Source organism: Nothoprocta perdicaria, unplaced genomic scaffold (assembly GCF_003342845.1).
Source record: "Nothoprocta perdicaria isolate Ctin4 unplaced genomic scaffold, notPer1 scaffold_47, whole genome shotgun sequence".
Classification (NCBI taxonomy): domain Eukaryota; kingdom Metazoa; phylum Chordata; class Aves; order Tinamiformes; family Tinamidae; genus Nothoprocta; species Nothoprocta perdicaria.
In genome coordinates, this window is record NW_020455721.1 from 1,491,020 (window position 1) to 1,562,345 (window position 71,326).

Genomic DNA, 71,326 nt, shown 5'->3' on the forward strand with positions numbered 1-71,326 from the left:
TACCTTTACTGATAGGATCTTTTCTTGTAGCACTATACCTTGTGGGAATATTTTTTGATGTAAACCTAATTTGAGAAGCTTATTAAAAACAAAAAATAGAAACTTTTTTTGAAGCACTCACATTGAGGAGTACAGGTAATGTTTTAAAAAAAAAATTGCACAAAAGAAAAATGAATGTTGGAATGATTCATTCAGTGTTTGAAAAAGAGATGGCTCTGTTTGAACAGTGAGTTTCATACCTTGTTTGTAAAAAAAAAGTTTTTAAATACAAAAGCAGAGAAAGGTTGAAAGTTACATGTTTTTTGTATATAGAAATTGTCATGTCTAGATGATCTGATTTGTACCGGCTTTGGCCAGGAAGAATTATTACTTAAAAGGCTCTTAAAGAACAACTGTGCTTAATTTTCTGTCGGCGTTCCGTGGGTCCCGTTCCCGGGGAATGGAGTCGTGCTTCCCGCTGTTTCCGTGCTGGAAGGAGCCGCGGGGCAGCAGCTCTGCGGAGGCCGCAGCGCCGGGCGAGGGCCGCGGCGCTTCCCGCTCCCTGGAATGCTGCTCCGCGCTTCTTTTCAGCACTTCCCGTTCCAAAAGAAACCCAAAGAATATAACCCAGAACGAGAAGTGTTTATGACAGGGGATCCTAGCCCGCCGCTGCAGCCCGCGCGCCGCCCGAGTGCCGCGGCCTCCGGGCACGGCCCCGCGTCCCGCAGAGCTGCTCCGAGCGGCCCGAGGGAGGCTCCAGGCAGGGTCGCGGCCGACGGAGCGGCCGGCGCCGCGTGGAAGCCCCGGGTTTCGAGGAGATGCTCCTTCCTGACGCAGAGAAGGAGCCGGTGGCCGGGAGGCCGCGGTGGGGCCAGTGGCCCCCCTCGCGCTGCCCCGTGCCCCACACGGCGGCCCCGGGCGTCCCGGCCAGGCGCGCTGGGCAGTGGGTGGTAGCTGAGCAGGGACAGTGTCTCAGGCGCCTGTCGTGCTCCGTGTCGCGCTCCGAAGGGACTCGAGTCTTCCACTGCGGGTTGATGGAGGCTTCGTGCGAGGTCGCTGCTTTCCCGCTCGCTTCTGCCTTGGGCGCCGCGCGGGCAGCTCGTGTGCGGGCGCTCCGCCTCGGCCGCGCGGCCGGGTGCCGGGAAGCGGCGCCGGCAGCGAGCGCGGCCGCCGGCGCCGCCGCTCTCGCTCCGCTCCTGCCTCGCTGGCGGGCAGCGGCTGCCGGCCCCGGCGTCGCTGCGGGACCCTTGGCCTCGGCTCGGTGCCGCCGGCCCCGCGCGGCAGCCGGGGCGGCGCTGGGCTCGCGCCGGACCCCGGCAGAGTTGGAGGGTGCGAAGGCGCAGGAAGGACGTGTCGCGACAGCCAGCGTTGAAACTCACTCGTGTGTCTACCTGCTCTCTCTTCGTTTCGTTTCGGTTTTTTGGACTAATGTATGAACTAGCTGAGCACTGTTCTTCCGGCAGTGTCAGAAGGGGTGGGAGGGCGGGCGGGCGGGCAGGGGGGGATATTTCCCAACCTTTTTCAGTTCGGGCGAGCTACTGAAAACCGTTTTGTACTAGCTATGTCACGGGTCGTGGGCGCCGCTCCTTGCCAGGGCGCCCGCTGCTCTCCGGCACCGCTCGGTGTTACCGGCGAGGGCGGCTGCGAGTCACGCATCCAGGGTAGCTCCTCGGGTAGGCCCAGCCTAAGGGATACTGCGCGGGGGAGGAATGGGGCTGACATGGCCAGTACGAAGGAGGAATAGGGAGGGAATAACGTTTTGCACCTTATTGGAGAGAGGAGGAAATTTTAAGTGCATACAGACATAGTTAAGAGCTTTTATTGTGACAGGAGAACTTTTTTCCATATGCGTGCATACTCTCTGTAATTCCAGTGTAAAATATTGTACTTGCACTAGCTTTTTTAAAACAAATATTAAAAAAAAAATGGAAGAATTCATATTCTATTTTCTAATGGTGGTGTGTCTATTTGTAGGATACACTCGCGTCTGTTTATTGAATTTTATGGTCCCTTTCTTTGATGGTGCTTGCAGGTTTTCTAGGTAGAAATTATTTCATTATTATAATAAAACAATGTTTGATTCAAAATTTGAACAAAATTGTTTTAAAGAAATTGTCTGTATACCAGTACAAGTTTATTGTTTCAGTATACTCGTACTAATAAAATAACAGTGCCAATTGCAAACGCGTGCTTGGTCTTGGCGCCTCGCCGCGGCCGCCGGCGGCTCCCCGCGGGGCGACACGGTTCCCGCACACCAGGGCAGCCCCGAGCGGGGCGGGAAGGCGCCTGGGGGCCGGATCCTCGGGGCCGTTTCACCCAAGCGCTCGCGGGTATCGGAGCCAGCGCCGAGGTGCGTCGGGCGCTGTGTTTCCACATGGAAACGTCCCCCGATACGGAGTAAGTGCCGTGAGGGCTCACCTCGCTGCCGAATGCCGCTCTGCTCCGTGCGGTGGGTTGAAGACACGGGGACTTCAGGTGAAGCTTCTTGGCCCCCACGTGCCCGCGAAACGTGAGCCCCGATGCGGCAGCTCCTCCTTCCCGCTCCTGCGTTTGCAGCCGTGCCAAGACCTTGGCGCCGGGCGGCCCGGGTAAGCCAGCCTGTGTGCCACGCTTGGGCCCCGCTCCAAAGCTCCGGAGAGGGGTGTTCAGGGGCTGCTCCGCGCGCGGCAGGGATGGCTGCACAGGGCGCTGCGTGGCCCGTTGGGCATCCCCAGTGACGGGGCTCTCGTGGGCTCCACCAGCCCGCGCGCAGGCGGCGGGACAGGCTCTGCCAGTGCCGCGGGCAGCTGCACGCGGATGGGGACGCGGACAGGGAGGGGATGGGATGGGATGCGTAGGGCCGGGCTACACAGATGCCCCCGTCGCGAAGCCGCTCCTGGTGCCGCTGGTGGGGCCGGGCTGCCAGCTGGGGTGCGCGGGTGTGGGGAGCCCCAGGGCCGGCGCATGGGGACTCGTGGCTGCCTGGAGCACCCACCAGCCCCACACAAAGCCCATGTGGGGCCGATGGATACAACGTGCTGGCCGCCTGGCACCTCTGCAGAGCGCTGCTCCTTCCTGCTCACTTTGGTGGGACAGAGAGGAGGGAAAACAAGGAAAAACAGCTATATCCCGAAATTCCGTTAGGAGCTGCTGGGTGGAAAACCAAATGCCCCAAGGCAAAGCGTTATCAATAATGGTGTAATTCACAGTCTGGAGGACTCATCCTTTCCTGTTGCTGGTGGGGAGAAAGGAGGGCCCATGGGTGCAGGAGGGGCCCTGCAGTGTGCGCAGTCCCCCCAGGAAGAAGCCTCCCCACATCCCCAGCCATGGGGCAGCAGCCCCTGCCTGCCCCAGCCACTGCCCGGGGGCACAGCTGCCAAACGGACACCGCAGAGCTGCTCTGCACGAGGTGCACGTGCTCGCAAAAAACATGCTCACACATATACGTATTTATATGCATATGTATTTTTAATTTTTTGTTTAGAAATGTAGCTAAAAAAAAAGTAGAAAAGCGACGGCGACGGTGTTTGTGCGAGCGGCGGCGGCGGCACTTCTCACGTATGAAGGCACGAGCGTGGAGGCCCCGGGCTCGGGCCTGCAGCCCGACAGCGAAGCCGGCCCCGCGCGGGCGCCTTCCCGCTGCGCTCCGGCCCCGGCAGCGGGTGGCAGAGCCCGGGCACCTTCCCAGTGCTGCGCCGTGGGGAGCAGGGGCCACGGACGGGTCCTTCATTCACAGCTTCTCTTGTGCGTTCAGCATCCCTGGGGCACTTGGGCTGGACAGACGGGGCGCGGTGGCAGCACACACACTAAGGGAAGGCCCTGGCTCGCCTTTGAAGCACAGCGGAAGGTCAGACTCCGAGATGTGGGGAGGCTCCGAGTGTTTAATGGAAGACCCATGAGCGCGCGGGCCGTGGAGGAGCTCTGTGCGCTCTCCGTGTTGGGCAGGAGCAGGGCCCCGCGCGGGCCGGGCGGCTGCACAGCGAGCTCCGGCGCTGCAGCCCCGCCGCGCGCCGCGCTCCCCGCAGGGCCCCGCTCCGCCGGCTCACAGGCCGCCCACGTCTCTGCAGACACCCTCGGGAGGGACGGGGCGGCTCTGGAGTCGCTCGGGCGCCAGCAGCTGGGCGGTGCTCCCAGGAACAGCCAGGGAGCATCAGGAGTTCAGGGGTGCTCACGGCATCCTTCGCCCTGCGAGCGGCAGGGCTGCGGATGCAGTGTGCGTTTCCAAAGAAATTCCAATTGGGATTTATCAATGAATGAGCGGGCCATTACGCTTTATTAGAGTGTTACCCAGGGTCTTAAACACCCATTACTGCCCTTAGATGAAGCGCCCTCCCTCGGCGCCAGGCTCAGCAGTGTCTCGCATCGGGCCGCTAGCTGCTCTGCCGACGGCTCTCGCTTGCTCCAGCCATGCCAGGGGCTGCAGGGGAGCAGCACCCCGAGCCAGGAGCGGTTCTCTGGGATCTCTGGCCACGGGCAATGCCCAGCCCAGCGGGTTCCTATCGTAGCTAAGGGGGAACGAACAGGCAAACAACTTGCCGGGAACTTGCACGGCAGGGCTGCAGAGCGGCCCCCCGGGGAGGGTTTGCGGCAGCAGAACGCGCACGTCTGGCCGAGCTGCGCGCGGGGAGCAAAGCGGGGGGGCTGCTCATCCCAGAGCTGCAGCCTCTGGGGCAGCCGCCCCCAGCGCCCCACGGAGCGGGGGGGTGGCTGCGCTGCAGGGCTGGCCGCTCTGAAGAGGCAAACCCAGTGGGCAGGGAAACATGAGGAAAAATGGCTTCAGAGGGCCGGCCTGCGCGCGACCGGGCCCAGGCGTTCGTGCGATCCCAGTCGAGGGGCCCCGGGAGCGCCGGGCGGCCCCGCGAGCTCCCAGCCACGCGGCAGGCTGGCGCTCCGGCCACAGAGAGCCATCCTGCCGCCACAGCCGGGTGAAGGAGCGGGGCTTCCTGGAGCCCTCCCTGCATTCCCTGCACGTGTCCCCCTGCCCACGTGCAGTTCCTGGCGGGAACAGGAGCTACTGGGGCAGTGGGAGCTGGTGGGGCAGACTGCGCCTAGGGCAGCTGCGAGCAGCCCTGCCTGTACAAGCTGGCTTCCCATCGAGGCCTGAGCAGCCTGGATTCATCAGCGGGGCACGGAACGAGAGGAGAAACGTCGGTGAAACGCGGAACGGGCACAACAACAACAAAAGCAGAGGCTATTGCATTCTGAACCGAGGGCACCGTGCCGGCAGCCCGCCCTTCCCGGCCCCGGCCCGGGAACGCGGCAGCTCCGAGGGCGGCTGCCGGTAACGCAGCGAGGAGGAGGAGGAGGAGGAGGAGGAGGAGGCTGAGGGGAAGGGCGGCCCCTCCTGCCCCGTCCCCGCGCGCCGCCCGGCTAGGAGAGCACCTGGCTGTGCTGCTGCGTGACGCGGATGAAGGTCGTTCTCCTGCTCAGCTCCTTGAGCCGCGCGGCGCCCACGTAGGTGCAGGTGGAGCGCAGCCCGCCCAGGATGTCGAGGATGGTGAGCTCCACGTCGCCTCTGTAGGGCACCTCCACCGTCCTGCCCTCCGAGGCCCTGCGGGGACACGGCCGTGAGCGAGGGACGCTGCCGCTTCCCGCTGCGCGCCCGCCTGCCACGGCATTCCCGGGAAGCGCGGCGCTCCCGGGAAACGAGGCGCCCCGGCGCCGCTCGCCACCTGTGCCCAGAGCCGGAGGTAAATCCAGGCCAAGTATCTTTCACCCGAGCCCCTTCTCTGCAAGGAGAAGGTGAAGATCTTCGTGCAGTCTCACAGGGAACAATCCCTCCCACGGCTCCTCCAGCCACCTGCTGATCTGCAGAGCCAGCCTGTTCCGCCTGGCAGGGATTCACCGTGGGAGAAGGGCGCAGGCAGCCCTTTGGAAAGGGCTCGAGGTGAGAGCAGCTGGAAAACTTGACTTTTGTCTAAAACCTGTCTCAGCAAAGGCCTGGGTTCGTGCCCTTCACACAACATGTTGACTTGCAGCTAAGGACGGCTGCTTTAAACCATTTTCAGAGCAGACTTCTGCACCCACTACAGCTTGAAATGGGAAAGAGAAAAAGAGATTCGTGTTCCCCTGCCCCGAGCAGTCAGGAATCGTGGCTGGGATATGTCACGGTGTCAATGTGACTGCACTTACTTCTCCTGCAAACAAGTGGCTTTATTGACTTAGCACCCCGTGCAAGGTCGTAGTGCAGGAGCAGGAGCAGCCCCTGCTCACAGGTCACTAACCAGCACGAGCAGCTACGTGCAGGTACCTGCCCCAGCTGCACTTCAGCCTGGTAGCTTAACTGGGAGGCCAAAAACCCAGGGAAACAACACAGGAGAAGTGCTAATGCAGCACCTGAATGACGAACCACGACTCATCTCCCTCCTTCCTGGGACTCTCACAGGAATGCTGTACTGAAAATGCCAGTGGGGAATGCATGGACTGCCACTGTCTGGCTGCCTGCCCCGGGGCTCCTGCGCTGCCGAGACCGACCCGTGCATCGCACCGGAGGGCAGGGCTCACGCCAGGAAACAGGACGAGCACCAAGGACAGTGGTGGGAGCCCAGCCTTACAGGAGCCCTGCAGCCCCGGGCTCCCAAACCTGGGGACTCCTGGTGCCCACAACAGCAGCGTCCGTCCTCCCTTGCGCTCTCCTGAGCACTGGCCTGTTTGCTTTTGTGTGTTTTGCAAGGACAAGGCATAAAATCTGTAGCAACTCCAGGTTATGACAAAGCTAGCCCTGATAACCTAACCTGCAGGGCCGAGGGGCCGAGTCTGTAGTGGAGATATATACATATATTCAAGCTGCCGTGTTCTTGGTTGTGTTCTGCAGGAGCAAGGCGTGACATTTGTAGTAAGTATGTGCTCAGATTGTTCCTGTATTAGTTCACAAGGATAAGGGGTAGAGTTTGCAGTGAGTATCTATTCACACTGGGGTAATTTTAGCTCTGATCAGCTACCCCACAGGGGCAAGGAGTGGAGCTGGTAGTGGGTAATGGCTCAGACTCTGCTGGTGAGAGCTCTTGTCCCCGGGTGTCCAGGGGAGAGGAAGGTGCAGCTGTAGCAAGTCTACGTGTGCGCTCACCTCTCTGCTCCGCTCCAGAGTGGAGTGGAGACTGTGACCGGTATTGAACCAGATGTTAAGCCTTGTAATGCTGTTCCCAAGAACAAGGAGTGGGGTTTAGTGAATGTACTGATACAATATTAATCCCTACTTTCCAGCCCAAAGGGAAGCGCGTGGAGTTTCTAACTGATTTATACTGGGATGGTGGTGATGCTGAAAGCAGAGTTTATACTGTGTTACTTACGTGGGGTTTGCTCATGCCTGGGCACCGAAGCAACCCATACCCGCAGGCCCGGTGCCGCATGTGCCCCACACGTGGGCACAGGCATCCCCACGGGGCCGCCCGCAGTGGGGCAGCCCACGGGGTGGTGTGTGGGGCTGCTGAAAGGGAAGGCAGCGAGCAGCAACCAGCTGCTGATGCTGGTTTGACTCTGTGGCCCCAAATCTGCTCCCCTCTTAGTGTAAAATGCCACAACGCGGCTTCGTAGCAGCTGTGGATCGCTGCGTGGCTGCAGTGGGGCTGCACTGCTCACACAAACCCTCTGAAATCCCACAAGGTTTTTGAAAAAGCCCAATAAATTTGCTTTAACTGAATAATACTGAGTAACACTCTATTCCTGCTTGGTGCATTTCTTTTTTCCCCTAGATGAATCTTAATAATTGCCTTCCAGACCTTGCCTTCTGCCTTAATAACTGCCTTCTGACCCATGTTCTTCATCGAAGGAGGTAAAAACGTATAAACACAGAAGTAATGAAACAGGGTGCAGAGATTTCATACCAAATTAAATGGGATCAACTTGACACACTCATTACAAAAACAATTACTCTCAGGACTGTATTTCCTGCTACAGTCACCTCACCTGGCCTGTCTCTCACTGCTTGTCAATTCTAATTCAACTGTTTGCTGCAGGCTCAGGTCCTCTGGCCAAAATGTTTCCTTTTGGGATGTCAACGTTAAGTGACACGTAGCCTCACTCTGCAGAGAGCAGAGCACAACGACCTCGCCACAGCTTGAGCAAAACGCTGTGGGTGCTCAGGGGCTTCTCAAGAAAAAGCAGCTTATTAGGATCTCTGATGCACGTTTACAGCTGGGCTCTTCACATGTGCATAAAGAAGCCCCACTGGCTTGACAAGTTGGGGGCATCCAGCATTTAGGAGGCTGCATTAAAACCTTTCTGGAGGCAACTAGGAGGTGAATAAACTTCTACATTTTCTTACCACAGTCATCCAAAGCAGAAGCCTGGCCCGCTTCCTCACCGCTCTTTCGGTGCCCAGCACACTTGGGAAGCTTAACAACTACTATTTTTAACTGCATGCTCATCCCAGGCTTAGGGAGACCAGGCAAACCAGGGCCTGTGTGGCTGGTGACCCCCGGGCAGTGGCTACCCGCCGAGAAGCAGCCCCTGGTTCACAGTGAACAGCAGAGCCTCCCGAATCAGGTGGCTGGGGCTAACTGTGGCACTCCTGCAGTGTCACCTGTCAGGGGCACGAAGAAGCAACGGGCCAAGGAAGAGGGAGCATTTCAGACTGTGCTACCGCTCCCTCGCTACTGGGCAGGTTTAAGAACGTGGTCCCCACGGGACTCATTAAAATCAGCGTGCAAAACGAAATACAGCAAAATTCCAGCAGCAGTGCCCATAGGGGACTTCAAGGGTTTAGGTTGAGCCAGATACGGCGCTTTTTGGACATCCTCCACTCCTACAAGACACAGACACACTTCCATCTTGCCTCACCTTTATGGGGAATTGGTTAATTCTCCTGTTGGTGAATTAACACCGCTCCAGCTGACCATACGGACCCAGGCGGCTCCCACAAAGCTGCCAGGACCTCTGCGCTACGGGCGGCTGCCACCTGCAAACCGGGGTAATTCCTAGCGCCGTCCCCTCCGAGCAGCTCAGAGCTCTGATGCCAGAGAGGAGGAGCCCGGGGCAGTCACAGCTCCGAGGTGCTCAGCAGGCTCCTCTCCTCATGAGCTCAGCCTGTGCCAGGCAGAGCCGCCCTTTCCGCGGCCCTTGCCCTGCGGAGAGGCGGCTGTGCTGGGAAGGGAGGCAGCCGGAACCGGCCGGCAGCGCCGCAGGTGCAGACCCAGCTGGCCCCCAGGCCATCCCCAACTGGCCTCGGTGCAGCCACGTGTCCTGCAGGGAGCAGTGCTTTTTGAAGGATATAAACACCGCCGACACGGGACTGAAAGTCTCCCTCGTACCCTGCTCCTTAGCTTCTCATCAGAGCCCACGGGAGAGAAGTGTGGGCTCAGGTCAAGCAGGAGGCGTTTGCTGCGCGCTGGAAAGATGTCTAAGTCCATCCCGTGCCCATCCTTTTCCCTTATCCTAGCGGAGGCAGAAGCACCCTGGCTCGAGAATCCACCAGGTTATACATGTTTTGCTCAAGCTGTGGCATCTACTGTATTGGTTTTTCCCTTGTTAAGATTTTTTCTATTTTTTGCAAAAACAAGTGCCAAAGTCAGCACAAACATTTTTGCCCTTGAAAAACACTTCACTATCTTTCCTCCTCCCACTGGTATCTTTCTCCTCCTTAGTCTTCCTCACAAAGTGGTTTGTTTCAAGGGACCTGCTGTACATTCTGTATTCCCTGCTTTGGGGTGCTGTAACTCCTCCTCTGGAAGAGTTGACACCTCAGGAAAAAAACATGACTGTGCTGAATGTCCAGAACAAAAGCTAGTGCCACTGGCTCCAAGATCCTTGCTAACAACAGGTTATTAGGTGGGACCAGAGCTTTAACCTGACCCAATGGAAGAGCAGAGTCAAAAGGGATACCTCCCCAGGCCACAGCACGATGGAAGATGGAAAGATCCTCTGCCAAAGTATGGAAGCCCCCCAGAGTTTAAGGGCACTTGTTAGACAGAAGAAATTGAAACAACTTTTCCACAGTTGGCTGCTTTTGCAAAAAGCTGAAGTTCTCCAATGCTTTCAGGAGTAAAATGTACAAGAGATTCTTTGCTAAGCTCATCTTCCTTGCGTTGCCTTCCAAAGGGTTGAAGTTTAGCTGAAACTCCCAAGTTCCCACGTGCTGCATGATTTGGGGAGAATGGGGCAATGGCCACTCTGCTCTCCCGTTACCTAGAAAGAACTGGGAATCTGCACAGGAGGATTCTGCTGCCCCCAAAGACCCCCCCAACAAAGTCAAGCCCGTGTCCCAGGACTAGTGCCTAGGTCTGAGAGTGCCTGTGAGGTCCTGAGCCCTCCTTAGTGTTTCAGCCCCAGAAGTTCCTGGATGCCTTGCTGCAAAGGCTCCTGTGTGGATTCGTACCTGTATTCAGCAACCCCTCCTGCATACTTCTTCATGGCCGTGTCAGAGCTCATCCCGTAGAAGAGCATCACCTTCTTGCCATTCTTTTCCATAATCTCTCCAGCGCACTGGTCGTGGCCTGCAAACATTCCTCCAAGCATGACGAAATCAGCACCGGCCCCTGTGATCATCAGGGAGTGACACTTAAGGGGGGGAAAAGAGGGTAAAAGGCAAAGCAAGAACACAGTGGCCTCCAAAAACAACACTCAGCCCTGAACACTTCAGTACAGAGAGTCCTCTCCTGCAACGGGTGCTGTAACCTTGGAAGAAATGAAGAACTGAGACACGCCAAGTTGCATTTCTCTGATATTTTAAATGGGAAGTGTCCTTTGCTGTTACGCTGACGATGTTGAGCATGGTTCTAATCTACCTTACACTCTGTGTAAGTTTTGCACTCAGTTTTAGCCCTCTGGTCACAGAAGGAGCTGAGCACAGGTCCCCTGTTAGCTCCCACAGCGACAGCAGCACTGAGAAGCCCTAATCACAGGCTCAGGTCTGTTGAGCTTGATGCTCTACAGACAAGAGACAACTTCTCCTACAAAAGCTCTCTAGGCCGCAAGATGTGAGAAGGAAGGTACCTCGAAACAAGGTGTATCCATGAATGTTCTCTCCCTAATACTGACAAAGCAAATTTTTAAATTACATGACGGATATTTCAATCCCGCCAGCCACACAGGTGCTCAGTGTATCACACAGGATAATTCCTTGTAAAATGCTCTGTATGGATGTGGTACAGAGCATGGAACAGAGGGGTGGTCTGACTGCATCTCCTAAATACTACAGTGATCCAGGTCCTAAATAACAATATTAAACACCCAAATATGCTGGATGCCTCTCCCCATGAGCTCAGTCCCACTCGGAATAAAATCACGAAGAACATTTTGGGAATCACTCTTGGTTTCTATTGTTATTTCTAGTATTTCCATCCAGGCTGGAATTATCCAACCAGTTGCTCTTACTATGACATTTTGGCATATCCAGCCTTTCTTGGAAACATCAAGTGCAGAGGTCTCAGGATATGTGAAAACATACACGCACACATGTACATATATAGAGGTAATGTATATATATGTGTATATACATACATGCATACATAAGAAGTTTGCTTTACTCTTTCCTGAGCTTGCAGTTTCATTCCTGAAACAAAGTATTTTCCTGTTCACGTGTCTACTGATGGCTGCTTCCTATGTGCACGTGTCAGAAGAGGCCCCTCTGCTCAGCCTCTTCCCAGAGCAGGGCTGTAAACCTCACTTCACAGGAAAGAGATGAGCCTGAACCAACCTGCTCTGAACACCTCCAAGCTCTGGGGATATTCCGGTCCAGGTAAGTCTGACATTTCGGATTCGCTCATCTCTGTCACTAACCAAACAGAATCACTGGACCCTGAGATCTGAACAGCAAGTGAAATCACTACCAGCTCTGCACGGTTTCCACAATTTGTTTGCAAGCACAAACCTGGATTGGGGAATGTTTTGCTATCCGAATACATGTCAGCTGTGAAGGTGCTCTGATTTCTAAACTCCCACCTCCTCTGCCCTTCTCCCAAAAGCAGACCCAGCAGCAGGACTCTGCTCTGCTCCTCACCTCCTTTTGCCTATTCGGTGTTTGAAAGGAACAATATGTCCATGATAAAGGGATATTGGAGCTGACATTTGTGCTCAGCTGCTGAGCACACTGCACACTGTATTTACCTAGCTGATTTTTCCTGGGTTCTCAGTCCAGATATCCAGGAGATTTAGAGCCTCATTTTGAGCCACATCTGATACTACTATCAACATTAAAAAAAAAGGGGGGGGGGGRGGGGAATGCTCATCCTTTAGGATATTCTGTTTCTGGTGGGGAGCTCCTGTTGCTGTCTGCAATGGTCTTGCTCCAGTTTTGCAGGAACTGAGTGCCCGGGGACACCTAGTTGACAGCGGCTGCAGGAGTGGATGAAACAACATGAGGAAAAAGAGAGGGCTCTGGGGTCAGTGTTTCAAAGTGGGCCCTGAGACAAGTTAAGGGGTTGCCAAAGGACACGCTGGACTCTCCACCTTGCCAAAACCACCCCATGCTCCCACTCCTATGTCTCTCTCTGGTGTTAGGTCCCCCAACCTCCAAGTTATTGGTGCCAAACTGTCAGGATCTCTCCTTAGGATGAGATCTACACTTGGGAATAGGAGAATTCTGATTCATGCACTCTTAGGTATCTCCTATTTTTCTTCTGATTGTGTATTTTGGGAGGAGAGCAAATATGTTTGAATTACAGGACTGAAACTCTTCCAAGCTGAATAACACTTCCAAACAGCAACATAACTCAAGTTGTACTGGGGGCCAGGAGCCAGGTTACAGCAAATGCAGCCCAGGGCTCTGCTTCACACCAGCCAGAGCTTCTGAACACTCCTACTGCTCTGCAGCTCCAGCAACGACAAGCCCACCTTATACATGCTTTTTTTTTTTTTCTCAGTGCTCTTCAGAGCTTTCCACCCTGCTTCAGTACTGCAATGAGGCCTGAAATTTCCAATCTGCTCCACTGCTTTTGGGCCAGTTAATCTCCAGTGAGCAGGTGACAATTTTTAACATCTTTCCTTACTTAGGTATACTTTTCTCCACTGACCAGAAGCACCGGTGACACCAGCAATACCTGGCTGTACTCTTCATCTTCACGTACAGGTGTCAGGCCATTATTTAAGGCAGCAGGGATTGAGAATACCTGGTAACAACCCCTGCAGATAACACATGATGTGCTGGGCTCCACTGCATACAGGTGTTTCTGTGGCTTACCTGCAGCCTGCTAGACTTGGCCTGCTTCAACAACAAAGCCATTTCTGACATTGCTCCACTGTGCTTCCCAGGGCACTGATGCTGGGGAAGATGCCCCTCTGGGGCCCTGCGCTGGCCATATCCTTGCTCTGCCCACTGACACGTCACATATTTAAAATCACTGAAGAACACGTGTGCCGAAACCAGGCCCATCTTGCAGCACTCATGCACGACTGCTGGCTCCCCTTTGAGTCCCTCGGGTGTCTTCCACGTGCCTGCCAGCACCAGTGGCAGCTATCCAGACCGGTTCCACGCACAGAGGTGGTTGCAGTTGGCTTTGGCAGCCCTCTAGGCAAATGCAGTGCAATTGTGCCTGGACCCCATGCCCTGCCAGAGCCAAAGAGCCTTCCCATCAGCTGGTACACACACCACCATGGAAAACAGGAAAGAAGCTGCTATGATCTGTCAGGTATGTTTTGGAGCCTATATATGTCCCCAGCTGACTTTCCAATCTGACTCTTTTTCCTTCCCTGCTCTTGTATCTCTTCTCACTAGCGTGGTAAGGAGCAGCAGGACTGTGTTTGAGATGCTGGCACAGGATTCAAAGGCACATTCTGTTCCTGGCTCTGTCACACAGATATATGTGACCTCAGGCAACTGAACTTAGAATCTCTGTGCTAAGACTTCTCATCTTTAAAAATGGAGACAGTAGTGCCTCTCATTCTGAGAAACATATTCACCTTATCAGCCTTTGCAAGGGTGCAGTTACATGAACCACCTCACAGGTGGTTCTCCATGAGCTCTAGTTCTTCATGACATGGTTCTTCATGAGCTCTGTCACTGCTGTTTCCTAATTCCTCTTGTCTTGCTGACTGACGCACAGCTTTTCTGTCACCATCCTCCAGTACCCAACAGCAACGTCATCTTCAGCTTCTCAAATCCAGATGTTCCCAGACAGCAATTCCTGCACTCCAACAGTCTCTCCCAAAGTATCTGTAACTCTCAACATTTCTGGTCCTCAACTTCAGTGTTTCTCTATTACGATATCTGCTCTTTTTGGCTAGTTTTTTGCCTCCAGGTAATCTCTGTTACTTCCAACCCAATACCTGGGACACACAGGTTGGACTGTTCTCTCCAGCATACTACCAGTGCAGCAGCACTATACAACCTGCATTTTTTTCCCCAACGCTCCTCTGTCAGGGACAAGCCGTGGGAGCCTTCAAACACTGAGAATCCCAGCATCACTGGGCTGGAATCTGCCCTTCCAGTTTTCCTTCAGTGTGTCCTTCAAAAATTAAAGGGACCTTTCGGACTTGCTACAAACATCGCAAAGGAAAACAATTAAAGGACGTTGAAAATCTTTCTTTTTTTAACTCTGGAAATGCTCTTGTTGAAACACGACCTCTTCCACGGGCTGGGTTTCTGCCGCAGCATCCCGGACTGCAGCAAGGCCATAATCCCACTTGCAGGGGGCCCAGGAAGAGCTGGGGAGAGGCAGGCAGAAGAGAGGCCTCTCCAGAGGCAGCCTGGCAGCAGGGCGGATGCCGCTGAGGCGACGTTGAGTGTTCTCTCTTTTTAATATAATCTTGTTGTTGGAGAGGGCGGGTGCTGGTGTTCAGCTATGCAAGAATCCCATGAGCTGAAGGCACCTCTCCCTAGCTCACGTCACCCCCTGGGTAACCCGAGGCTCCTGTGAAATCTGGGCAGGGAGCACGTTCCTTGCTGGTAGCAAACACCCCAGAGCTGTGCTTAAAAATCTCTCATGAAGTCTTTTTTTGCCCGTCTCAAAACAGGAGCTGACTGCAAACTCAGAAGAGAGATTTGGGTTTCAACCTTTCCAAGAGGAAAGTTTTTGTTGGCAGAGCTGTAATCTTAGTTTGGGCCTGTCCCTGTTTTCCAAAGCTTCCTGCCAAGCAAATGTGCTTTATCATAGTGCACCATCTCTTGTCTCACATCCTCCTGAAACACCAGTGCGAGGCTCTGCTGTCCTATTGTACTCTAGGCACCTCTCCATGGAAGCATCTCCAAAGAGCCTTGTGTTTTGGGGGAAAGGAGTGTTTTGTGCGTCTTTAACTGTCCTGCCAGCCCAGTGCTGAGCACATTCACTGCCTGGTTCACACACAGAGAAGCAGCAAGGTTGTGGCTGCAACCCAACCCCCCTTCTCCACAAGAGATGCAACTTTTGTGGCCAGCATAAAATACTCACCGATTAACTGCTTTGCTCTATCAGTAAAAGCTGGTGCAGCTTACTAAAGCTGCTGGCATGGGAGTATATCTGTAAATTATTAACTTGGATTTTTTGGTCATCTGTTCAGCTTTAGGGGATACGGTATAAGTAAAATGGCAGCTCTTCAAGTGGAGAGCTGATCCCAAGAACATCTGCTGGGATCTGGCCTGCCTTTTGCTTTGTGGCTGTGTCCAACACACATTCCACCATCTCTCTGTCCATTCAGGGCCCAGGTCAGCCAGATGTGGCAATGCTCTAGCACTCATCCTTGAACCCTACTCAGAAGAAATCCTTATCAGTTTTCTTTGTGTTGCTGTCCCAAGGGCTATATCAAAAAGCCTGTCTCATACATACCTGGCAGATAGTTTCTAAATAGGACTTCGACCAGGGTATGATCTTGCTCTGTAGAATTTGTACTGTGCAAATCAGACAAAGAGCAAATTTATATTTGGTGTATTAATTTCCGTGGAGTCAGCCACAGGCCGCAGCGTAACCTGCTGCTGATTACACACACATCCAGGGTCAAATGGCCTCCTGCACCCCTGCTGGCACTGCTGGACCTCCCTTGGGAACGACTGCAGGCCTAAAGGTCGTCCTTACCAAATGCTTTGGCGACATCTCCTGGGCAGCTGCATCCTCCATCCTGCATCAAGGAAAGAGAAGGTGTGAGCGGCAGCGACCCCGGCCCGTGAACGCACTGCAACCTGCAGCACGAGGGCTTCTCCTCAGGAACAGTGTGCCAAGAGCTGGTAGGAAATACAAACTATTCTTTCTACTGCTTTTCTAGGCTTATTTACCATGATACCACAGGTAACAGCAGCAGAGCAAACGCCCAACTGTGATTCCCTCAACACTGCAACGTGGAAAGCAAAAATTCCTCTGGCAATCGGAGTCACTCTCTGGCATTTCAAAAAAAAGGCTGTGTGATGCAGATGTACCAGAACCCCCTTCCGTAAACCACCAAAGACATTTAAAGAAACTTTCTCAGCAGTTTACAATATATTAAAAGGTTAGCGTGGGAGGGGTGGAGAAATACACGACCAGATATGTCTTATTTTGATCTGATAAAGTTTTAAGTGAGTTGATTAAGCTTCACTTTGGTAAGTGAAAATGAATCTCTTATCATACCCCTCACTGTTTGCTAACAGATTTGGTAGAAAAACATCACTTCTGTCCTTTAGCATTTTAGACCTGAGTGTTCAGTTCTGTGCACAGCAACGCAGGGCCAGATGAGGGCTTGCTGGCTGGACAGAAGGGAAGTTCTGCAGGGGCAGGAGGGCTGTGACAGTGGGAAGACAAGAACCAGAGAGCCACGGTTCTCCAGGCCTTGCAAAGATCTATGCCTTGGATTAAAGATATTGACCACTCTCCTGTGAGGTGACTGCTCCTTTGAGGAACAGGGTCCTTGCCAGAGTGCTAAGAGGTTTCCTGCCTTTGAAGCTGCTCCTTCCTTTTGCTTCACCTGCCTGTGGACAGAAATGGGTAGGGCCTGCACAGACCCCAGCCAGCGGCCTCCTTTAGAGCCGACGTGCTCGGGGAGGACCTCGCTGTGTCAGAGCCTTCACACGCACACGGAGCAGCGGATCCCAAAGCGAGGGGCTGTCCAAAGGGCAGCCCCTGGAAGCTGCCTCTGGGAGAGGCTGTTATCCCACTTGCTGATAACCTTGGGCACGTTGAGCCCTTGGTAGAACTAGACGCTCTCGCTGTCAGTTCCAGAAAGGAGGGCAGGGCTGACAGCTGAATCTCACTCCCTAGTGAAGGGCTCTGTTTGTGCAACTCTCTCCGAGAAGCCTGTCAGAGCCTGGAGGAGGGTGTGAGCGTGTGTACATGTGTCAGGAGGAGGAAGAACAGAGCTAGAAGCAGCACTGTGTCAGATTTGGGCAAATTCCTGACAGCCTGACAGAGGAGGGCCTGGCTGCTCCCTGGTAGCCAGGGCACAGTCTATTCTTGCTGGGTGGCTCAGTACCTGACTTGGAATCATCCCTATAGTGGGGGCAATGGAGGCTTTCTGCCTCCAGAAGTATTATGAGGATCAGGCCTTACTGTGCAATCATTAATCATTGGCTTAAAAAAAATTACTTAGAAAGTCACCAAATTACAAAATGCTGAACAGCTTAAGCGACTTCCCCAAAACCTCATGAGTTACCATTTAAGATAAAGGGAACCAATGCTGATGATTCACAGTGCTTTATTTGCAGATGTATCCACTTACTTTGCTCAAATGGGTAAATTTAGTGACACCAATGCACAGAAACAAAAAGGGGATGTACTACGCAGTTACAGTGGAAGATGATAAACAATGATAAATGCACTAAAACACTTCATGACATGTGAGAAATTAAGCAGTGTGTTTAAAGCTAAACAAAGACTCCGCAAGCAATCTGGGAAGCTTCTTGCTGCAGGCCAGCTGCTCCCAACAGGGACCCAGTCCGGACTCGAATGAGCCACGGGGCTACAGCCACGGCCGCCAGCTCAGGCTGCCTTCCAGACGTGGAAACAGTTACCTGCTCAAATGCCCTGTGACCACAGGAGAACTGGGGTTCTTCTAGAGCAGCCCTATGGAAAAGGGTTTCCATGGGGCATTTCCACATGCCCTCTCTGCAGGGGCACAACTGGGTGCTCAGGTAAAGGAGACAGGAAAACAGCTTTCCAGTCAACAGAATTATTTTATCACGGATAAAACAATGTGCTTTTCCCCAGTCTTGTCCTCAGAACAGATGCACTGTTTTACAACAGCCAAATTTAGCCTGAGGAAAAGAAACGCAGGATGGAAAACCAGTCTGAACTGTGAACATTTGTCAAGATTATATGCTGAGGGGAAAGAGGGGTCTCTCTGAGGCGTTAGCCAAGTGTGAGAGGACTCAAGGGGCAAGGGTGCCTTCCATTCCCCCATTGCTGGCTTACTAGAGTACGTGACTGCCTCTCTGTGCAGGAGAGGAGCTGCCTGACCTACAAGAAGCAGAAACTTCATCTCAGCGAGAGCGTTTCTGGAGGAGCCCTCCTGCTAAATGGCCTCTTCACAGTAGCTCTCTGTTGCTCTTTCTCAAGGCCAACGGAGTGGGTGGAATGAAAGATGAGACCACTGGCTGCGGTACAATATAGCAGGGGACAGAAGCGGTGCTGCTCCTAAGACAGAGTTGCCTCTTCTTTCAGGGAGTTATGAAATATTCATTTCTGAAGTAAGCCTTGAGTCTTAAAGATAGTGCGCGTGAGAAAAGTAATAGGGGCAATTTCACCTCTGCCTTCACTGTGCAAACGACTCTGGAGTGACACCAGGCACTCACTCGGCCTATCATGCCTGCTTAAAAATTGTCACCTTCTTAGTCAACATATCAGCTCCCAAAATCACATGCAGTCACTCCAGCAATGCAAACATGCGTAAGCTCCCACGGAGCTGCCACCCTAGCAGAGCTGCTGGAGAACAGCCTTCAAGCCTGCTGTGCTCCTCGCAGTGCCTGTTATTATGTTAAATTATGAAGATAATTTAAGATAGGGCTCATAGGCTTTGAATCCTTTCATGTTTTTCCTGCCACTTCAATACCAACATAACAAAACCCCTCTACTCAGCTCTGGTGAGGCCTCACCTGGAGTACTGTGTGCAGTTCTGGGCTCCCCAGTGTAAGAGGGACGTGGAGCTTCTCGAGAGGGTCCAGAGAAGAGCAACCAAGATGATTAAGGGAATGGAACATCTCTCGTATGAGGAGAGACTGAGTGAGCTGGGTCTGTTTTCTCTGGAGAAGAGAAGGCTGAGAAGGTGTATAAGTCTGATTAATGTGTATAAGTTCAGGAAGGGAGAATGCAGGGAGGAAGGGGACAGGCTGTTTTCACTGGTGGCCAGCGATAGGACGAGGGGTAATGGCCACAAGCTGGAGCACAGGAAGTTCCGTCTCCAGGTGAGGAGCAACTTCTTCACTGTGAGGGTGACAGAGCAGTGGAACAGGCTGCCCAAGGAGGCTGTGGAGTCTCCTACTCTGGACATCTTCCAAACCTGTCTGGATGCCGCCCTGTGCCACATGCTCTGGGTGTCCCTGCTTGAGCGGGAAGGTTGGACTAGATGATCTCTAGAGGTCCTTTCCAACCTTGAATATTCTGTGATTCTGTGAAAACCTGCTGGACATGTTTTCTTCCACCTAATCCATGTAGATGACTGGCAATACTCTGCTTGGAGCAAGGCATTTGGAGGGATGCAGTATTTACTTATTGCCCCCTTATTAGTAGGGATGTGTGTCTAGGATCAAGCTAAAGGGTTTGAGTTTTCTTTCCAACAAAAAGGTTAGACTTCCAGGAAAGCTATCCTTTAACTTGTTGTGGGTAAGGGACAAAGGAACCATGGTAAGGAAAGTAATTTTCTGAGAGCAGAAACTGCAAAACACTCAGCAACACACTGCACAGATAAAAGCATATGATTGAGATGGAACTCAAAAACAAATTCCCCTCAAAAAAGCCTACCTGATAAATTCAGTTTTCTTAATGGTAACAGTTCAAGAGCTGGAAAGCACATAATAAAACTGCTCGGAGTGAGCAGCCAAGACAAAGGCTGCATTTTGAAGTCATTTAAGAGATCAGTGAAAGGACTGCACAACCCCTGTGGCTTCCCAATTACTGACCACCTTCCAGCCAGCCTGCAACCTGAATGCACAAACCTCCACAGGTTTGTTCACACGGGCCAGCTGGACACACATAAACACACAGGACCTTTGAGTGCTGTAGGTTGTGGTCTAGCTTGGTCTGAGATGATGCTTTTACAGATTTACTTCCTGCATGAGAGAGAAGTTGGGTCTTCCTGGTGGACTGGCAGCTGACATTAGCAGAAACATTCACTTTTTAAATTTGTTTTTCTCCATAGGCTCATTATTTTTCTAGAGTTGAGTGACAGCAAAAGTGGTTTGTGTGCTTGAAGTCACTGCTCAGTGACTCCTTTCTCTGCAAAAAGAGCTCCGTTAGACCACCACTTGAACTCATCCAGCTGTCCATAGATGGACAAACATCATTTTATCCTGCACTCCCCTCCACGGCCTGTCCTGTCCCTCAGCTCCACTCTCTCGGGGAAGCTACAATTAACTTCCATACATTTTGTTCAGAAAATGGAAAATACTGTCTGCTTTGGTATGAAGACATTGTCATGCTTTCTATTCTGCTCATACAGTAATTTACTCTGTTCCATTCAAGGGATAAGAAGGAGCTTTCCAAAGGCACAAATAGGAGTGAGGTTCCCAACTCTTTTTAAATATTCATATCCTTCTATTTACACAGGGAAAGTGGCTTATTCTTTGAGTTTGTATCTCCACTGACTACTTAGGAGGTGGTACAGGGGATGCCTGGAGATGAAAGAAGGGCAACCTTCAACATGCAGAAGGTGCTGGGCTGTTTTATTCTCCTGCTTTGCAACAATCTGCACAGCGTGAATCCGAGAGCGGATGGGAATTACTCACAGAGATGATATGTCCTTTCAAGCCATGCGCCGAGTCCGCACACTCAATAACAGCACTGAGCTGTGGGTAGCCCACCCCTGTCTTAATACGAGTGGTGCACACAGAACCTAGACAAAACAAGAAGAAAAGAAATATAGCCAGTTAGGCTAGCAGAAAAACAAACAAACAAAAACCTAATACAACAGTGTCTTCTTCTTCTTGTGTTTCCATCCGCATTACTTCCCCCTCCCTCCAAGAAGTGTGTATGACAAATATCAGCTTCTTACGGATAAAAGGAACACATGGAAACCTTGGTTTTGAAATGCTGTCATACCAATTCATGGGAGTTGTAATTCAGGTGACTAATACCCCCCTTCTTCTCCAGGGCCAGAACTCCCAGTTTGGGTTTCATCTGTAATGCTTCCTGGTGAGGGAGTTACTGCATCACGGGAGAGGAAGTCCAACCGAGATGCCTGGAGAGAAGGGGGACAAAGGGACCAGAGTCACAACTTCAATGAGGTTCAGCAGCACATTTAATAACCAGAAATATTTCTTTACTTGAAGAAATATTCAGACACCTCTTGTCTCCAGGTGATTTCAAAATAATTCCCTGGGAAAATGTGTGCGCCTTTTTTGTGGCAATTATCAACAAGGAAGAGAAATTATTTTTTTCCCTAATACTTTTTTTTGGCCACAGTAATTGAGAATGTAAGTAAATCAATAGATTTGCATTTAAAAAGCAAGACAAATAATCAATAGAAAGCTACATATCCAAAGAAAGATAATATAGTTTTAACATAATTTTTAAAAGTTTGTTATTTATATAAAAAAAGTTTGCGTACATATATATGTATGTATATCAAACATTACAATGGCAGTTTAACATGGTTTTAAATCTCATGAAACACCTTCTCTATGTTTTCCTCAAATTAAGGGTCAAAATGAAAAGTGTTTTATGACAACTGGGTGTTGTTATTTAGGATACTGAGCATAAACATTTTGCATGCTAACAAAATATTCCAAAACCATTTGAGATTAAGTGTAGAGAAGTCTTGGCCCATTCATCCAGCTGATATTTAGGTATACGTGAACTATTTGTCAAGTAAAAGCTTCCACTTAAGTAAAAGGTTCCAATTATCTTTCAAAGAACTGCCAATGTGTAAACATTGAGAAATACTTCTGCAAAGGAGAAGAAAAGTAAAGCTAGCAAGAAAGGTACTTCAATGCCTAATGCTAAAGCACTTTATAATAAATCACTGACATTTTCCACAGAATGGATCGTTATCTGTAAGAGAGGCTCAAAATTTGATCTTCTGTGAGGAACATTTAATACCTTTGCTTTTTTTGCTCTTTGACCTGCACAGATCTGTTCTGTTTGGCTTCCAGGGAAGACTACACAGCATTTACTCCTAATTACTTCCACTTTGAGACTACAAAGTATAATATTTTTCTTTTATATCTGAACTTTCCTGTGACAGTCATGCCACAGCATCTCTGCTGTTTGCTCTTCAAGCACTCTGCAGTATTTATTGTTGTCTACTGTCTTCCTGGACATAACTGCAACCTTCCTTACATCACTTGCCAAGCTCAATTACCCTATTCATGGACCATAACCACTTAGAAATGTGCAGTAAACATGCCATGCTGCACTGGGTTGCTCATGGCTATACTGTTAGTGGCACTTGTGCTAACTATTTTAAACCTAGCCCACACATGTTGACCTCAGCTGCAGCCTGTGAAGAATGGCCAGTGGAAGGAGCACATGAACAGGCAGACAGGAATGGGACAGAAAAGAAGAAAGACCCTATAACAGTGTGTAGTATATAACAGTGTAATGGTATTGAAGAATGGAAGTAGGAAAAAAAACAGTCTGCATGATGTACAGGGTTCTGCCATTTATTCATGGGAATGTTAAGAGTGACAGGCAACACGTAAGAGCAATAGTATGAGAACAACAGTAATGAGGAGAGGCAGTATCATCCATACATCACACTTTCTGCGTGGCCTTTCATCCTTAAAGCCATGACAAAGCAGGCAATCTCATCTTAACAGGACACAGCTCATAAAGCTAGTTAGAAACCTCGCTTTCCTTCCCCAGAAGTGGATACCCTGAACAGAGCAGAACAGAAGCCTGTTAAGCTTTAGCTGGGGTGAGTCAGTCAGTCTTTCCACAGGCTGGAAAGAGAGTGTTCCTAAACACATTATATTAGGATCATGTCGGCAACACAGTACTTCCAATGATACCCTCACTGCCAGGTACTGCTTTGCAATATGCACAGTCAGCCCCCTCCTAATGTATTTTTCAAACATGCTGTGGCCAAGGGCACCGTTACCTCATTAAGCTGAGTGGTTCCTAGGCTTCCCTATGCACAAGCAAAGAGCTACAGCTTTATATATCTGTTCCACCTAGACAAGTCCTCCAACAAATTCACCATAAATCACCCCAGGTTTGACTTACCTGGTCCAATACCCACTTTAATAATATCTGCTCCAGAAAGAATAAGTTCTTCTACCATCTCTCCTGTTACCACATTGCCTGCCTAGACAGAAAGAACAACATCACCTATATGAGAGATTTTAGGACTAGTATAGTAGAAAGTCAGTATGTCATTGCAAATTTTCTATCCAGCTCTTTTACAAGTTCACCATATTGTACATTGCACATGGCACAAAGATTAAACAGACCATACAGGTACATTTTGAAACCAAACGATTTCATGATTGGTCCAGCAACCCCTGATTTGAAGAGATGTTCGAAATCCAAGTCTGGTTTGGATTTTAGCTCTGTGGCTTCTCTCAAGTTCCTAACAAAAAAAAAAGGTGCAAAATAAACCTGCAAACCTGCATAAAACATGAGCCCTGCTGCCCTACATTATCCATTCTGAACTTTGTTCTGGTACTGAGTTAGCTATTCATTTGTGGAGATTTCTGCATTTAGAATAAAGAGATATCCTGAAAACCTCTTACATAATGATATTTCAGGACATATCAAGTGTTTGTAGCAGTACTGATAAAGGAAGAGCAGGAGGCAAATTCTAATATCCTTACTCAACAGTTGCTTATTTTTTTATTGAAAAAAAACTCCTGCTGAAGTCAACTACCCAGGGAAGGCTGGGCAAGCTCATTCTCTGCTTACTGATTTTTGGCTTGTAATACACTATTTATTTATTTTTAATGAATTTTACTTCCCCTTCCCCCTTTCATGAGCCTGAAACAGTTGGCAAGCAACAACCTGAGGCACTTAACAGAACAATGATATTTTGGGACAGCAGTTTGCGGTGCACGACCCAGGACCACTTAACTTTTCTCAAAACTGCCTGATATTGATTTAGAAAATAACAGCAATAAAAGATAATTGTTGGGAAATAAAGAACATGTAATAGGTGCAGCGTTTCCTTTCTGCTCAGTGGCAATTTGCTACACTAAGTGTTATGTGCTCCAAGACAGGCTGATGGACAGCATGCTGCTTACAGCATTAAGGAAGCAGTTTACATCTGGAAGACTGATGACCACCTGTGCAGTGTGATACTCAGTACATTATGACCGAGTGAAATGCTGGAGTATGTGCAATAGATTCACAAGTGCAGGGCATTCAAGGCAGTGGTTTCATGAGATTTGGGTTCAGATATCTATTTAAGTTAAACAGCAGTGTCTTCTCATCAGCAGAGCATAGCAGGCTGTCAACCTGTCTCTTTGGAAATGTTAACCAGAAGTTTAATGTTAAAGTACCACTAGAGAATGTTGGAAGTGCATATGTTGATTCAAAATGCTCATCCTAGCAAGGAAAAGCACTTACATCTCCAGCATACATTTTTTCCTGGAATGCATGTACACACATCAGTGGTTTCCATCTTTCTCAACTTGCACATCTTTTAACAATTTTTCAGGAAAGATGTGGAGCTCTATAGAGCAGATTTCAATCTGCAGATTTCAATCTGCAAAATACAGGCCTGCAGAATGTAGCTAGATGACAGGACAAAAACCACTGCCAGAGAAAGACAGAACTATGAGGCATCAGAGCTGAAGAGCAGGGAATGCAGGGACCTCCAGCCAGAGAAGCCAGATTATTTTAATTAAACAAAAATCTGAAAGGTGAATATAGAAAGATTGAGACTACAGAGATAAGCAGCCCTTAAAATTAACTAAGGCATACAGAAAGTAAAGGGAAATTATACAAAGGAGCCACTACAGACAGTATGCTTTGTGGGGTATTTGGGAAAGCAGCTGGGGAACAGAATAAGTGCTTGATGTACTGTATTACTGAAAACCATGCCTAACTTTAAGTACCAATGCATTGCTAAACTGCTGGAGAACTGGCTTTGTGGAAAGAGATATCCTCGAGGAATTCCCACACTGCTAATCCAACTTTGCTGCTCTGGAATAACAGCATGGGTAATGGCTGAGCAGCCCCTGCAGTGCAGCCAGATTGCAGGAGCTACAGCAAATTAGCTAGGCTGTGGGCCTGGCCTTCCCCCCTCGGGATGACACTCACTGCAGCATCACTCAGGCTGAGGTTGCAGCTCCTCCCAGAGCTACCCAGGACGAGCCAATGGAGGGTCCATCCTGAGGAAAGTGCTGGCCTCAAAGAAGTCCAAGGCAGTCTCACTACCGACTTTAATGGGATCAGGATTTCACCTAACAGGATTATAAAGGCTACGGATCCTCTGACAGAGGAAAGATCCTCCGACAGAGATACAAAATTAGTGAACACAGTAGTGCAGAGCCTCTGAGTTTCAGTCAGGCATTTCATACTGTGCCTCATAAAAGCATGCTATCAATATGGACTCACACTGCCTCACACAGGAACACTGCTGCACTGAGTGAAAGCTGCTGGCAATGGCAGTGCATTCAGGCTGGGGAGAAGTTTCTGTGACAACAGTTCTCCAACTTTATTCCTGCATCCTAGGGGAAAAAGTAGCCTGTGCCTCCGCTCTATAGGGAGCGCTGCCAAAGAGCACTTCTCACCCATCAAATCAAAGGATGCATTACTCTAAGATGGAGAGAGAGGGAGAGCACCCTGCTCTGGACTGACCTGGGTCAGGTAGACGCTGCAGTCACTATTGTAACTGACCCGAGAGCAGCATCACTGTCTCCTACCCTGTGACCCCAAGTGGTCCCCAGCTGCGACCCAAGCAGACACTCACGACCACCTCTGCCACTGGTTCCAGGGGTGGACTAGGGGGTGTCTGCACGGCTTCATCAGACCAAATTCTGCTTCCACTGAGCCCTCTGTAAATGTTATTACTGACTGCAAGAGGAGGTAATTCGGAGGTGGTTTCTGGCAGTTGTCTCTCTCCGTTCCTGCTTTGTGGTGTGCTTGCCTCCTTTTCTGACCCACATTTTCTGGACCCCACACCATCTGCACAAGCACTTCTTCCCCAGGCTCTTCCTCCCTGCCACAATTAAGTTTCACCTCCCCTGGGCTTCTTCTGTATGATGAACAGTAAGAGAACACTAGAAAAAGAAAAAATCGGGATAAATAGTTGGCAAAACTTGCTGGCACAGATATGTTAGCTTGTTAAGCAGACTTCCAGTGAAATGGAAGAGCCCTAACCTTTATAATTACACTAATAATATTACCTAATTTTACTGTAACATAAACTGCCTGATCCTGCCCCATGAGTGTGCCAGCTGCTGACTTCAGTGTGAGGAGGCACAACTGCAGCACGGTGCTTGGTGCAGCAGAACACTCCACTGCACCGTTATTCCAATTTGGGAACGCGGTGACGCATCAGGAGACTTGGTTTCTGTTTCTTCCTCCCTCCTCAATCTAATTAACAATGTAGGGCAAACTGTGCTTCTTTGTGCCTCTGTTTCCTCCGAGGTCAGGGGAGAAATCGATCTTTATGAACTAAAGTGAGAGGCAAGAGTGAAAAAAAAAGTCTGATGTCAGAGCTAGCCAGAAGAAAACCAGGTAATGTGATTACAAAAGCAAGTATTTAAACAGCAAAATGAGGCTCTTGAGAGGCCCCTGCACAGCATACATCCTCCACTGGCACAGGAGCCCTGGCCACGTTAACCACATCACCTTTCAGCCACCTGAACCCACTACACAGCCCTGGGAATAGACATTCCCGGAGCCGGGCTCCGGTTACTGCTTCCTGCTGCACTGCAGCTCACTGTGGAACAGATGGTCATGCTGAGGGGAGCAAGCAGGGCAGCCGGTGTGTTCCTGGAGCTCACTTCCAGCTCCCAGAAAGCTCCTTGATTTTATACCTTGTATTTAACTGCTGGCCCTTTTGTTTGAAAGCCGCAAGTGGAGAGAGCGTGGTGCAGGCTAGCACAGAGGCATGAAAGCAGCCACAGAATAGGCAGCAGCAGGACGTGTCTTACAGACTATCATAAAAGGAGCCTAGAGGAGCTGTATTTTTGCCAGGAATAGCTTTGAAAGGCCATTTCTGTGCAGAAAACTCATTTGAGGGTGGAGGAGAGGCGTGTCTACCCAGCTGAATCAGAGCTTGCAGGGACACTGTAGAGGGACTGCATGGATCCTGCAGATTTAGGAATGTAAGAGGATTTTGAACACCTGAAACTGGTAGCACGTCTTTCCACTTCCATTTAGGAATGGAAATACATCCCTATGAGAGAAATTAAAAAAAAAAAAACAGCCATGCTCAAGAAGATAGCTGCAGTCAGCAAAGGCAGCTGAACAGGTCAGGGCTGCATACGTACTCAAGTAAATGATGCTGTCAGGATAAGGAAAGTAGAAGTAAAAAACACTTTAGTCACAGAAAGAGATAAACTGCAACAGCCAGGGAGGTAGTTTGACGGGTGTGGTAGATGGGTGAGGCTGGCTTAAAGATAAAGTGTGTGGTAGATGGGCTAATACCTGACTTGGACTTCCTGAGCCTTGTAGCCAATTCCTGCAGCCTAACCGCAAGGCCAGGTTCCCTCTTCAGTCAGCAAAGGCAGCAGTCGGTAGGGAGGTGGTGGTTGGGATGTAACCCCATCTTCTCTCCACTCACAAAAGTTCCATGCTGATGTTGGTCACTCTGTGGCTTAACCCCATGCCTCCCTCAGCCCAGCAGGCCAGGCCCACTGGAGTAACCAGGTCCCTGGGGACATCCCTTCAGGTGCAAAGCAGGCAGATACCCCCTGCCCTCATTGCAGGCAGCACCAAAAGGCCCCCACCTATCATTTCGTACTTCCAAAAGCTCTCCTCAAAGTCATGGAAAATACGGGCAGGCAAGAAAGGCTCCTCTCTGCTGGGAGCTGTGGTAACATGCCTATTTATTATTCTGCTGGAACCCAGGACACCACAGGCCCTCCAGCCACTTCCATTCTGGGATACCAGCACCATTCAGCAGGCAAGAACATTCAGTTTACTCCACAAAATCCAATTACTCTTTTCCTCTGTGCCTTTCGCCCACATGGGAGGGAGGGGTATAAGCTCCTCTGAGTTACCTGAACATGCAGTTCCCTGCTGGACCAGGCCAGATCATGCATTTAAGATCATTTACATTCTACATTCATTTCAAGTGCGTGGAGTTTTGTGCTTGGCATGAAAGAGTGGCCAAGTTTTCTCCTAAGCACATGATTTCTTGCTGCACTGGCCTGAAGAAAAGCCAGGAGCCTCATTAAGAGTCTGCTACTTGTTCTAAAATTTCTGCTGCTCTCATGGAAACAAGCTCAGACCCCGTTTCCTCAGGGGCCCTGGGAAGCAGGCAGGAGCAGCAGGGCTCTGCAGCAGTAACTCCCCTTGCTGATGCCAGCACCTGGCTCTTGGTGCGGAAGGGCTGGAAGAAACATGGCATTAGCTGCTTCAGAATGGATGGGACCATCACAGAAGGCTAAAAAGCCTCTACACTAACAGCTCCCCTCCATGAGCTGACTCCCTTCACAATTGCAAAACACTCTGTGATGCCTTATGATAGGCAAGGTTTTAGTCTACATTCAGGGTTTAGCCTTTATAAGGACCTAAGAGATGGAAACAGCTACTGGCCTCACTTCACTAGAAATGTTGGCACATTGCTCTATCAAACCTCAGCTTCGAACCACCAGAATAAACCTACACACTTTATGATTAGAGGTCACATCTAGTGTGGGAAACAGGATGCAAGCAGGAGAAAAACTGGATCCACCCAGCCTGCCATGCCAATGTCAAACTGCTCTATCAGAGCACACGCTGAACGTTCCCACAGAAATTATCGGCAGTGGAAGACTGACAATGCCAACATGTTATTAAACAGTTGTCATTTGGCTCAGAGTCAACATCCGACCAAACTGCAAAGGAAGATGAATAGAGCTGCCCTCTATACTCTGCGAAGGATATCTGCCACATAAACTTGTCTTGAAGACAGAAGGCTTGAGTCAGGCCATGAGAGAACTTTTCTTTTTAAATGAGTGCTCAGAAATTGATGGAAATACCACAAAGCTGCTGCTGCCAACTAACCAAACCCTAAGCCCTGTTCCTGGACAGAACTTCCTGCACTCCCTCCTCCTTTCAACACACTTACCATAATGGTATGATTTGGGAAGAGGGCACGGACAGACTTCACAAACTCCACAAAGTGCTCTGAATAGCCGTTTGCCACATCCAAGCAGATGTATTTGATAGGAGGAATGGCCTCCAGGATACTTGTTAGCTTGTCCAGATCAGCTTTTCCACTGCCTGAGCTTGCAGCTACATGCTAGAAAGACAGAAGGAGAACAAATGGTGTTTGTAGAAACTGGGATGAAGACACACTTCATAAAACTGCTTCTGCATAGTCTTGGGAGGGCTTCAAGGGAAATTTGTGCTGGAAGCTAGTAGAAGTCATACTGTGTAATATGAAATAAATACCTTTCTAGGAATTTGTTACCAGTGTTCCATATACCGGCTCGTAAATAAAGCAAAATTTGCACTTAATGAGATCTTCACTCACAGGTAGATTCATAGGCAAACATAATCATCTGAGATGGGTGAACGCTCAATAGCACTGAGATTACCAACAACAACACAGGAGCCCTAACTTGGTATATTTGCAGGAACGCAGAATGGCAAAATCTAGATGCTGTCAGTTTGGCATTTGGACTTTTCAGTTCACCAAACCCTCCCTTGGTCTGCCATGAAAAACAAGCACATTTCTTCCTCCTTTGACTTCGTATGAGTTCTCTCCAACAGAAAATTGGAGAGAAATGGCCCACAAAACCTGTGCAGAGATGCAAGGTCAAAGCACAAGTCAGTATTTAACCACTACAGATCCTAATGCAATGATGAGGAACTGCTAAATGAGCTATATAAACACAAAAACATTCAGATACTGGATGTTCCTGGGACCACTTTCTACTCTATAGTAGCATATAAAGAACCTTGGGTGAACCTAAGAGATCAGCTGGCTTCCAGACAACCTGATAATCAGTAGTCTTTCTAATGTAGTACCAAAATGAAGCACAGATACAATGAAGCAAAGATACAATTCAGATCTGTGGCAGTCTTTTTCATACACTAAAGCTCTTCAAAACCACTGAACTTCAGTGGAGAAGAGAGACAATCTTAACTGAAACTCCCTCTCCAGGAGTAGAGCTCTGCCACAAGAACATGGTACAATGTATGTAAACAGGCGTGTATGTATGTAATATACGTAAATGTATGTAAACAGCCTGAACCTAAATAGTTTACATTTATTAAGTAAATAATGTAATAACGTAATCTCTTTGCAATGGTTCATGCTAGGACCCCACAAACATGGGCATGGGTTGGTGGCACAGCATGAGCTCCAGGAGGGAAATGGAGGGCACACACATGCTCTCATCCCTACCTCTCCTACCCCTGGTGCCCAGCACCTTGGCCACCCCAGCCCACAGGCACTGGGACTGCTGCACAGTGAGGTCCCTGTCTAGAACCACAGCACGCAGGGCCAGCTTCTGCTTGGGCTCTGCTTGCAACCTTGGGCTCCTCCCTCATTAGCACTACTGCAGTTTAGAACAGCAACAGGAGCCCAACAGTTAGACCCACTCCTATATAGTTCTCATTCACCAATGACACTTCTTTTTCCATTCTAGGTATACATAAACTTTGCTTTGTGCATCTTCATATATGTGCTTTCACAATGGGCTTGCACAGTTGTTGTTTTTCAACCAGGACAAGCCACTTCCCTTGATGCATTTGAGCAAGTATCTTAATTTCCCCCAAACCTCACTTGACAACAGCATTCCCAAGAGACCCCAGTGTACGTAAATTCAGAACAAAGCAATAAACCATAATAATTTACAGTATTAAAACGTACCTCAAGGCATTCTGGGTGATTGGCAGCAAAAAGTTTCCATTCTTCCAGAGAATAATGCTTGTGAATTGCAGTGAACATTGCATGCTAGCAAAAACAAGAAAACTGGTATAAATGTCCAAGTTAGGCATCTTTCCTTCAGCTGCAAAGTAACAGGATGTCAGAAACTCTCCCTTAACACTCATCTAGCTTGAAAGAATTAGAAGTAGAACCTAAGAGTAATTAACAAACAACTCCAAATGGCTTTTCAAAGACAGCTTAGGTGAGCTAGCAGATCTTTCAGGATCAGTATCTTCTGATACATTTCACCAAGTTATGGGACAATACTTTACATGTGCTTATGTACAGCAGAAGATTAAGGTGAGGCTTGAGACCAGAGGCTAATTAATTAATGACTCTTGACCGATGCAACCTTATCCAGTAACCAACACATTCAAAGCCCCTGTCAGTTAACAAAACTCAGGTATAAAGCACAATATGCAGCTCAAAAACTGGAGAATCAAGACTTACTTTCGCCATAACTACAGCCATTTCAAATGTTCCCACAGTGTCCATGTTTGCCACTATAATGGGGATTCCTGTGTAGGTCTGCTTGGAGTTGCGGAAAGTGAAGGTGCGCGTGAGGTCAACCTGCAAAGAACAGGCACATGGATTTTTAAGTCATTGATTGCAAGCTAACAGGAGTTTCTGCATTGATTTCAGCGGTGGAAGGTTTGGGCATTGCTTAATTTTCCTACAACATCCCTTTTTCCCTCCTCCCAATCTGTTACTGCCCTTCAATTTCAGTTATTTTGTTACAACTGCTCTCTTCCAAATAAAAACAAAAATACGAAACAGTTTGCTGTGTTAGAGAGAGCTCTCGCCAAGGAAAGACAAACAAAGCAGAAAAACAAATGAGCGTTTTGGAAGAGACAAATAGGGAAAGGAAATAAAGGGCACAGGGAACCGCGGATGATTTTACACAGAAGTAACCTCATGTGTTTGCCTAGAGAAGCCAGAGGTGAAGTCCTAACTCCACAGGAGTCAGAGCTGGCACTCCCTCTGACTCAAGGTCATACAGAGTTCTGTCTCAACCTTTAACGCACATGACAAGATAACAACTCAAAAATCCAGCTCTGACTTTTGGCTATGTAATTACATCCTACTTGCTAACATTTCTGCTACGCAATATAAACAGTCATCTCCTGGATTAATAATCCATGAGGCAACTAGCTTCTAAATTAGTTTCTTAAAATTGTGTCAGTCTTCACCTTCACAGTTATTTCTTCTTAAGCATCCTTAAATGATCGTGTAACACTAGGCATTTTGTTCCTTGCATTTGCAAAGGGTAAATTCAAGATCAAGATTCAAGATCTAAGTAGCACCACTCAGAATTAAAAAAAAAACCCACTAATAAATGCACAAGACTTATGTTAGTCTCTGAAGTAACACATGGAAGTTATTTAGTAATTTTCATTATCCCTCACTTCAACCTTAACCTACGAATACTTGGCCTTGGACTGTAAGGCTTCCTTCAGAAAGGAAGCAACATTAAAAATGTTCAATTTTGACCATTAATTGACAACAGTCTGCAGTCTCAATTTCATTATATTCTAGACTACATTATGATCAATGATTATTTTCTTATTTCTGCTTTGTATGAGACCCCCAGCTTGGTGCCCCAGCGATATATCATGAAGCAGCTTCTCATTTTGTGCAATCTGTTAAGGGGAAACATTGCTTCAGAGGACAATCTAAGACACACCGTAGTGGAGACTTGCCCTTCTTCACATTTATGACCAGAGAGGCCCCAATTCTCCATGCATTACTGATGCCATGAGGTGCTTGTGGCAATTTCAGCTACAGCTAACAATTTCTAAAAATGTATAATAATGAGGAAGACATTTAACACATTTTAGTCACTTTTAATGCAATTTATTATCTGGAATCGAGGTAAAGAGAGCATCGCATGCCTGTTTCTACACAGACAGTAGTACCAGAACCACTGCTTTACACTAGTACAGAGGAAAAGGTCCCTTTCAAATGAACTTGAAAGAGAAGAAGAAAGGAAGGATGAGCTTGTTAAGAAAAGACAGTGACAAGATGAGAAGCTACGCAGGAAGCACGAGGCCTTTGCTCTTTCTCTTGCACTCCGTGGAAGTTCTCCTGTACGCCTCCCTGTAGCCAGCCAGCCAGGAGGGTCTCACACAATCAATCCTCCCTGCAGCTGATAACCCTGCCAAGGAAGGAGAGCCGCAGGGCTCCCAATAACAAGGCTTCTGGTGGCCAAGAAGAGGCCAAATGCCATGCTGGGCTACAGATCTTCATCCACTGCCCTAGTTCTCTAAACAGCCAGGACTAGATGGTTGGGAAAGGAAATGTAAGAAAGGCACAAGTTTTGAAGGTGACTTTTTTTTTTCCAGCCTACCTTCCCAGGTCCCCAGAGAGCCTGATGTTTAAGGATCTAAGGCAGAAGCCTCCTCGGTGCCTTAGAGCAACGAATTCCAAAGCTCAATTACAACCTGCATAAAAAAAATAACCTTTGCCTGATAATTAAAATCAGGGCTTCCTGCTTCTTCTTGTGAGACAATGAGTGACTCTTTCCCGGTTTCACCTTTTTCACTCTGCCCCTCACTTTAGACTTCTGGCTTATCCTCCACAGCTGCTTCTTTTCCATATTCAACAGTCCGAATTTGTTTAGTTTTGCCCTCGCAGGGCAGCTAGGCAACACGGCTGATTTGTTCCCTGAACCTCTTCTGACCTCTGATGCTCTTCTTGTGACAGGATAGCCAGAAATGTGCAGCAGGGATGAACACACAGCACAGCACTGCAGTGCTATCCACTCTCCCTGAGTATCTTCAGTAATACTCTGATGATCCCTTTGACTTTTTGAACGCTGCCGAACTGATGCCTTCAGAGATCCACAAATCTGAAAAGCTCTTCCCGAGTAGTAAAGACTAATTCGTAGCTTACTGCTCTACACATGCGTAAACTTCAGACTCTAGGATTGTTCAGCTTTATTCCACAATGGTAAAAGTGTTTTTAGAGGGGGGGGGGGGGGAAATCAATGCATTTTATAACTCCTTCATAAGGAAAGTACTAGAACTTTTGCAGCATACTGATTACCTAACCTAAAATTCCCCGAGCTTATTTGCATTTACTAGTTTAAGTCAATGGCCAGGCCTCCTACAGGACACCTGGCAGCTGAATTTAGAATGGGTGACCTATAGAGGTAAGCCCAGCAAAGCCAAGAATAGCAGTTTATTTGAGCACCAAGGCTCCACACAAGGCAATGTTCTACCCCCCAATCTCCCACTCCATTTAACCATTTTTGACACTTGAATTCCAAAGTTCAATTTTCTGGTATCTTTTCAAAGACAGAAAGCCATCACGCCAAGTGAAGACCACGCCAATGTGACGTGACTGATATGCTCCTTTCCCAGCTCAAGCTCAACCTGCCTTTTCACACGTAGCCCTATTCAGATGTTAACCACCAGTGACATTATCTGATCCTGGTGGGTGCCTCCCTGATTTCTTCCCCCACTCAGACATTAACCAGCAATAACAGTCCTGATGACTGCATCTTAATGGGGAGATAAGGCTCATGGTGCATACACCAGCCAAAAGTCCTCTGAAATGAAAGAAGTTAGTCATCTTATCTCATAAATATGGGGACAGCCCAAGAGCCCCTTGTGCTCTCCTTGCATGGCAGTAGGCTGCACGCCAAGATCTCCCCTTGAGCAGGGAGGCCTCTCAAGGATACTCCTCGAGGTTGAGAGATCCTTTCCACAACAGATTTGTGGCAAGTAACTATAGCACACGCTCTCTTTCTGAACTTGTAAGCTTGACTTTGTGAACAAAATCTCTTAGTCATAAACCGTTGACCAGGTCTGGGATTAGGATCAGATCCAGCCGCACCCAGACTCCTCTCAGAAGGAGCTTGGAAAGGGGGTCCACTCTAAACCTCGTGACTCAACAGGAAGGTGTCCTTGGTAATTCTGTGTGTATCTTGAACCTCCATGAAGAAAATAATAAGCGACCTTGCCACAGAATCTCATGAAGCCATTGTCCATATCAATAAAACCTATTATTGTTTCTTTCACACAAGTGAAGTGCCTTGTGCCACCCACCCCACCACCACTACTCATTCCGTGACAGCCAAGAATCAAACCCAGGCACCAGCAAAGCAGACCTAGGGGAGTTGCACAGCCCAAACTGCCTCTCTAAGAAGCTAACCTAACTCCAGCTGCTCCACCGAAAGCTGTCTTCATGCAAAATGAGACCTTCACACCAAGGAAGCGGACACTTGCTGATAGAGACTTCAAAGCCACTGCTTGCTGGGTAGCAGGCGCTGTAGTAAGTTGCCTCTGTTCCCCTGCCAGCAACATTTATTTATACTCTTGTTTTGAAGCAGACTGGGGCTGTCCACTCCAGATCTGGTTCGCACAGACGCTGTTTATTCCTGTTGCCACAGCCTCAGTGATGGTGTCCAATTTCTTAACCTTCATCAGCTTTCACCGACCCCGCTCATGACGTGCACTTTTCCTCATGTGAAAAGCTTTTCACAGTTCATCGTGGGCACCCGTGACAGCCCTGCCATATCAGCTCATGTTCCCTTCCCAGGAGCCCTTCTTTCCACAGTGCGCACTCAGCTAAATATACAAAGCGCCGCACTTGGAAAAAGGAGCCGGGTGTCACTCGGCGGAGCACAGCTCCACCTGTTTGTCAGGCCAGCACAGGGAGTTTGGAAGGGGGTCCTATACAAGCCCTATGTAAAGATACTACGGAAAGCTCCTACAGGCTTTATGGGGCAGCAACTGACCACCATGGCCAGCTACTCAGCCCGGACACCCAGTCTTTGCGAATAAAAAGGGACTAAGCTGAGACTACCGCTCCACAGAAATGTGCATCTTTGTATTAGCATAAGGGTCTTGCTTTACTAGACAGCTGGCCTGAAAACCCCAGGCCATGCATCCCTAGCAAGCAGGGAGACCTCCATTCCCTTTCCAGTCCTGCCTTCCTACCCCCTCTCCATGCCAGGCTCTCTCTCTTATGACTCCCCTTTTCTCAGAGAAAAGCTTAATCCTTTTCCCATCCCCCAGCACAGCGCAATTCCTTCCCCAACCAAGGCAAATCCTTCCCCAGCCTCGAGGTCAGGCGAGGTAAACGCCGAAGGCGCCACCAATCCCCAGGCAGCCATCTTCCCCCATGGACACAGCCCGCACAGGATCTTGGGGGGCCTTTCCAGCTCCCAGCCTAGGAATAACCAGGGGATTATCCCAACCAGCAGCTGGAGGCAAGGCGAGACCGTGGGGACACGTAATTCCGGGGGGTACGGCAGGTGCCGCTGAGGGGCAAACAGGCCACTCCGTGTCCCTGGCCGAGCCATGGCAGGTGTCACTGAGCATCTTCAGAGCTTAAAATCAATCCATCAATCAATAAGACCCCTGCCATTAAATGAACCCCCCCCCAACCACCGCCTTTCCTTCCCTCCTTGGCTGTAGGGCAGGTGAGGGCCGGCCTTGCACCAAGGGAAGGAGCTGCCGGCCCCTGGACAACCTCTCCTGTCCCCACACGGCGCCCCAAGGGCGTTTTAACGGCGCCGCGGTGGGAAGGGGGGGACGCACCGCGGGGTTAAACCGGGAAGTAGAGAGGGAGGGAGAGAGGGGGAGAAAAGGGGAGGTTAAGGAAGTTACGCGCCTAAGAAGGAAGGGGGGGGGGAAAAATAAAGAAAAGCACGCTCGTGCCGCAAGCCCCCACCTCGGATCTGCTTTTGAGGCTGCTTCGCTTGGGTCTGAGCAGGACATCTTTAAAGTCCAGCTTGAGGTCTGCGTCCACGCGCGGCATGGCGCCGGGGGGCGGCGGCGCGGGCGGCCGCGCTGCCTGCCGAGCCGAGCCGAGCCGAGCCGAGCCGCGGCGGCCAAAGCCGCGCGCCCGCGCGCGCACCCTATTTATAGGGCGCGGGCAGCGCGGCGCCCATCGCTCCGTGAGGAGCGGGCCGGCCGCGGGGAGGAGGAGGAGGCGGCGGCAACGGGACGCGGGGGCACCGCCGCCCTGTCCTGCCCTGCCCTGCCCTGCACTGCCCTATTCTGCCCTGTCCCACCCCACCCTGCCCTGCACTGCCCTGTTCTGCCCTAGGCGACGGGCGGCCCGGGCGCGGCGGCCTTGAGGGCGAAGCAAGGGCAGAGGAAATGGCGCCGCCATGTGACCGAGGCGCCGCGCGCGTCCCCGCCGCCTGCCCGCGCCGCCGACATCTTGCCGAGCGGCGCCCGCCGCAACGGGCGCCCGCGAAACGCCGCGTCTCCCCCTTTAGTTCAGCGCTGCCGGGTTTGGTGTGTTTTGTGTTGCTTTTGTGCAACTGCCCCGCTGTCCCCGAGCGCATCGCGCTGCGCCCGGAGCCGCCCCGGGGCCCCCAGAGCTGCCCCGGGGCCCCCAGAGCCGTCCCGGTGCCCCCCTCGGTCGTTATTTGGCTCCGGGGACACGGAGCCGCCTCTGGCTGCCGAGCAAAGGACCCGGCCTGGTGTCCGCCCTGCGCTAGGAATACAGGAAACGGGCGACTGGTTGGTCCCGGGAGAGCTGTGGCACCAGCAGCCACCCGGAGCTTCGCTTGCACAATAATTTCCTATTTTATTCTCTGTAAAGAAGTAATAGGGAGTTATTTTTTGCCTTCTGTAACACTGAGAAACCCATTTGTGGCTTTTTATGGTCCGTTTTTCAAAGGTTAGCCCTGGCTAAATGTGAAATTGGGGGGAAAAAAAACCCAAAACAATTATATGCATTGGGTCCATTATACTTCCACTGACAAGGATCAATAATAAAAGGTTCAGGATGGAATGTGGCAATGACTAGCAGAATATCCTTGAACCTTGAAGTCCAGTTCCAAGATCAATGGGAAAGTTAGATTTGGAGTTGTTGGGAAGGCAGAGGAGCTCAATGTTGTCAGTGATGGAAATTGTGGCACAGAAGGATCATCACTGGTTTCACTTCTTCAGGGAAGAAAAAAAAAAACCCAACAAAAAAAACCACATTAGCGGAAGGCATTTTTCCTTATCAACAAGTTGCACACATCTAGTCAACACCATGCCTCCAACAAAGCTCTTTTGCACTTTTTGTCCTGAATGTCCCAAATAATTTGCCATGACTGAGCATGACTGAGTAGACTTCTAAGCGTTTGCATTTTTGAATGTCCAGGCTGAGAAGCCTTGAATTTGATTTTCCAGAACCACTGAGGCTCCAGAACTGCACGTGCTGTTCAGTTGGAGCTGTGGGCACTGTGGGGGATATTTGGAAATATGCAGGCAAGACAGAGCCCTTTACAATCCATCTCATCTCCAGAACAAAAGCCATAAAGTATTACCAGGCAATTTCTTCACTGGCTTCAACTGTATGATTCAACTACTAAAATTTATCCTCTGCAAGAGATCTACATCTCCTATCATGTACTGTTGGGTAACAAATTACCATTTTATTCAGGAGAAGACAGTCCTGACGTGAATGGGTCCTATGGAAGTGGCATTGCAGTAGCAAAGGTTCTCAGTGACAGAACAAGTAGCGATGGCCACAAATTGGAATATAGGAAATGCCTCTGAAACATCTTTACTATAAGGGTTGCCCTGGAATAGGTTGCCCAGAGGAGTTGTAGAGTTTCTCTCCCTGGAGATACTTACAACCCAACAGAATGAGGTCATGTGTGACCTGCTGTAGTTGAATCTGCTTTAAGCAAGGATGTTGTACCTGAGAGGTCTCTTCCAACCACAGCAATCTTGTGATTTCAGGTGGAACTGTGAACTCGTGTGGTAGCTCACAATCATGGATCCGCATTTTGACCTGGCCACTTTTGACTAACTACAATATTCTGATCCAAACAATCCTAGGTCTGGCTGTTTTTCACTTATGTAGGCAACTTTGTATGGTGTTTTCATTTCTCTCCATCTCTGTTTTAAGCTTACAAGCTTTTATGTCTTTTGTCTCAATAACATACTTTGACAGATGGAGCCACAAGTTAATTATAGATGGCATTAAATGCCCGTATTATCCATGATCAGTTTTCTTCTGACCTAAATAAGAGCAGCTTCACCAGCAGCTCCTTGGAACTGAAAAAGGCATACAGTGATAATCCTAAAGAACGAGCACTGAGCCCTGGAAGCACTTCTGGGGTGAATACTTAACAAGGATGTCACTATTTCTGATAGAAAACAGTGGCTTGATGGTCAGAACAGATGCCCAGCTGACACAACTGAAGCACATGCTGACCCGGTGGTTCCCAGCAGAAGCGTGTGGTCGGACACAATTCCGTGCAGACAGCTTCAAACAGAAGTGCTGTGCGTGTTTAAGGAGTGTGGTGAGCACTAGTGAAAGCACCACTCATCTGGCAAGCGCCACCACGGCAAGAGCCGTCTGTGTCACAGCTTCCCAGCAGAATCTCCTGTCTGGAAAGAACCACGTGCTGGAGGATTTGCAGGATGGAGTTATTCGCTGTTAAAGAGAAGCGAAGTTTGAAGAAAGAATCTTGATTTTCTTATGAGAAGTTTAAGTCACTTCTCTTACTATGTTTGAGTTTGGGCTTTGTCCATAATGAAAAGCATTTGCCAGGAGGTGGATAGGAGAGGTAACTTAGCTGGCCCCACAAATGCAAGCAGAAGATTTCTTTTGTGTGTGGAGATAACAGAGTTTCTGTGAACTATCACAGATACAACAGCATCTCTGTGGGGGCTTTTGCGGGTCCTGATAGTCACCACAAAAAGGGAGGAAAGGGACTGACACCCCTGACCAACATAGCTGTGCTGAGCAGATCTCAACCGTAGGCATGAAGATCACTCCTTACAAAGCGGGAGACTCATGTGCCCTAGGTATTTTCATTAAATGCAAAGGTCTTAAGGCTGGCTGCTAATCATGAGCTAAGTCCCAGGTCCAAACTGAATTCTTCAGAACAGCCCTTTGCTCAAGGCAGAATTTGCCTAGAAGTAAGGTCACGGTATTTAACTCCATTTGTTTTTAGTTGATTTAGAACATTAGTTATAAATAACCATAGGGATTAGTAATTAATACAATGCTAACCATCCTTGCCTTATAAAACACACGTAGCCTCTGTCTACCCTGATAAATGAAGTGAACCAAGCCCGTTTTCTGTCCCAAATAGATACGGACACAGACTATCTTACACACGGCATCTGCTTAGATTTCATGTGTGAGCTTCAAGGGGTTTCGTTTGCTCTGCAGGTTGGAAACAGCCTGGTGCTATTCCCTGAACTATCCTTGGACTTTACTTGGCAGAGGGCTGGTTGGCCAGGTTGTCCAGGGGAGGGTGATGCCAACTAAACAGTATGGACAGCTGCAAGGCAGAGCTTAGGGCTGTGCCCTCGTCCAATTCTGTTTACTAGAGGGTTTTACTGTTACGAAGGTGCAAGCTTGCACCTGAACCTAATGTATCATCTTCAAGCATAAAATCTCCCAAGGACCCAGTGTAAATTCGACATGCTTATAGAAGGAGAAAATAATACTAGGCTCATGGAGCACTTAGAGAACTAAAGAGCATTTTTGTCTCACAAATGGTTGATTTTACAGTATGCACTAGACCATTATGAGTACTAATATGGCTGTTTGGCTCAATATTGCTTTTTATTTTTTAATGTACTTGCATCAACATGCTGCTTTCTTCATGTTAATCTATTTCTTAAGGAATGGTTTTCCCTTTAGACTCTTTATTGGGTGGTAATTTTATCCCTAAGTTTGTGTTACTTAGGATCAAGGTGGTTAATCCAGACACTGTTACGTATCATACTTCTCTTTGAGAAAACTATACCATTGCTTTGATCAATCCGTAGACATTTTCTGGGCTTTTTCTGTGTTTTTGCGTTGGGTGGGAAATCTTGCTACAAATTTGGAACTTGAAAAAAGTGTGTCTGAATTATGAACATCTAGTAATGCCTAGCTATTGGTCCTAATTTAACCTTCATTTAAAGAAAAAAAAAGATTAATAATTTTGTTGCCCAACTGCACCATCTACAGGCAAAAAGCCCACATTGTTTATATTCTTAAAGGATGTTCAGTCTGTATGGAATCCTTTCCTTTGCATTTGCAACTAATAAATAAAAGGAGAATCTTCCAGTTTTATTCTAAAGTAAGCATGAGTATTTTATCCCTTTTGTGTCTGTGATTACATTTCCCGCAACTTTACATACCTTGCAGAGCTGGCCACGGCATTTTGCTTCTGCAGAACATGTGATAATTTGCCTCTCTGCATGGGAAAGTCTAGAACAAGATCGGCTTGGACCTTCCTCTCTTTTTAGAGGTTTAAAGGGAGGTAGATAAAAGATGCTACATTTATCAGCTGTCACATGCGTTTTCATTAACACACCTACACAGAGATTATGAGTAACATCAACTCAGGCAGTTACTGCTGTGCCTTTCTCTCCCGTAATTCCTCACTACTTAAAGATATGCTTAAAGTGACCTAGAAAATGCTGCCACTCTCTTTCCTGCAGCAAATAAAACTTCACTAAATATTCTCATGCATCGTTACGATAAAATGGGAAGAGAAAATTTGATGCCTGAGCTTGTAAATTATGCTCAACTTTTTCAAGGCTGTTTAAAGAAATTTATTGGCATGTGAGGCCGTAGTAGATGCCTACTCATAGCTGCTGGCTTAAATATAACATATTGTTTGGGTGTCTACAATATTTCCGTCATCAAATAGGACACATGATGTGGAGCTGGTGGATCATCCCTCAGGAATGGTCTGCCTCCTTTTTAGGAAGAGAGTAGATCCTCTAGCTGTTCTCTCCTTCATGTGAAGACACACTTATAAACCATATCCAGGAGTAAACTAAAATGAAATAGGAGCCTCAAAAGTGGTAGATAGATGCATTTTGTCAAAAAAAAAAAAAAAATCCAAGGAAGTTTGATGATTTTGCTCTGTGAAGAGAACTAGGGGTTAAATTAAAGATTGCTTCTGTGTCTGGATTTTATCCTCCTATATAATCTATCTGTTGGGAAGGTCATTGCAGCCAGAACATTGTTTGTCCTGGGGTACGTGCAGCACTTGGAGCCGTTAAGGCACTGATCCTGATTAGGATCTCTTTGCATTAGTGTGTTGGAGCTGCTGCCATCCTCCTGACACCAGTACAGGTATATAAGCCACGTGCTGCTCCTGTCTTTACCTGTACAGTAAGTTTGCTTCCTTTCCGTAAGCAGTAGGTTGATATTTGTTATTAAAATATAGTGGTTAATTCTATGTTGCCGTCTCCCAGGAAGAGGACTAAAAACAATTTCAATGCAGGGTTTTTATAACAGGAGAGTTATTAACACAGAAGTTGCTAATTAACACCGTGTTAACACCGTGAGCATCCACCTGCAAAATGGAAGGTGCGTATCAACAGTTTCCTTCCCCACTCTTATCAACAGACAGTAAGAGAAAATATCACACATTGTCAGTTGCTCCACATTCTTACCTAGTAAACTGTCTGTTGTTTTGCATGCTGATTTTTTCCCTAATTCTCCCTCTGCCCTGGTGTTGTTTTAAGCCGTGCAGACAACTGTATTGTTTCATTCCTGAGTCAGCTGTAAAGGCAGAAGCCACCCCTGTGTAAGGCTGGTGAAGTGCTTCGGGATCCTTCAGGATGAAAGGTGTGATATAAATACAGGATACCATCCATCCACTTTTCTTTCTCCCCTAGCACACACAGTGCTAATAGGTTTTGCTTTCATCCTGAGCTCTGCAATATCACCAAGGTTTGCTTCAGGCACAGTCCTAATCCCTGCTCTGCGGCTCCGGCCCCGCAGAAGAACCGCTATTCTCCAGGCACACAATTGACTCTCCTGCTACCTCTTTATTCTTACCACCCTCAATAACTTCTCTTACATTTTCCCTTGCTTCCATCTAATCCTCTGGATCTCGCTGAGGTGCCATTTCCCATTTGCCATGTGAGTTCACCGGCAGTGCATTGCAAAGTCTGTGCTGATCCTGCAGCCTGAGGAAAAAAAGGACCTGCAAAAGGATTTTTCTTTGGGCTTCTGAGTCCTTCCTTCTTCCCTCTGCTGTGTTCAGATGGCAAAGGCTCTTCCTTCTCAGACAGCGCCTGGTGAGGACAGCAATAATCAGCTTCTCCAGGCGACCCACACAGCAGCCCGTTCTATTTTCAGAGAGAAAACGGCCAAACACAATTGCTTTTCCAAGCCCTTCGGCCCGGCGCTGTGAGAAAGAGAATAATTAGCCTCATTAAGCTACGGGGCGAGCAGCCCCTTGGCTTCTCTGCAGTCCCCTTACTTGACCCGACTCGGTTCAAGCTGCGCCTGGGCCCAGCTCAAGCAGAGCCCGAGCGCTCTTCCCCGTGCGCCGCCCTGGCGCCGGCCCACGGCCCCACAGTCGGCCCTTTGAGAGCTCAGGTACCAAGCGCAGGACGGGGGGGCCCCCTTGCTCACAAGCCCCCTTTTCCTGCCTCCTTGTTTCAGCTCGTTTTCCTTTTGTTGGGAAGGACACTCAGGTGCAGGCTGCCTCGGCTTTCGCCCCGCGCGTTGCTGCCCGCTGGTGATACAGCAGCCAGCACCACAGGCCTTCGCCCCCCAAAGAAATCAACATTGGCAAATAGGTCCTGTGGAAATTGCTAAGGGAGGTGTGTGGGGCTACACTGGCATGTGCGGGGAAAAGCAGGAATAAATAAATACCTCCAAGTACTTGATTCCCTCACCGGTGAAACTCCTGAATCACTGTCTCTCATGCCCAGTTTAGCATCTTTTTTCACTCCTCTTTTCTAAGCTTACATTTGGGCTATTGCACAGCAGACACTGGCTTCCCTCCCTTACATAAGTGTAAATTGGGACTAAGTCTTAAAAGCCAGGGTTTGTGTTATTGTGTAGAACTTACGCGTGTGATCAAAGTGAGTCCTCATTTTTCTTTTTCCCCTCCCACAACTCAGAATAGAGCTCAGAAATGCAGAACCCTTTTGATACTGAAAAAGCATTTGATATTTAATCATAGCAGAAATGTGGCATGTGAAGAACATGAGCGTATATCTGCCCTGAGCTTTGGGAAGCATCAATAATGAATTACACTGATAAAGAACAGCTGTATTCTTACATCAGAAACCACGGGGACAAATAACTAATTTGCCTTCATTAATTTCCCAGTTCTTTGCTGGCAAAAAGTACAGAAATGCTTGGAGTACAGACCTAATTGCCATGAAAAGAGCGCGTGCGTGAGAGATTGTATCAATTACTGGGTCATCACACATTATTATAAAAGCCGATTTCTGCTTCTGCAGTGTTAAGCCTCCCATGTTTTCCTCCCACCCCTTTCTTTAGCTGGATACTGACAGAAAGCCTACAGAAATTAATGTGATGAAATGTTTGTGATATACTTATTTATTTATTTCATTTAATAGATAAGGGCCTGAATGTGTTTCTGGATCATACCACAGCAGGCCTGCCGTGAAGGAGCTGGCTGCTGACTTACCTGCGCAGGGATGCCATGTGATACTGCTGCAAGATGTCCTGGGACCTGTCGGGATGGGCTTGACTGGTGGGAGAATCACAGAATCACAGGATGGTTGAGGTTGGAAAGGACCTCTAGAGATCATCTAGTCCAACCCCCTGCTCCAGCAGGGACACCCAGAGCACGGGGCACAGGGCGGCATCCAGGCGGGTTTGGAAGACCTCCAGAAAAGGAGACTCCACAACCTCCCTGGGCAGCCTGTGCCAGGGCTCTGTCACCCTCACAGTAAAGAGAAGACATCCAAGGCTTTGCCCAGCTTGGCCATACTACACACAGGGGTTCCTTTCCTTATTATTGGCCTCCAGTGATGGAAAGTAATGCAGGCTTTAATTTGCATTTAAGAGAACAGCAAGGATAGAGACAGACATGTGCAGAACACATGAAAATCCTCTACATCACAACCACTGCTCTCCCAGCAAGCCTGCTTAGTAAGGAAATTATTAGCTGCTGACAAGTATTCAAAAGACAGAGTGGGACTCAGGTTCCTGGGAAATACGGTCTAAACCTCAACTGGCATAATTCTTCTGAAGGATTTGTGTTTATAATTGATCAAGTGACTTTGAATGAGTCAAATTTGATTTCAGTGGTAGGCAGATTAGAATTCTTGACATTGTTTTCTTGTGATGAAGTAATCTGGACAAGTACATATAGCTGGCACTTAAAAATTCCTATTGCCTCATTGAAACATTTCCAGACATCACTTAATCAGGTGAAGGATATCTTAGCTCATCCCTTGTTTTTCATTCAGGTTTGCCAATTATAGCTTGAGTACTATTTTGTCTCCTCTTACTTGCAAACTTCTCTTCAATTCTTTCAAATTTCTGCACCAGGCCGGACACCAGAACTAACAGCTCTGCAACACGAAGAACTAACATCTCTGCAACACGAAGTGCCCGTGCTCTTCCTGTGCACTGTGCTGGCAATGCTGGGGAGCGCTGTGAGCCCCTCCAGCCTGGCACAGGCTGTGCCACAGGTTATGCACCACACACCGGGTGATGCTAGGAGTGCTTGCTATGTAGTTCCACTGGAAAAATCTGTGTTTCTGGTGTGGCTTGGGAAAGATATTTCTGTATAGTTTATATAGTTCAGTTTTATACAGGGGCTCCTGATGCTTAAGCGCTGTTGCATTGGGCTCTGTTTTGGATGCCTGCAACTTTGGGAGATTAATCTCAGGCACTGGAGACACTGGCCTGTCCTGACAGGAGAGCTACCTGGCGTATTCCATTGCAGGCAACAAGCTGGCTCCTACCCCAGAACACATTCATCAGAAAATGCTGGTTGAGCTTGAGTATCATCCAGTAAATGTTCTTACACTTAATAGAAACGGCGCTATTTCATACTGGTCATGCAGATTTATGGCTGCAGAGAGCCAAATGGACCTAAAAGCTTTTGGGCCTGGGCATCTATTCCTCTCACAGCAATTTATTAAGCACGCAGCAGGGAGAGCTCACCAGGAGCCGGTGACACGTGGGAGTCTCTTGCATAATGTGTGGGTGTCAAATGGGCAACTGTTGGAGCAACCACCTCCACTTTCACAACAGCAGAGCCTGTAGCAAGTCTGTGAAGGGACAGCTGGGGCTTCAGGGGTTTAGCAGGCTCATGTTGCAGCTGCCAACGCAGGGCTTGTCAGGGCCAGGCTGACATGCCATCTGCCCACAACAGTCCTATCTTTACCTGTCTGCTCCTCTGTGGCCACCTGTTTTATGTGCTGGATTTCACATCTGACTATGGGATTGCTCAAATTGGCTTAAGTAGCCCCCAGTGTGTGTTTGTTTCCTTCTCCTTTCATTCCTTCCTCTGTTTTCCCATACACCTATAGCTGCAGGAGTCCAGCTATTTGTTCTTCTGCACATCTGGATGGTAGATGCCACTCAGGTTGAAAGACAATCCAGCAGAATAAGGTCTGTTTGGACCAGGCCCATCCTCCTACCCGCTTAACGTGCAGGAACGCGAACAGTGGGGTCAGAACTTCAGGAGGAATGACACATGCATGGGAACAAGTAGAGCCATAAGTGTTTTGGAGAAAGGGACAGGCAAGAAGCACCTCTGCAACCTTCAGGTGGATGAAGAGGATTGCGGAAGGGTGTGAAAGTGGTTGCAGAAACCTTTGGAGAAACTCCTCTCTGTCCGCCGGCCGCTCCATGCTCCTCCTCCAGGTGCCTTGTGCCAGGAAGCACAAGAACAAGCCCTCTCTCTCGGGCTCTCTGTGCCCCGGCTCATGGACCCTGGGCTAGGATGATGGCAAGGAACCGCCAGAGTCCGGCACTCGCCGCTTCTTCCAGGTTCTGGAGCATCTCTGCTTTTCCTACGGCAAAGCTAATCAGTTAGCAACCCTGCAGCAACAAACTTATTCCCTGCGTCTCTGAATTACTTTATTTGGCCCTGTAGATGCTGAGATTTGATTGACGTTGTGTAGCCTGCAGAGGGCAGCTTTACTCTTGCGTTGCAGGCTCTGCCTCGCGCTTTGTGCGATCAGTCCTGCACAGAACGATACTGGTTTCATTTGTTCCCACACGAGAAAATAACAATTTATATCATGTGATTTCTCTCTGTTGCTTTTTCCTCCAGCCTGCTTGTGACAGAGGAAGTCACCCAGTCTATCTATAGTTGCTATAATCTATCCGGCTAAATGACACACAGTTCATTTGCATGGCAAGTGATTATAAGGTTCTAGAAGACACTAATTAGGGAAGAAAATCTGAGGAGAGAATAGGGATTAGAAAGTATCCATCAGTCAGATGCCTGTCAGCCAACAGAATAATAACAATTTATCATCATTAACAATACGTTCAGTGTCAGTAGCGCATCTTATCTGAGGAGTCTACAAGCGTTTTGTATTTAGTCTGTGCAGCTCCTCCTGAGGGGAATAGACATGATAAAATATTTAGAACCAAATTTGCAAGTGTCATTTCTGAAATGAGACCCCCTAAAGCAGATGTATACAAGCACCAAAGTAAAGTTACTATTTTTCAGACATGCTGAGCATCAGCAAATCCCCAAGCTTGCGTGCTGGTATTAATATGCTTGTCTTTTAGCACAGGCAGCAGCTAACCTCGTTCCTAGTGATGGACAACAAAGTCTCAAGTGATATCCAGGATATACTGTGAAAGGAAAGTCTGACCTCGTTATCTTGACTGGATTTACATTTCATCTATCCTATTTGGATGCACATACGCAGTGTGGAAGGGAAGAGCCTGATCACACATGCAAGGCGCGAGTCCTTTTTCCTGATATGTGGACAGATTGGGATCAGCTCCCAAGTCGTTGTGTTGACATAGTCCAAACTGCTCAGATGCAATTTTGGTGAACAAAATAACCAGTGGCCTGGAAAGACAAACTTCTGATTCATAACCAAAACAATAGAGGTGTGAAAAAACTTGCAGCAGTTTCATGGAATGTCTTTTGTTTTCCACACCCCTTTCTTATCCCTCTGTACCGTGCCCTGCTGCCGTGTTTCTCACACATGTGACTTCTGTTATTTTTGTACTCAGCAACCCTGAAATCAGAAGAGTTACATCATTAATGCTCAGCCCCTTGGTAGGTGGTGGTTGCAGCTCACTGGAGAGAAACGTGCCCTGCCAGGTAACAACAGATGCGTTTGTTTTGTCCAGCTAATAATATTGTTAGTCATTTAAGTGGACCCTGCCCTCCCACCTTCCCCCAAGCTGGCAATTATTTTTTTCTGAAACAAGTCAACTGAGCAAACATGAAGAAACTCCTGGCACAAATGACTCCCCTTGATCCTCAGTGCATGTAGCCTTTCCTGACCTGTTTAGCCACCATCTGAACAAAGAATTGATGCATTCTGCAAGGAGGGAAGCCTAAAGTCTGCCATGGGGTCTCTCAGTGCACTAGGACAGTGGTAGAAATCCTCCAAGTTCTGTAACAAATGTAGATTAGTCAGAAAATCCCTCTTCAAAATTCACTCAACTATGGAAAGAGAAAATACATCCAGGGCTGTAGACTTAGTAATATTTATTTGAAATCACAAATTCTTCCCTCTCTTTTTTGTTAATTCCCAAATTTTCTATTTCTGCAATGTTGCAGTGCTTTTGAATCAGCATAACATAAGCTTTTAAAAAGTGATGGAGATACAGGAGCTAATGGCAATAGAGCTGGTAGTAAATTAAAGATTCATAACATTCCTTTTGAAATTCAGAGTTATTACAGCTTTGCAGAGAAAAAAATAATAAGTAAGCTTCACAATCCTCCTAGCTATTGCTTTAAATTGCCTAGGAACTGAGAAAGAGTACCCCACATTGGTAACAATCTAATAAAAAATGTTAGCAATGATCACAAACACAAGGACCAGTACATGTCCTCATTCTTTAAAGATAAAAATGCTGTCATTTTATTCTGGGTAATACATGAACTCTGTTTTCTAGATTTAGTGATGTGGCTGCAGAAGTTTGGTGCTGTTGAGAGCCTACTATCACTTTCCTCCCATGCTCAGCTGGAGAGATGTACCCGGAGCTCCTGCAGAAATCTGTCTTTAAGTCTGTACAGAAGGATGTTTTATTTAGTGTTAGTCTCTTGTGCACCCTATAGGCAGCTGCCCAGTCTCAACCTTGCAGTGTGTATAAACCCACCTGAGTCACAGTTACGCCTGTGCCTATAGAGGACAGATCACTTGGGGCAAGGGGTGAAAGTCCATCTCTTAGGAAAGAAATGGAATGGTTTTGCAAGGTGCAGTAAAAGCCTGAAAACTGATATATCTAGTCTTATTGTCTTTTCTAGGTCATCATGATTAAGTCTTAGGGGTGAAAATTTAACCAGGCAAGCGGAGAGGAGTGCAAGCACCATGCGCTCCCCTTCCCCAGCTAGGACTGTCCGGGAGAGGTATTTACCTTCACATGTGAGGTTGGAGGGATACAGCTCCCCTTCCCTCCCCATCCACTCGGGGTGTCCCTCATCCCTGCTTTGCTCCTGATGGTGATTCTGGTTCCAAGGATCCTCTAGATATACAGAATAAAATGAGAGAATACAGTGCTTTCCATTTGGGTCGAGAGACCAGATATGTGCTCATAAGGGTGCAAGGAATGAGTGGCAGACCCCAAGGCAAGGTGCCAGGAAGAGAGAGGGTGCTGGTATATGTCCCTGCATGAGCAGGAGTCCCTGAGCTTGGAAATGCTCAGGGTTTATCCACTACACGTGTGTGCCAACAGGGTGACATACATGTAAAAACAGTGCCTGTCCATCCCCATATGCTGTAAACAGCAGCGTCAGCAGCTGACATCCAACTCTTCCCCTTTTATCAAGTTGAGTAATACTTTCCTGCAAGATGACATTTTATATAGCATGTAAATATGACCATGCTGGAATTTTGACTTGGTGTTATCCATCTCTGAAGATAGTGCAGGCCACAGTCTCGGCTGTTAAAAATCCTGGAGCTCTAGCCACATAAAACTAATAAGGGTTTTCGTAGAGATTACAGGCTGCAGTGGTTTGGACTGAGGGCTAACAGGCTGTCACATACTGATTGATCTTCAGTCTTGGTGCAGCAGTTTGTAGGCAGAGAACATCTCAGCATGAATAACCCATAATATACACAGAGCACCTCTTCATTAATTATATGGAATATTCTTTAGCCTGAAGTTATCACCAATTAGGAAAACTCTTTTCTCATGTGATGGGCTTTTTTTCTGGCCTTCTGTAATGCACTTCACTTCTCCCTGCCTCAGTTTCCCCATAGGGGATAAAAATAAACCTTTACCTTGCAGAGATGCTGTGCAAATTAATTAATGCCCAGCTGCACATTTTAGGCCCTAGAGATGAAAAGTGCAATGTGTTTATTTACTTCTAAGATTTTTATTTGACTATCTTGCTGAAAAAGATATCACCTGGAAAACTGCCAGCATAGGGAGGGAGGAGTCCTCAGAGGACACGGAAAGCCGGAGCTAAGCAAATCTCACCCTCCCTCCCTCCTCCCCAGTCCCTGTGTTTCCAGGCCTTTCTCGCTGCTCATTGCAAGACAGAATATTTCATGAACTACCTACTGTTTCTATCCAGGTTTAATTTTGCTTAAATATTATTCAGGGAACAAATTGTGGCAGCTGCTGTTGAAACACAGTGGGCTTTCTGCTGACATCAGTAGCTGTATGACAGATAAATTTGGCTTGATATGCCATTTTAATGTCGGCAGGAGAGCGCAGATCTCTTGTGTATAACATTCAGCCAGTGTTAAAGCAGGTCAGGATTTGGTTTAAATTCCTCAGGCCTGGGGGAACTCTTACCTCCTGCTGAAGAAATCAGCTCTTTGGCAAGGTATATGTGTCCATAAGCGGAATCAAGGATGAGAGTTGCAGTTAGAAAACTGAAAGCTGCCTTGCACCTCCTCCTAAATCCTGCTGAATTTGGGCCTTAATTTCAAAAGAGGGGTCCAGGTTTGTTCCCTCTGAGCAGCGTTCACTGTATCTCGGGCTGGTGCACAGGGTTGGAGGAGTACGTTTTTTTCTTTCAATCTGCCTGTGCAACAATCCCAAAAAGTCAGTACCAGGGGAAAATAATTGCATGGTGCAGAGGACTGCAAGCCCAAATGTGATTTTTTTTTCAGTACCAAGAATGTGTGGGTAGAACAAGCAGTTGAGCAGTAGCTGAGGCCAAATGAAAGCAGATTTTTTCTAGATCTAAGAAATTTAAATCTTTCAATAGAAGGGAAACTGTGACCTGGTGTAACAAAGCTGAACAGTTTTTTGGACTGTGTCTAAACCCTTGATTTTGGCAAATAACAGCTGAGTGAGGGAAGCTGGAAGCCGTGCACTGTAATGCAGCCTGCAAGCCTGTTGTCATTCAGACTGTTGATTCAAGTAATCTCTGCCTGACAGCTCATTTGCATCTAAGCTATCCCCAAAGAGTCTGAGAGTTTGGAAATAATAGAGATGACATTTGGGTAAGTGTTTAAAAATGCACAGCAGCAGCGTGCTTGCATTAACAAGCCGAAACAAATTCGGAAAGTAAGCGATGAAAGAGAAGCAGGGAATCTGTGTGAATGAAGTAGCTTCACTGGGTATCTGATGACTAAGTAGGAAAATTTTCATGCCAATCTGGGAAGGTAAGTGTTACTCAGAAGACAGTGCCAAAAAATAAACCAGCTCCAATGAGGCTTACGGCTGGGATCCAGGGTTGAGCAAAGCCTGCTCCCAACCTCTGTGAAGTGCTCCATTGAGAAAATTGCTTGCAAATTAGGCTGAATGGCTATGAAAAAAAAAAAAAAAAAGAAAGAAAAAAACAGGGAAACAGAATGGTTTCAATGAGCCAAAAAAATTATGTGATTTTAAATGTTCCTGTCCTCTAGCACAGAGAAGAGGCACAGTGCCAGCAAATCTGTTCAAGCAAGCTTTGAGGATTAGGAAGATGCGATTTTGCTAGTTCCCAGGCAGTCAGTGTCACGTGCAATTCTGGAGATGCTGCTCAGTACCATTAGGGTGTATCCTGCTCGGGAAAGAGCGGGAGATTGTTGAGTTTGGAGGAAAACTACTTGTGCCAGGATGTGTGTATTAAAGCTGCGTGAGTGTAGGTAACACTGCAAAACCAAAGTGACACAGAAATTGTAAGTCTCAAAAGCATTGAAGTTCCTGAGTTGGATTTATCTTAGGTATTTCCATGATGTGTTAATTTTACTAGTATTGCTATTTTAATAGCTCTTAGGGGCAACATTTCAGCTGAGGGACAGGTTTTACCAACATATAATATAAGACAACGTTTATCTGAAATCTTTCCTTTGTCCAAATAGGCTGAAAAAAAAAAAAGACTCGGGGAACTGGGAAAGGGGGACAAGGTGAAGGGAGGAATTGCCCTGGAATAAAAGAACAAGAGCAAAGCCAGGACTTCCAAGTTCAGCTTCTCAACAAAAACCACCACACAGGGCTGCTAAGTGGGTATAAAACACAACCATATCAAGACCAGCATTTACACTCATTTTAAAATCGTAATTGCCTTCATAAGAGACATTGACATACCAGGTCTTCTGAAGAAAGAGGACAGAAAAAAAAAAACCAGGAATCCAGCTCTGAAATGATGTGTGGTTTTTTGGCTCTAGAATCCTATTAAAGTAAATTAATTTCCTGGGGAAGACTGCAGATAAAATTCAGTCTGTTTACAGTTGGATACCACAGCTATGAGCACCTGGCCCAGATCCTGCTAGGGGATGTGGCAAAATAAAGGATTTATGTGGTGCCATACAGGCTCGAATCACGGCACTCTCCTGTCCAAGCTCCTGCCTGTTTCCATCTGGTCTTAACGCAGCATGGACTGCTGGGTGTTGGGAATTAATTTAAAGACCATTGATTTCACACATTTCTGCTTTTCCACATGCTAGATTTTTTTTTTCTTTTTTTTTCTTTTGATCTTACCTGGAGCTTTTCTGTAGCTTGCTTTCACGTAGATGGCATCAGCAAACCAGGTTGCAGCCTAATCTCCTTTGCCCAATGGTTGCATGCTCATGAGCACACAAAGCACCTGAAACATGCATATAAATTACCTAAAAAGAGAAATCAAAGGCAGGGAACTAGTGTTGCCTGTTCTCATTCGTCTCGGTAAGCAGCTGCAGTGCTGCAGTGCTTGTGCTGAGTGCCAGCAGAGCCTGCCCTCTTTCTTCCAGACATCTTGCCCAAAACAGTCTGTCCACCTGTATCTCTGCCCTCCTTTGGGATGGCAATAGCATCCTGCTGCAATATTAGGCTTTCAGGACTGTGTTCCTACTTGGAAAGCTGGCTGGTTCACTCAAGGCTAGAGGTGGGCAATAAGATGGCAGGTTGGCATGACGGGCAACCAGTAGTTTGGGCTCAGCAGAACCAGGACCCCGTGAGAGGGACAGGATGCGTCTGCAAAATCAGAGCTTTATTGCACAGGTCAGTGACCCATAAAGGGGCATTCTTGTAAGGAATCCTTAAGATGGCTAACTCAGAAGAAAACATAATTTTCTCTGTGATGAGAAATGTGAAGATTTTGAAAACTCATTTGCTTTTTCCTGTTCTAGTGCAAAATCTAAGAACTGGTTGTGCGACACCTTCCTCCTTCCTCTGTTTCCCAGGCAGAAACTCCCCTCTTTTCCAGTGGGCTGCATGGGGAAATGGCCAGGTAAGGAACCAACTGCAATACCAGTAAGGTTACATTAAGGAGTACATATATTTATTGACTTATATACAAAAGTTATGTATATTGATAAAAAAAAAGTTGAGTATTTTTTCAAGTAGAAAAATATTTTGTGTTTACCCACTAAAAATAAGATTATTTTCAGCCTTTTTGTTTCCCTGTTCTGTCCAGATTTTCACTAAGAAATTGAGAAATCTGCAGAGAAAGAACTATACAGAAGTATTTAGGTTTGTGGGGATTTTTGGTTTTATGTTTTTCTTTATGATTCCTACAGAACCCAATCCATTTCATAGCCTACTCTAGTGAGAACACAGAAAAGAGGAAAAAAAAAAAAAAGCAAAAACCAACCAATGAAACAGTGGAAGAAAATCAAACTGTTCCTCCCTGTCCAAACTCAGATATAGAGACAGAAGTAGCCGGACAGTGCTCGTGTCTTGGAGTGAGGAGCTGGCACAATATTTCTTTGCAAATCTTTTTAGGGAATAAGGAGCCACAGAAATGACTCACCAGAGTCCAGGCCTGCTGAGCTAAAACCTGCCTGAAACAGCACCCTGCTAAAAGAGTGCTCTTGTTTGAATCAGGTTAAAGCTTCACCTCTGTGAATTCTGTGACCCCCAAAATACCTTAAACACTTCCTCATTTTCTCAGAATGGCTCAATAGCCATTCCCTACGCACTGTGGAGACTTCTAAATAGCATGAGGCAGGTGACTTGCATGTTCCTTGGGGGCTGTTGTGAGAAACAGGCTGCTTGTTTATCTGCAGAGGGTGGGATTGAATGTGCCACAGCCCAGCTAAGAAATTCTCAGAGCTTTTTGTAAACAGGCTGTTGCAACAGGCCTGGGCAGGCTTATGCAAAGAAAGGCAACGTCTTGTTGACTTACCTCTTCCTTAAGCCATGGCAAGGACTTCCCACCAACAGGCTGCAACCTGTAAAGCACAGGGTCCATTCATGTCAATAAACTACCAGGGACTCTGAAAAGATTATGGGTGCTTTATTACTAAGGCAACTTTTCAGCTTTTTCTAGATTGTATCCCTTCAGGCTGCTCCACAGTATTATCCATATCCCATATACGCATGTCATAGATGTTATCTGGGGGAAATAAAGGTATCTCCAAAGTCGTTAGATGCAATCTCTTTTTGTAGTTTGCTCTTGTTTGAACAGCTCTGGTTGAACAGCATGATTTCATCCATGCAGCGACGGCTAATAACATGAAATGTCCTGTCAGCTGCTGCATCTACAGCAGCACTTGGATTTGGTGCAGTAGTGAAGTGATGAAATAATCCCCTGGTCATTGCCATTTCTGGTACAGAGTTGTTTTGCTGTGTGGTTTGGCGCATGGGAACTGGGTCCCTTTTGCATGAAATAACCCCAAAAGCTCAGCTCCAGATGTGACCTGGAGTGTCAGGTCCACAGAATTGTCTATGAGACAACTCCAAACCAAACAACAGGGGATGATGCCTCAAATGGAGTCTAATCCAACCATGTAGGGTAGATATGGGGGCATTTGCCCTAGCCATTTCGCTTCATCAATCTGTTCATTTGGTGCTGGGCCACAAGCTTAGGTAGACGTGGCTGCAGAGACAAGCTGCTCTGTATTGCTCCTCCCCTCCTTGGCTTCAAGGGCAAGACGAAGTGCAAGGACTTAGGACACTGCTTAAAACCCTATGAATTCAAGCTCCAGATGCTCCTTGCACAGTAGCAGGAGGAAAAGGCAGTCTAGATTGCTAAACCAAGTCAGACCGAAGAAGTCTGCAGCAATGGTATCGATTACTGACTTCTCTATATGTGTTGTATTATGACCTTTCCGACTCGTTGACACACTCTCTGTGTGACATTTGGAAAATATAGATTGGAATTCATAGATTATGAATTGGTTATAAATCCTATTACTGCTGCTTAGGGCAACCTGTAAAGTCGGGACGAAGAACGCTAGGAATGAAGCTGCTGGAGCACGAGCTTGGCCAGCGGTGCCCTTTGCCGTTTAACCACCGCCAGCCTTGCTCAGAATGAGCCCCAGGTGATGAAGAGTTTGGTGCAGCTTGAACTCTGCCTCCCTGGAGGTAGATACGATGCTCAACTGTGGCCCAGCCTTCCCACATCTTTCAATAAACCCTAAGAACACCTCTCCTGCTCCTAAACGTTTTGCTAGGGATAGCTCTTCTTGCAGGGAGCAGCCTGAGTGCCGGCAGCTCCTGTTCACTGTCTCTGCCTACTTCGCCTGAGTTAAGCTCTGGGTTTTTGTTGGCAAAGGAGTGATATGCTCTATCCTGCCTCTCTCATGTGCTCCGCTCCCCAAATGTGTTCTGGGGCCAGAACAGCCCTCATGGATTGAGCCCCGTGCTGGCGGAGAGCGAGTGATGCACCTTTTCTGCCAAGCGCTCCGTGTTTCCTGAGCTCTCCAGCAGGAGCCTGGGGAATTTATTTGCAGTGCGCAAAATGCACAGATGATTGCATTTGTATTGCTTGTGACTGCTCAGCGCTTCATGCTGCACAGCTCCCCCTTCTCCTCACATGTGGCTCATGTCGTTACTCCGCTCGCAGACGGCGCTGGGAAGGCGCAGCCTCTGCCTGCACGATACAGAATTCACAGAATTCACAGAATTCACAGAATATTTAAGGTTGGAAGGGACCTCTACAGATCATCTAGTCCAACCTTCCTGCTCAAGCAGGCACACCTACAGCATGTGGCACAGGGTGGCATCCAGGCGGGTTTTGAAGACCTCCAGAGTAGGTGACTCCACAACCTCCCTGGGCAGCCTGTTCCACTGCTCTGTCACCCTAAACCTCTGGCCAAGCCGTCGCGGCCAGCTAGTTTCCACCGCTGGCAGCTACAGAGCAGGAGCTGCTTTGGGTTCAGCACCCCTAGAATACGGTTCATCCGCACAGGGCTAGCGTGAGCCTGGAGCCAGACCTCTGCCCTTGCAGCAGAGCCGGTGGCGCTCCTCACCGGCAGGCCCTGCCACGGTGCAGGGTAGTTCCAGGCTGCACCAAGCCTCAGCATATGTTGGCATCTCAAGGAAATGCCTTCCCAGGGCTGCCAGGGATAAGCATCGCTTGTTGGTACAGTCAAAGCATCCAGGTGTCTTTCAGAGGAATCTCATTTTCAACCTCTTTCATTTGAATTTTGTTTTGTGAGAAGGTAAATATGACTTCAAATCTTCAGTTGTGGTTCTGTCCTTATGGGATGGCAATCAACATAGGGAGGAGGAACTGGGATGCTGCCATGTAGGGCTGCTTCTGAAGATGAGCTGGCAGGTAAAAACCTACCAGCCCATCTTCCATGTGAGAATCATTGAGCTGGCATCCACTCAGTGGAAAATATTCACTCCAAGGAAAGGACAAACATGTTGTTGAAAACTTTCTGACCTGCTCTACCTGCAACTTTCAGTACAGTGAATTGATTGTACAGCATGACTACTTATTATAGTCTTACTTGGCTTTCGGCTTTCTGTTGTATGGAAGAATCAAACTTGTTGGAAAATCAAAGAATAGGGTAGACACTGCCACTGGAGATAATTACAGGGACAGAAGAACTTGAGATGTAGCATCAAATCTTTACCCTTTTCCCCTCCTCTTTTTCATCCTCTCCTTTTAGCTTCTCTTTGCCTGTTTTCCTGACAACATAATGTCCCTTTTTTTCCTAGATAAGTGCACTGTGAATTTCGTAAGGTGCTTTTATCAGTTCTTCAACAGCAAAGATGAGATGAATTACTCAGGGCATTCTATTGTTCTGCAGTTTATATTCACTCATGATTTAAACATTTGACATGGATACATTCTTTGTACATTGATATGCTATTTTTTTTCCTATATATAAATCAAATGGAAGTCAAAATAACAGAACAAAAAAACCCTGTGACAGGATTGTCAGAAAAGGCAAGACTGGGCTCACACTAACAAGGATTATCAATATCTTCATGGAAAGTTTCCTCCATCTAAATCTCAAAGTCAGGAAAAATTAATTGCTTGGTGTTAGGGAAAAAAAAAAAAAGAAACTCATTAATTATAAATAAACAATCAGTACTTGATTTTCACAGTGGTTAGCACAAAACTAGAGCAAACATTAACCAGCATAAATAAAAGTCTCTGGTTTTCAGCTGCGTTCAGGTGAAACTGAAATGCAAGGGATGGGCAGAGATTTGTAAGCTCTGCATCCAGACCTGTCTCAGGAGCTTGACTTAGATGATAGAGCTCCTTTCTAGAAAAGAGAATCATATTGTTACTAATGGCTTTCAGACTGCTAAACAGGGTACAGTTGTTGGGTTAGGCTTTTCCCAGAAATTTCTTTATGTGTGTTTGCTTATGTGAACTCTGACCCTCATATACAAGCAGCAACACAACAGTCAGGCAAAATATATAGCGCTTTGTTCCTGCAGGCTTGGAAGAGGGGAAAAAAAGAAAAGAAAAAAAAAAGAATATTTTCATGCTAGCATAGCCAGATAAATTTATCATGACTGAGACTAAGAGGCTAAATTTTATTGCTTAGACATCTCTGTATTCCATGAACTATCAGCTACAAGCGTGGCCTGTTTTCAGCCTCAGTCTAGTAGTTGCTCTTCTAATGTATGTGCAAAGGATTCACATCTTCAAGCTCCATGTTCTCTCTAACCAACTGTGCTGGGCGGTGCAGTCGTATCTGCTGCGTGACCTGCAGCAGGGGACACCGCTGAACATATGAACACCCCTTTCATAATGAAGACGTAACATCAAGAGGCATCGTGACAGGTTACCATATGGTACCACCTTTCCGCTGGGCAGAAGACTCCACATGCAAGGTGTCTGTGCGTGGCTGTTGGCTTCTTCCAAAAAAAAATGTTGGTTATTGCAGTGTTTCTGCTCTTCCAGAGATGACATTATTATACTGAGGGATTTATGGAGTGTTTGTGAGTACATAGGGAGGAAGGCAAGTGTGAGAGAAAGCCAGAGGAGCAAGCCCCTACCATAAGCAGTACAAAAACACTCAAAAGACAGGTTGCCCATCTCTGCAGTGTTTTTATTAATTTATCATCTTGGCATACTTTGGGGTCTCGTTACATACCAAAAGAGTGGCAAGAACATAATGGGCTCTGTATTGCGTTCTTTGAGGGACTTTAACATGGTGTTTCTCAAGCAGTTCTTCATGATTGGAACTAAAAGGGGGATCCAAGAATGCCTCAAATACTGATCCACAGGAGGCAGAAAAATCCCTCAGGCAGCACATTGCTTCCACAGAGATACCTCCATTCAGTTATCCAGTAGATCTCCCAGTGGCTGGCAACACCTACCTTTCATCCCAGCTCCAGCATCAGGCTGATGGAGACCTGTTTGCCCCTCAGCCTCTCGGATGTGAGGCTCCTCGGCTGCTCTTTCTGCCTCCCTGACGGAGCCACCAGGAGGAATAACAAGCCAGCACTTCTGGACATACTGTGCATAAATACTCCTGGAAAGTACCCAGAAAATACCCTGGAGGAAAATTCCAGGCGCTCTTGATGATTCATTCAGCTCGAGTGAATCACCTAAACTGCATGTGAACACTCCCCCGTCAGAAAGAGCTTAATTTATTAAGCAAAACAGGAGAGTGACACCCAGCCCTTTTTTTACATGTATCTTCTTACAAAGCCATCTGCTTTTGCAGCCTATTTCAGAACATGCAAATTCCCAAGCGAGGGGAGATTTCCCATCGACTGATAGCCCGTGAAACATAATTACTGCGCTAATTTTGGATTCCAAGTGGTCAGCACAAGCGAAGAGCACTCGCTCAGCAGACATGTTAACACAATTATAGCAAATATTAAAACCAGCAGTGCTGAGATTTGGCAATGGCTCTGCAAAATGACAGGTAGCTTTTACAATGTGAGGAAAGAGATAACAAAATGCTTGATAATTTATTTTTTGGGTGCCCAGAATGCTGCACAGACTATATTTTTTTTCCCTAGAAGCAGTAAATGACAAAACACAAATGAGAGCGCCTCACATCCAGGCTGCCTACCCAGAAACGCTCAGAAAATGAGAGGCTGTTATGAAACCTGAGCTCTTTTCCAAGGTCTTTGCTACCTTGTATGACCTCTGCCAAGTTATGCATTCATTCAGCACTGCAGCTTGTCTGTAGCGGGGGGCTAATGACACTAAGCCCGCTGGATAAATCCCTGTAGGATTTAAGGCTACGCAGTGCACAGCATTTCAAGGTATGCAGTATGCCTGTTTGACAGTATCAGTGACAGGGGTATGGCTCTGAAGCTGTTTCAAAACCTTGGAAAGAGCCTGCCTGTTAGATATCTTTCCCATTTCTCCACAGTGGCACAAAAGAATGAGATTTAATGTTCTATTTTAATGGAATCATTTTGCTGCTCCCAGTAATACAGGGCATCTCTTACTTCACATGGCTGGTTTTTCTCCTTCAGAAGCACCTTTGGGATCCATATGCTATTAGAAAATATGTTCCAATGGTGACAGCAGGTGATATGTGGAGCCAAAATCCAAGGTAACCCGTACTGGCTGTCACCCATACAAGCTACTTGGAGAAGAGCCTTTCTGCCCACCGGTGCCTGTAACCCCGGTCGTGGGGTATGGGCAGCTGCGTTTCATGGCACGGGTTGCTCAGCTGGGCAAAGCGAAGCTCCAGCTCCCTCCTGGGCATGGGGCAATCTCTGAGCGCCGCGCGGACCCCACTGTGCTCCACACTTTGGCAAAGAGGCTACGGGTGCCACTGTGGAGCTTGTAGAGAGGCCCAAGGCTATTGAGCTGGTGGCAATTTTGTGCATCGTCTGCTTTGCTTGGGATGGCCTCTGTGCCAGGAGTGGGTGCAGCGAAAGTCTGGAAAAGTTGGGATCACTTGGCATCATTCGGCAACGGCAAAGGCAGGTAACAATTTGGCTCCCCAAGTCTGGGAATTGCTGCTTTGAACTTAACTCCCTCTTTTTCTTCTGCCCCTGTCACTTACCTTTGCTCCAAGCCAGACATGAGTGAGGCAGAATAGGCCAAAAAATGAGCAGAATCCAGGAAAATATGTATCTCTACCTGTATAGACACATAGTTATACATGATATATATATATATGTATATATATATATATATGATCTAGATGATACATACATAAGAGATTTGCATAGACAAGGGTGTTTAAGGTGTCGATGTATTTGTTTTTAGCCTTATTCTTACAAAGTTTTGATTGAGCTTTAAAAAAAATCACCAACAACCTGAAACAGGCACTACAGTAAAAATAATGTCGAGTGATGCAAATTGGCCTAGTTATTTGAACACATTTAGAAGCAGACATAATAATTACTTCCACCTGCCTATATGAAAATATCTCTGCTGTTCAAAATCTCCTACGGCTCTTGTTTCTTTAAAACAGCTCTCCTAGCTTGTTAACTGCCTACAGTAAAACAATACTGAACGTTTTGCTCTTGTATTGGGTCAGAGAACAAACACAATGACAAACAAACAAAAGCACGTAGGCAAATCAAGGCAGGGGTTCACTGTATGGATGCCTGACATCGTATCTGACTGGAAACAATTCCCAAAGTCAACATATGCAAGCAGTTAAATGCGGCTTATATTTTCCCCCAGTCCAGGACTCCAACTTTCTTAACAGCAAACACTCGCAGCACACCATCTGTTTTTGAAGACTGAGCAGTTTAATGAGGACGATCAGATTCTTTCCATCCTGCTTATTTCTCGGTACCCATTCCATTTTCTGGGCAGTTGCCGTCTGCAAGTGAGAGAAGATTCCCGCTGGTTTCCTAGAGCTGTTGTTCAAACTCTTGATTCATTAGCCTAGTGAACTGGGATGCAAACAAGGATATTAACGAGATTTTATGGTTTTGAACTCATCCACTTTAAAAAAAAAAAAGGGACAGAGGAAATTACTGGAATGTTAATGTCGGTGCAGCTCTATGGTGTTAGGAAACCCAGGGTGACACTGCAGTGATAACGTACGTGCACGGATGGAGTCCGCGGCCAGCACCGCGCTCTGACATTAACTAGGCTGTCATGGGAATGACCGGGGGAGCTGACACCCTGTGTCCTTCCTTTGGCCCATCTTTTCCAAGCTTTCCAACCTTGGTATGATAGATCTCCAACAGTACCTTCCCTTCACTATGCTGGTGCAACCTCCCCTTTCATGGCCTTTTTCGGATGCAGAGAGGCACCAGGAGCCTTTGCTGTGTCTTCATCAGTCCTTACGCTTGACAGGATTTTATGCCATTGTCACCATGAAATAAGACCTCAGATATGCCCCTTTTATACAGTCCAGCTGGTTAAAAAGCAGTTTAGAATAATTATAAATCAAGTTAGTTACTATCAAAATAGCAGCAGAGATGCAAATGCATGTGAAAAATAGAGTAGCTCATCATCTCGTCCTGAACCTAACGAGTAGCCCTGTAAAGAATTGCACTTGGAAGTCAAGTTCATGAATTGTCTCGCTTAGCCCTAAACAAGTTTCTGGAGAAACTGTTGCTGTTATGGAGAAAAAAGCACAAAGCAACAAGCAAATCTGACCCACTCACTCCCAGCACCTCTGCTTGAGCAGAAAGATGTGTCTTCTGGAGGAGGGCACAGCATTTTCCAAACCCTGGGGCAATAATTACCTGATTCTTCAACATATAAAGCAGAGGGAGGGAACAAGCATAGGGAGCAGAGAGCAGGGGGAAAGAATGTGTCTCGGTATTTAATAAAAACAAGAGGCATGCCTTCATACTCCAAACTCAAAGAGAGCCCTGGTTTCACCTCCATACACTGTGGAGATAAAGCCAGGTGCAAAGCCTAGAGAGCTCAAATTCTGGCATTGGGCTCAGGCCCGCCCTTGTGGCAAATTGGGATGCCTAATGAGATGATCAGTAGAGGAAATACATGCATCAAAACAGAACTGTTTGGAGGAGAACCAAAAGTTCCGGTCTAGACGGGAATCTGCTGCAGGGCGCGTCACTCAGAGCACGGGGAAATGGCACTTTATGAGCACTAGCAATTAGCAACTCTCAGTTACTGGAGACTGTACAGGAAAAAACATTGTAAATTTCCTCTTTTTTTTTTTTTTTTTTTTTTTGGTCTGGAATGAGTTAGCTGCACATACTTTCCCTCTCCAAGCCTCTGCAGATCCCAAAATATCACCAGAAAAATCCAGGAGTCAGTGGTTATTTAAGAGCCCTGTTCATCTTCCCCCCAAAGTCATGGTCTATAGTAGTATCTCTGTAGCTGGTCTGGACATCCCATGGAAAACCAGCTGTCTTCTGCTTCAGACCATCAGAGATCTAGTGCCCACATGGTGGCATCACACCTTTTTTTTTAAAAATTAAATTAAATTAAATTTTATTTTAAATAGAAGTTTAAAAACTTGCACAGGCAGCCTGTAAGAAGATCCAGAGGTTATAAATAACTATAGGGATTTGGGGGGTTGATTAAATGAAAAGCAGGGGAAATGCTGGTGCGTAGCAAAGAATGCAGCAGCTCTTCATTTAATCCCTGCAGACAGTGGATGATTCATAGTGGAGGGAAGCTGGTGTTTTCCTGGGGTTTTTGTTTGAGACATCAAGAGTGCAGAAAAAGAAAAACTGCAGCATGAGGCTGAGCCAGAGGAGATGAACAGGACAGGGCTTTTTCTTTTTTGAACAAAGATGACTGAGAGAGAAATTGGTGCTTGTGGAGCACAGAAGATGATGAGCAGGCCAGAACACTCCCTCTAGATATAAGACAATGCAGTGTGAGATATGAGAGGCAATAAAACACACAGCAGCAACCATAATTCAAGGTAGAAGGTCTTTATGTTAGTTGCCAAGCAGAAGCTGAAATTTCAGCCTGGCAATGGTAAAAAATACCATTGAATTTGCAAAACAGTTCTCATTATAGCTGTGGTTTACCAGCCTGCAAAACTTTCTGAAAGTAGATTTTCCTATGACAAAGTTTTCATGCTTGCACTGAAGCAAAACCTGCACCTGCTTGTATGAATGCTTGCTTCTGCCTGGGGAGAATGTAAAACCTCAGGACATTCTTACAAGTACTTTCATAAGCTACAAAATAAAGTATCCTTTTGCTAAAATAGCAAACTTTTTCGCCTTTGAATATATTCATTTTACTGGAACAAAACACCTTAGCAAAGTAAATTTTCATGTGTAAATTATCCTTAGTTAGGAGAAACATATTCTGATAGGACTACATTTGAGGTATGAAAGAGAATTTGCAAAATGGGTAAGGGAATGGCAAAAAAATAATCTCAAGAGACTGAAATATCACTTTAAGCATGGATAATGCTTGCTAGGGTGTATCTGGGAAGGCTCTGGTGAAGCTGTAGGGTGTTTCACATGACACTGCTGTATCCCTTCCACCGGGTGAGAATGAGCTCTGCTGCTCAGGAAAAATATGCCCCAGGGAAATTGTACGTGACTCAGGTCTTTACAAGAAATTTACTGAGACAATTCTTGGCAGAAGACTAGCTGTGGGGGTTGTATCTGCACCACCAAAGCAGTGGTGTCCAGATTAATTGCTAGTTTCTCTGTGGGCATGAATGGTATTAGATGAGGAAGGTTTTGGCAGCTTGGGGTTGCTGGTTTAGATTTTGAGTGGGAAAAGAAATGTATGACAGTGCCATGTGTTATTAAAAACCACAGCAGTATATTTGATTGTGGAGAAGTCTCACCTTAGCTTGCTGTCACTTGTTCTTTACCCTTGTTAGTTCCTCTTTTTGCTGTCACATGCTCCTTTCTAGCTCTGGGAGATGATGTTTCGGACAACTAACAGCTCTGCTGCTGCTGGCACGGATTAGACTGGGCTCTATTTCTGATGTTAGTCCACCTTCTTCCATGGCTATTGGGCTCGTTGCCACCTATAGAGAATGCTGTTTGTCATAACGAGCTAGGTTAGCATAACAGCTGATTCTGAAGTGAGTCTTGCTGGTAGGACCTGAGGGGAAAATGCCAATATCCATAGTAGGGGACTTCTTCCACACATATGGGACATTTGTGAACCCATTTGTTGGCCACCCACTCAAGATTGAGGTCTTTTGGGCAACAGTGGCTACTGTGACAACACAGTGTGTCTTAAGCACTCTGGTGCCGAGTCTCAAATTCAGCAAGGGTTGCTTGGCCTCTCTTCAGCTCAACAGCTGTCAGGGGGAACAGCAGGTCCTCAAACAACCCCGCTACAACTTGAGCAGCAGCAGATAGCCAAACTCTTTTGTCCTTTACTTTTCAGGTTATTATCCATGTCTTTTCTACCAGTCTCAAATGTCTCCTCCAAGAAGCTATTGGCAATTATTCTTAAAGGAAGAAAAAGATGCAAGTTCTTTGTTGTTAGTTTGTTTTCTTTTAGAAGAAGAATAAAAAACTGCTGTCAGTCAGCAGAGAAGTGTTTGCGTAGGGAATAAAAACCTGTGGTCATTTACTTCTTCAGCTCTAGGGAAGGATCAAATGCAAATCTTCAACAGGGAAGGAGAGCCCTAACCAAAAAGGCACCTAGGCTAGGCACCATTTTCTGTGCACTACATAGAAAGACCCTGGGGCTGCATTTCCTGAGAAACAGTCCTATCAGTAGGCTGTAGTGCTGAGCACATTGCCCAGGGAGGGTGTTCTCAGTGTTACACTTGGTCCTCAGCCTCTCCAAGATCCACAAAGTCAGCTACTCAAACCACCGCAGAGTTGAACGTGTTTGAAAACATTCCTGGTCAGGCAGGGATACAGGCAAACAGCTATAAGGTCAAACTCAAACACTTGGCAAGCTCGTGTACCTTGAGGGCAAGGCCACTGCTGGGCACGTTTGCTGCATTGCTATTTCAGAACTTGAGCATCTGCAGCAAGATCTGGGCTGGGTTTAGAACAAGAATCGAAGTTTTGGCCACGTTTCCATCCCTAGATTACTTCAGACGTCAATACTGTTTGAATTACAGTCTTCTATTGACTATTTATAGTTCTAAAGTAAGCAAAACAAATACTGGCTCTTCAGATGAGCTGCCAATGTCTCTGTATTTCCTACAGTTGTCGTGCTATGACTGGAATTTCATGCCAGATGCTGGATTCCTCAGACAAACAACTTTCTGGCAGAAGAGAGGAAGATCTGGCTTCAGCAGGCTTGTTTACGTAAAATGCTGCTATGATGCTGTCGATCATTACCTGTGTTGACTTGCTTACAACAGCAGCTGGGCGCCAATACTGGATGAAAACGGGACTGGAGAACACCTTTGCTCATATGCTCACCTGGTAAATCCTATCCTAACCACTAAATCCTGACAGGATAGCTGTAGACAAAACATTTTTGTTCAGGCATCACAACGATAACAGGAAGGATTCAGTTATTTTGATTTCTTTCTTGTTGCCACCAGAGAGAAGCAATGGATGATGCCCTTTATGCTCCTGCCAAGGTGCAGAAAGAGATGGGGACTACAGATCAAGAGCAGTCAGACTCTTTCTCAGGGTGGAGATGATGTGTGCAGCTGCTTGGAAACCACAGACTGGCTCCAGAGCCTGGGGATGGCTCCCAGGAATCATGGAGAAAGAACAGAAAAGTCTTCAGGAACAAGGCAGGGTGAGCAAGGAACAGAGAGGCTAAATCGGGTCACTCAGAGGAGGATAAGAGTGAAGGGAGAGGAAGGAATCAGCTTTCAGGAGCAGAGCGTTTCCCCTCCCACCTGCTCCCCATCTCCGATCAGCTGAAAAAATCTGCATTTTAGGTGGCAAGAAATCAGCGAGCGACAGCAAAAGGTCTCAGAAAGCTGGTGCAGTTTGTTTGCCTGCCCTTAAGGAAGTTGGTGCCTAGATCAGCGCTGTAAAAGGCCGCCTCTGGGCAGCTCCAGCAGCTCTCCTCTCCAGCCAAGAGCCAGTCACTCTGCAAGCTTGTTTATGGCCTACTTGGAGCACCAGCTCCATGCTGGATACATCCCAACCCATGACTGCATAGGGAAAACGCCTCAAGTCCCACTAAATTGTTGTTCCTGTTTACAGTTTCTACATTTTCACAGCAGAAGACCAAATGGTCCCTCCAACGCAGTGATTTCTTCAGCTATGGCTCTGCAAGCCTTCCTCAGCCTTGTCCCTGGCGCCTGCCCTTCATCCACACCACCCTTCACAGGAAAATAAAGGCGGAAGGGAGGCTCTTGCCACCCAGTGCCACAGCCCTCGCAGCAGCCCTACAATCCACTGCCACAAGGAAAAGGTAAAAATTCTGATGCCCAGAGCCACTCGCCCATTCCCAGTGCTGCGCCCCGACACGGCTGCTCTCATGCCCGGGCTCGTCCTCCCTGTCCCAGGTTCCTTCCCTTGACAGCACCAGGAGCTCCCTGCCACCCACAGCACGTTTATCTCTGGGAGCTTTGGCACTGCTGCTGGGGTTGCTCCAGCAGCTTTGCAAGCTGCTTTTGGGGACAGCAGCGGGGGAAAAAAAAAAGAATCCATGTGCTCTGGCACTGTTTATCTTTTAAAACCTGGCTTTTTCCCCCCCTCTCCTTACATGTTTCCAATTTCCAGCTGCTATGTTCATTTTAACAAACTCCCCCTAGCTGGGTGTGCAGGCACAAAAGTAATTAGAACATTTACCAGACACTGTAGTATGCTCAAATTTCCCTCTTTTTGAGGAAAGCATATTTAGCAGCTATTACTGAGGCCACGATTTGTTAATACACAATTTCAGGACTTCACAGAAAGGTTATTGTATAAATCTACATACAGGAAATTGGATTTTTCCTCAGCTTTGATAATGCCTTGAAGTACCATAGGTTGACAGCAGCATTTCCCCAAGGGCACACAAAGATACATCTTAAAATATAGGAATATTGTTGTGAATGTGTTAAAAGCATTTGGGGAGAAAAAAATACAAATACAGAAGCTTTTGCGTTAGAGTTTAGCTTAACATTCCAATTCATTTAGAATTAGAATTTATATGAAAATGCAGCTTTATGTTGTAGCTTAATAGGTGTAACTTAAACATTTGAACACGCTGCCTCAGGGCCTGTGTAGTCCTTGGCAGACTGAGCTCTTCATAAGCAGAGATCTTTGATGTGGTGAAGGGAGGATGAAAGCCAGACAGGTATGAGTCAAAGGCTGAGAGTTCCCAGCCCTGGTAGGTCAGGTGCAGATATTGCTCAACCAACTGCTTTATTAGTTACACACAAGTGCAGCTGCATTTTCATGACAACATCTGCCCTGCTGTTCAAACTTGCATCCTCCTCTCCACACGGCCACCTCCATGTACTCCGGTCAGCAGATGAAAACAACAGGAAAGGCTCCCACTCTTAACCAACACTAAGTAATGCTCGCTCTGAAGGTCTTTTTCCTCATTTGGCTACTCACAGAGGGAACTTGACTATAACCTTTTAAAACGACATGACACCCACCTCTTTGGGTCACAGAAGCAGCATTTGCACTCTCGAGTCTTCTGTGGGGCAACCTTCTCTTGCCAGCACACACCAAGCACAGATGCACTGTAGCAGAGATTGCTGCAGGAGCGGTTTCATGTGAAGTGCCCAGTGCTCACAGATCAGGTGTCAGAAGCATCAAAAAGGCTTCTTAACAAATCTGTCAGCTCCTACAAAGGAAAGTGCAGAGCAGACACACTGCTTGTTCCCATGAACGGTTCTGTGGTTTCCTCCCCTGCGATCCAAAGCATCCACTCGTACCTTCCTCAGAGGAAGCAAGGCCTGACTCCAGATCTGAGGAAGAGTTGAAGGGCACAGCAGTGGCTGTGCTTTCCTCCTCTCCTTCCCAGCTGTTGGCAGCTCATATGGATGGGGCACAGTATTCCTCGCATGAATCTGTGTGCCCCAACAGCGAGCACCTTGAGCAATGCCTGAGAGCAGCTTTGGATCGTTAGCCAAAGAATTCCCCGCTGCAGCAGTCAGCTACATTCTAAGCAAATCCCTTAAAAACTACGGGGGGAAAAAAGCAAAACTATTCTTATATTGCCAGGCTACATACATTGTGGTGCCTGCTGTTAGAACTTGCATACAAACCAAAGCATTTCGTAGCTAGTTTGTGCTTAGAAAAGGTTACTTAAGGTCTGAGCACTCAAAATGGTAACAGCCTTTGCTGAAGTGTATTACATGCAGTACACACAAAAATCCAAGCTCATCCCCTTAACTGCCACAAGCTGTTAGCCCTGCTTGTCCACAGCACTGCTTTGCCAGCACCAAACTACACTTCCAGCGGTCTCAGACACATCCAAAACCAGGCTCTTGCCCGGACCTGCACCTCAGCATCCAAGTGCTTATACTGGACACTGCACAGAGCTTTCCAAGCCTGAAATAGCAGGGAACAGCACAGGCCTTACCTGAATTTCATCTTCACAGTGGTCCCTGTAAAACCTACCTCTAGGCTTGATTCCCTAAACCCTGTCTTTAATTAGGGTTCCACTAGAGGAGTAATTTTGAGAAGCAATGTTAAACTACACAGCCAGTTGCAAGTACCTACAGTCACGCTTGCCTGTTCAACAGCTTCGCTTTGCCTAACTCTTAAGTCAGAGGCCTAACATTTAAAACAACTTACAGTTTTACAAAACAGTACTTATAGCTGGCTGCTCCATTTCAGCCAGCTGCTGCATAGGAGTAGGTTAGACTTTACTAATGCTATCGTGAGTGCTAAGCAACACCAGCTTTCAGAAGTGAGGAAGATTTCCTCCAGCAGTGCTTCATGCCTTGGACTTTACAGTTATTATTCCCAGCTATTGTGTAATGTCTTCTTTTCTGTAACAACAGAGAAAATGGAAGCAGTAAAAGCACTATCTTCATATACTAGATATTGCTGAAGCAGCAATTAAGTGAAAATGTTTCACTCAAGGGAAGAAAAGATTTGACAGTTCAATATAACTCATTTTAGTGAGTGTTTTACTGCACCAAACATGATCTTACAGACTTTTAAACTTGCATGTTAGCTATCTTACTTTTCAAATACTTAATTTGAAAACATCCATTTCATGCAACCACACACACAAAAAGATCCACTGCCTGTTTGAATAGGCTAGAGAAGTTTTCCCTTAAGCTAAGAGACTTAACAGCCTCTTAAAGGCTAGTGATTTGCAGACATTGCATTTAGTAACCATAACATCATCCCCTGGCCATCAAAGGAGCTATGATTACACTCCTGGAAGTGCTGAACTCAGCATCTTCCACTACGTCACTCTAGACCTTTTCTTCCCCACACAAATAGGTATTTTTAAAGCCAGCTAGAAGAATATTTATTTCAAGATGGGAGTAAAATGCAGTTCCAGTAAGAAAGCATCTGTGTCCCTATTCCTCCCTGTAAATGGATTAGGGAGCCAACACAACCCTGCTTCAGCACATTTACCATCTTTGGAAGCACTGCACCTCTTTGCTAAGAGATGAAATCCTTAACCTTCAATAGCTTCAGCAACAAATTATCATGTGCTTAATCCAATTTCAGCAGAGATGAACAGTCCTCAGTTAGAAATTTCTGCCTGGTTTAAAGCTACCATCACCTCAATCAACAGCATTTCAGAACCTAAAATAGTTTTAGGGCAGGAAGAAAGTGTCCAAGCCTCAAACTTCAATTCCTGATAAGCTGTCTTAGCAACAGCACATCCCAGTCAGTGTGATGCCTTTTTAAACAGTGATAAATATACAAGAAAATTATGAAGGTGACTTGCACTTCCTTTTCTCCAGGGCACAGCTCCACGGCTGCCAACAAAATTCACTCCGACCCCAGCATTCTCATTCCTCCCAGTTTATAAGGGCCAAACCAGAGCACTGTATCTAAAGTGCTCAAGGAACATTTTCCAGAACGTGAAAGCACTCAGAAGGTAAAGATAAATCAGATGAACAGCTTCAGTCAAAATTAAAGCCATTTTAATATCTGCAATTACGAAGTTCAAGACATGGCTGCTCAAACTTCAAGTTTTCACTCAGCCTTTTATTCAGCATTCTTTTTTCCCCTCCTCTTGCAAAGTACTTGGGGAATTCACTATAGGAACTTACCACGAAGTTAATTCTGACAGCTATTCTACAGCTAGAATTCAGTTATTTTAAAGTATAAAGCCTGAAGATGATTACCATATGCAAGTTCTCTCTCCTTCATAATCTATGTGCACCTGAACTATTTCTTCTTAAATAGGACCCACAGCATTCCAACTATAAATATGAACATACATAAGCTACTGTACTTACAGGTCAGTAATGTCTCAGGGTAGTAGTTTTTCAAAATTAAAACTTACTCATAATGCAAGACAGATTTTTAAAGTCATTTATTTATCTGAATATAAAAAGACGGAAGTTGCCTACGATATAGGACAAAGCTCTTGCTTCATGAGGAAACAAAATTCTCTTTACAAAGTGAAAAAATAAATACCCTCTTAGAGTAAGGTTTATATGCTAATGTGTCATAAAAAAGTAGAGCTTTAATATTCTGACAAAATGTCTGTGCAAAGAAACAGATGCATAAACACACATTACTGCTACATTAAGGCAATATGAAAAGTATAGTCAGAAAATCTCAGTAAAGTGACAGTGTACTTTTCTAGCTTAGATTAAGCCAGTATTGCACCCAAACATGGTCCCCTAGTTCCCTCTGTATCCTGGAGAACATACTAGGAAACCAGAATCCAAAATGCCCAAACATGGGGTGGAAAACAAAAGATTTGAGCGTAAAGAACCTATCCAATGAAGAAGTTAACGCAAAGCATCTAAAACAAACCCTATTTTAGAAACCAATGCTTAGTGATTGAAAAATCAGTCTCTAAAAATAGAGCAAACTTAGAGGGCTGATGACTGCAGCACCCTAAACCACTGTTGTAGTTGGATGTGGGAAACTTGGGAATGAGGCCTCCCAATGTCTCCCTGGGGCAGCACTATCAGAAAACTTTCCTAACCTACTCTCAACACTAGAAATCAAACTTGTTCTACACTTCCAAAGCTATACAATAAACTTCTCAGAATTCTTAATTAAATGCAGCTGCTTGATG

At 47.1% G+C, this 71,326-nt stretch overlaps 2 protein-coding genes across 2 annotated transcripts in view; both read right to left on the reverse strand.

The window, feature by feature from the left end:
- Window positions 1-5,328: 5,328 nt before the first annotated feature.
- GMPR (guanosine monophosphate reductase) lies at window positions 5,329-36,795 on the reverse strand. The gene is made up of 9 exons (XM_026047049.1): window positions 36,634-36,795; window positions 31,405-31,524; window positions 30,898-30,981; window positions 29,146-29,319; window positions 23,148-23,229; window positions 20,711-20,817; window positions 15,879-15,921; window positions 10,271-10,430; window positions 5,329-5,509 (listed from the first exon to the last, which is right to left on the reverse strand). Exons 1-9 carry the CDS (start codon window positions 36,718-36,720, stop codon window positions 5,329-5,331), a joined length of 1,038 nt encoding a protein of 345 aa, XP_025902834.1. The 5' UTR covers window positions 36,721-36,795.
- A 33,978-nt stretch (window positions 36,796-70,773) lies between these two features.
- The window catches only part of MYLIP (myosin regulatory light chain interacting protein), a 15,482-nt gene continuing 14,929 nt past the window's right edge, over window positions 70,774-71,326 (reverse strand). Inside the window, exon 7 of the mRNA XM_026047042.1 lies at window positions 70,774-71,326. This exon is cut by the window's right edge and continues 581 nt beyond it. The gene's annotated coding sequence lies outside the window, so the exon portion shown is untranslated.

What these genes read in the sequence shown, in the direction of transcription:
- GMPR (XM_026047049.1), bottom strand. Translation starts at nt 36,720, where the DNA reads ATGCCGCGCGTGGACGCAGACCTCAAGCTGGACTTTAAAGATGTCCTG. An exon ending in GCCTCAAAAGCAGATCCGAG is followed by an intron (nt 31,525 to 36,633) that starts GTGGGGGCTTGC and finishes TGTTCTTTGCAG; the next exon opens with GTTGACCTCACGCGCACCTT. An exon ending in GGAGGGGTTGCTGAATACAG is followed by an intron (nt 5,510 to 10,270) that starts GTACGAATCCAC and finishes GTGTCCCCGCAG; the next exon opens with GGCCTCGGAGGGCAGGACGG.